A 68375-nucleotide genomic window follows, 5' to 3' on the forward strand; every position below is an offset into this window, starting at 1 on the left:
AGTTTGGGAGTGTGGGTTTGGCAAAGATGCTAAAATTCTGTCTTTATCAAGATTTACTCTTCCGCCAAGCCTTGTGCCATCTGCACATTTTATCAGCAATTATTTTATATTTTCTACCAGATCATTGATAAAGAGATTAAATAATGCTGAGCCAAAAACAGACCCCTTAGACATTTATAGCATCTTTTTGAGAACTAACAGCTAGTTTTAAATCCATTTCAAGTGGAGTACATTAAAAAAACAATGTGCTATTTTTATCAGAACAACATGTGACACTATTTTAATGCCTTGCAGAAGTTTAAATATTTTATGTCAATAAGCTACTTTTGTTGACCAAATTTATGATCTTATCAAAAAACAGAATCAGCTTTCTCCGACAGGTCATCGAAAACTGTTGATTGGCATGAATTTTGTTATCACCGGGGAGGAAGATATTCACACAGACAAATAGACACACAAACAGACAAACTCTTCAAATATATAGTAGATAGCTGTCCCTTTCTCCACCCTTGCCCCCAGCTGGCCCAATGGGGTTATAGCTGTCCCAGTCCCCATCCCTGGCCCTTTGCTGTCTCCCTGTGGTCATTCTATAGTGTAACTGTCCCTGTCATTAGAGCCCTCTCTTTCCATTTCATGAGAAACAACTGAATTCCAGGCACATCCCATTGTGTATCACAACCAAACCTTGACCTTGCTTTAAGTTACGGTAGGAGGAAGCTGAATACTAAATGTGATGGTCCTAGCTCTTACCATTTAGTAGAAGTTCTTGAACAAATAAACTCACAGACAAAGTTTCAGAAATACATAGTAGATATATATTTGTAAAAAATAAAGCAGTACAATTAAACATTTAAAAAATGTTCAAAAGTTCTGCTTCATAAAGCATTCAGTAACATAAAACCATTTTTCTAACTATATTTTTTCCAGGGTTTTTTGCAAAGAAAACACAGAGGAAAGCACCATGCCTGAAATAGCTCTGTCCCTTACATCAGATGTGCTCTTACCTGCGATAGTACATAAGCTTCACTGGGTGGCTCTGCTTACGTGGTTCTGTGTTGTTTCCCTTGAATGCCATATGTATGTAGTCACTGTATCTGCCATCAATGAAGAGAATCACACACCATCCAAGAGAACATCCAACAGCAACTTCCAAGAGGTAGTCACAATTGTATTTTTCTGAGCAGCGGGCACAACTAATGAAATCCTGATGAAGAATCAAGCTCAGGACAAGCAAAATAAGGGCTGGAAAAGTGAAAAAGGACAAGCCGTAGTAAAATCACAAATTCTTGCTTTGAGGACATTTAAATTCACTCTCAATTACTTCTTCAATCACAACCAAAATTAAAGAGCAAAAGGACACGGATATATTAGGGAGACTGCTTTTCCAAGTCCCAAAGTACTTCTGTCTAGCTGCCATTTGAGCCTGGGACCAGTCTATTCCTAAAGTGAGAGAGCTAATGAGCTCCATTTTCTACAAATAACCAAGCACAATGAATGAACATGAAAGTGAAAGCGTTACCTGAGAAAACAAGCCCCATAACTGATTGAAATACAGTGTTGTGTTTAAGGATACTTGCTTACAAACTGCACAGCGGAGATTTCGATATCTGTAGGATTGTAGCTGGATTGGCAGACAAGCAATCTGATTCCAGTTCTTTGCTAATAACAATTTCTCCTGTGATATAACCCTTCTGTGACATTTCCCATTGTCGGAAGGAGGATTATTTTTTCTTCAACTGAAAGATACAATTCCTTTAAAAAAAATCCTTTGAGGGTTCTGAAAATTATATCAAAGCAACTTTTCAACTTTCACCTGCTCTGCATAGTTTTAAACTGAAAATACTTCCTTATATGATTTTAGATATGTAGGTTTATGGGTATTTAACAGAGCAGTTTTACATAACTTTCATTATCATTCAGATTTTCATGTTTAAATATTCCTTCTCCACCCAGTTTTGTTCATGATTGTTTTCAGTTCTGGGAAATTGGCCATTTTTACAAGGTACCAAGTATTTACATTACTGGCTGGCAAGGCTGAAGATGAAGGGGAACAGAGAGACCGTTGTACAAGGATCCCAGCTCAGGGCCGCCCCCAAAGCATTTGTAACTGGGTGAAATGAGAACCCCAATTTTCTCTTGACAGATCTGCTAGTTGGCACTATATTCTGTTTGCAAACAGCAAATGAAATTTGTTCATGATCACTTTCAGCAAGGCAAACACCAGTTTGTAACTCCTTGATGCACTTGACTATATTCATCACAATGAAGTGTTATTTACAGTAACCCAGGAGAAAGAGGATGGATGTGGGTTGAAACAGGTGGTAGATGGGGGTCCCTGGGAGAGATAGTTATGTTTAAGCAGCTACTATGTAAACTAGAAGGAGAATCATATCACCTGTCAATGTACCACTACACTAAGCTATATATACTTCTTTCTAAAGATTTATGTAAATTTTAAAGTAATCCGGAGCACAATCTCCAGCTGATGTACTCCTGTCAGCACTGTTATTAACTTCCTCCCATACCCTGCACCCTTCCCCAGGTCAAAATCCACTCCTGCACCCCTACCCCCTCCTGGACTCTGCACCCCAATCCACTATCCCAGGTCACAACCCCCTCCTTCACCCAAACTCCCTCTCAGACCCCGCACCTTCTCCTGCATCCCAAACCTTTGATTGGGCAACAAAAGGGCAAATGAAATGTTATTGTTGATAAATGTAAAGTTATGCACATTGGAAAAAATAATCCCAACTAAACATACAATATGATGGGGACTAATTTGGCTACAACTACTCAAGAAAGAGATCGTGGAGTCATTGTGGAGAGTTTTCTGAAATCATCCACTCAGTGTGCAGCAGCCGTCAAAAAAGCAAACAGAATGTTAGGAATCTTAAAAAAAGGGATAGAGAATAAGACAGAGAATGTCTTATGGCCGCTATATAAAACCATGGTATGTCCACATCTTGAATATTGCGTAAAGACGTGCTCACCTCGTCTCAAAAAAGATATATTGGCTTTGGAAAAGATTCAGAAAAGAGCAACTAAAATGATTAGGGGTTTGGAATGGGTCCCATATGCAGAGAGATTAAAAGGACTTGGACTTTTTATCTCAGAAAAGAGGAGACTAAGGGGGATATGATAAAGGTCTATGAAACCATGAGTGGTGTGGAAAAAGTGAATAAGGAAAAGTTATTTATTTGTTCCCATAACATAAGAACTAGAGGACACCAAGGCTACGTCTACACTGGCCCCTTTTCCGGAAGGGGCATGTAAATTTCACCAGTCGTCGTAGGGAAATCAAAGTACTTTGAAGTAGGAATAAGACCCTCCGGAAAAGGGCACTTTTTCCGGAGGATCGGGGCCAGTGTAGACGCTCTTTTCCGGCTTTTTTAAAAGCCGGAAAAAAGCGGCGGACATTTTTATTTAAATGCCGCGGGGGATATTTAAATCCCCCGCGGATTTCCCTACGACGACTGGTGAAATTTACATGCCCCTTCCGGAAAAGGGGCCAGTGTAGACGTAGCCCAAATGAAATTAATAGGTAGCAGTTTAAAACAAACAAAAGGAAGTTTTTCTTCACTCAGCGCACAGTCTGTGGAATTCCTTGCCTGAGAATGTGGTGAAGGCTAGGACTTTAACGGGGTTCAAAAAAGAGCTAGATAGATTCATGGGGGTTAGGTCTATCAATGGCTTTTAGCCAGGATGGGTAGGAATGGTATCCCTAGCCTCTTTCGTCTATAAATGGGTTTGATAGGAGAGGGATCACGTGAGGATTCCCTGTTGTGTTCCCTCCCTTTGGGGCATCTGTCACTGGCCACTGTTGGCACACAGGATACTGGTCTAGATGGTCCTTTGGTCTGACCCAGTATAGCCGTGCATAGGTTCTTATCCTCTACTGTAAGGTCCCTTCTGCACCCAAACTCCATCCTACACCCTGCACCCCCTCCATAGAAAAGTGCAGCTCTTGACCATTTTCCAAAATCTTAGAGTGCCCCTCATCAAAAATTATTGCCCAGCCCTGGGCTAAGCTCTGGTTTCCATTGGGCATGTATCAAGACAGTGCTCAGATTTCAGCTCTTGTTTTCACTATTGCTTCCATAACTATCCAATGGATGGTGCCGGTGTATCATAAATTCCTTTAATCCTTTTATTATCTGATTCATTTCAAGAACTGTATTCCATTATTAGCCATTACTGTCACTTGAAATCCACCACCACACACACCTTATTAAGCAATAGCTCTTAATATGCCAATGTTAAATCATGATTTATAGCCTTCAACATTCCTTTTTCCTTCCGTCAGACAAACCGTATTACTTCTAGTGTGCAACAATTTATGTATAATGTAAACTAACAAAATCCCTTATAATCCTCTAAATTTGGAGGACATTCTCCTTACATTCTTTGGTTGTATATAATTGCAAATTGCAGCAAGGTTGGTTTAGACTGGACTATCTAGGAAAAACTTTCTAACTGTCAAGAGTGATTAAATACTGAAATAAGTTGCCTAGGGAGGCTGTGGAATCTCTGTCATTGGAGATATTTAAGAGCAGGTTAGACAAACATCTGTCATGATGATCTGTCAACCGTGAGTGTTGGGGCCTAGACTTGATGACCTCTCGAGATTCCTTCCAGTTCTATGATTCTATAAACATCTCACATTCTTTAAGACTTACAGTAGAACAAAACATATCCACGTAAGGAAGGATCTAACTCCCAGAACAAAAATGTGCAGATTCTTCATTTGGGGTGGAAACGTGAGATTTCTTGGGGTAACAGATAGTTTGCCCAATTTGACCTTCAGCCTTACAGCCAGTGATTTGTAGTTTGTTTAGTGGTGAAAGAAGCTTAAAATTTCTCACAGGTACTGTCCTATTGCCACCCGGGTCCCCACCAGCTCTTTAAATAGCTCCCCACTGGCTTTTGCTGCAGCTCAGCCAGCTCTTGTCAGAGCAGTGCTCTAGGGCATACCCACTGACTTTCCCCTCTGAATTTTCTTACTTTGCAGCCTGCCCACCCATCTTTTGACCCTTGCACAAGGTGCAGTGGACTCCTTTGCACAGAAAAACAGTGTCACCGTGGCCTGGGAACTTGGAGGGAGAGAGAGGTTTCATCCATCTGCAACTTATGAGCGAGTCTTTCCTGATTAACAATCCCTTTTGGCTACTTTAATTTCCAATCTTGGAGAAACAAATTCCCAACCTTGTCTATAGGTTCCTGTCTCCACATTCATGAGGGTGCAGGACTCAGGACCAGGGATACTGAGATGGGGTATGGTCTAGGGATGTAAAATCCCATTTAATTGGCTAACCAGTTACACATAGGGCATGTCTAGACTAGGTTTTTTCTTTTGAAAGAAGATATGCAAATTTGGTGCAAATTTGCATATCTTCTTCTGATTGTTTTTTCAGAAGAGCTGTAAAGCTCATTTTTTGAGGAAGAAGGTTTCTTTCAAAAATGGAGGTTTTTTTCCAAAGAACTGTGTCTAGATTGCTTGCTTTTTCAAAAAAAACCTCTTTCAAAAAAGCTATTGGAAGAAGATAGGCAAATTTGCACCGCATTTGCATATCTTCTTTCAAAAGAAAAACATAGTTTAGATGTGCCCATGTTGTTTAACTGGTTAACTGATTAAAGGTGGGCAAGCAGAGAACTGCTCCAGCCTCCACCCGTTAACCTTAACTAGTTAACCCTTCAAATCACTAGTCCAGGCTAGACATGAAGAGCCATGTGCTGCTCCGTGTCCCTAGGGAAATATCACTGCTGGATTTGCTGGCACAGAGCTGAGTGGGGACAGATGCTGGAGATGATGCTGGGGACAAGGACCTGGGCAGCTCCCCATTGGTGGCTTCAGCCTCCTGGGAACTGGCCTTGGTAGCTGGTTATCCATGGCAGCAATTAAGCCCCAGGAAAGGGGAAAGGAAGACGTGGAGACTTAGCCCTAAGTCACACAGAGAGGCGAGAACTAAGGCCATGTCTTCACTAAGTGGAAGATCGACGCTGACAAGATCAATCTTCTGGAGTTTGATTTAGTGGGTCTAGTTAAGACCTTCTGAATTGAACTCATAGGGCACCCCCATTGGCAGCTGTACTCCTGCTCCTGTTAGAAGTAAAGGAAGCTGACAAGAGTGTTTGTTTCCACTGACCTCCCACTGTGCAGACCATGGGGAAATTTGAATCTAGGTACGTCGACTTCAATTAAGGTAGCTGGAGTCCCATATCTTGATTCCACCTTTCCCTTTAGTGTAGACTTGGCGAAGACATGGAGGCACCCAGATCCCACTTCAAATACCAGGGGGAACATTAACATCTGTAAATGGCTGGATATGGGGGAGGATTTAAATACCCCATGCTTGATTTGCATGTTCCAGCCGGTCGCCATTTTAGAAAGTGACTAGCCCAAAGTAACTGCCCACGTCTACACGCAGCAGTGAAACGAGATTCCGATTTAAAGCCCCTAATTTGAATTAGCTGGTAAAGCTCATTGCAGGAGTTACAGCGCTGCAAAGCACCAGGCTCTGGCACTGGGAGCCACAGTCTCAGGGCAACCACCCCCCTCGTAGAGGTGCTCGGTCTAGCGCGCCTGCCGCCTTCACTTTAAAGCGCTGCCACAACAGCGGTTGAGCTCGCCCACAAAGCTGGTGACGAGGCCGTGCCCGGGCGCCCAGGGCGCCAGTCCCACCGTGCACACGCAGATCCCGTTCTCTGGCACCTGCCCTTTCTAGAGCCACACGGCACCCCGGGACCTGCTGAAATGTGGCTTCGCGAGCCTGGCTCTCCGGCTGGGTCAGACCTGAACCTCCAAGCTCAGGTCCCGCTGAAACACGAGGTGGCAAAGGGCAGCCCCAGGGCAGGAGGAGCTGGACCCCGACCCACTCCCCGGTACAGTCTCAGCGTTTATGGGGCGCTGTGAGCCCCGCACCCCCCTGCATGGCACCACCCCCCCCCCCCATGACCCCTGCGCCCCAGGACAGGGCCCCGCCCCTCGGCAGAGCGGCCCCCACCGCCCTGGGCTCCGCGCAGCCCCGCAAAGCCTCGGCCCCGAGCTCCCCGCCCTCGGGAGACCGGCCCAGCTGGGCGGGGGGCGGGGCTCGGCGCGGAGTGACTGGCAGGGACCGCGGCCAATCCCCGCGCGGGGGGATTAACCCTGCGCTGGCCGGGGCGGAAGCTCTTTGTCTGGGGAACCGGCCTCCCCCTGCGCGCGGGCGGGGCGGCCAGGTGAGGGGGGGGAGGGGCAGGAGCCGGGGTAACGGGTGGGGGAGGGGCCTGTCTGCTGGGAGCTGGGCTGTGGGAGGGGGATGAGGGAGGGGCCTGTTTGTGCTGGGGCAGGGTGAGGGGCTATGGGTGGGGGAGGGGGTGCCTGGATTGGGGGCAGGGAGCTGGGGGTATGGGTGGGGGAGGGGCAGGGTGAGGGGGTGCCTGGATTGGGGGCAGGGAGCTGTGGGTATGGGTGGGGGAGGGGGTGCCTGGATTGGGGGCAGGGAGCTGGGCGTATGGGTTGGGGAGGGGCAGAGTGGGGGAGGGGAGTGTCTGTGCCAGGGGCAGGGAGCTGGGGGTATGGGTCGGGAAGGGCTGGGGGGGGGGTGTCTGGGGCAGGGAGCAGGGGTTCTGGGTTGGTGAGTGCTGGGTTCATCGCAGCTGGGTCCCTCTTCCTCTCTGGTCATTGTGGTTCTGAGGCTCCGTGTCACACACACTAACACCATGATCGACTCTTTCCCTGCAGGCTCCCGGAGCCTGGACTCCTCCAGCGGGACAGAGGGAGAGATGCAGGTTGGAGAACTAGGGCGCAGGCCCCAGCTGGGGTAAACGGACCCAACGGCTGCAGAGCAACGTGGCCGCAGCCCCCAAACCTCCAAATCCAGGCTCCGGGAGAGAAGATGGAAAGGGCAGCGCCAAGGGGCCCAAAAGCAGGGACGGAGTTGGACAGAGGTGGGAAGGACCAAGTCCTGGGACCAGCCATCTCAGTCAGCCCTCGAAGGTCCTGCACAGGATGGCAAACACTGAGGACTGAGCCGCGTAATGGGATGTCCCAGTATTGGGAAGAGCGACTGCAGGAGGAGCTACGGCGCTTACAGACGCCTGCGGAAGTTGTGCCGACACCAGTCTCTGCATCAAAAATCCCGCCGCTGCTGGAGCTGACCCCAGAGGATGACATTGAGGCCTGTCTGGCCTCCTTCGAGCAAGTGGCTGGTGCCTGCCAGTGGCCCAGAGGAGAGTGGGTGACCCGCCTTGTGCCGACCCTCAGTGGGAAAGCCCGACAGGCCATTAGCAGCCTGGATGCCCGAGACGCTGGAGACTACGGGAAGGTGAAGGCCGCCATCCTGCGAGGCTGCGACGTTGGCATGGAGACGCAGCGCCAGCGCTTCCGGCAGTTCCGCTACCAGGAGGCCGAGGGGCCCCGGGCCGTTTTCTGCCGACTCTGGGAGCTCTCCCATCGGTGGCTGAAGCCGGAGATCCGCACCAAGGAGCAGATCATGGAGCTGCTGATCCTGGAGCAGTTCCTGACCATCCTGCCGGAGGAAATCCAGCGCTGGGTTTCTCAGCATTGCCCAGAAACATGTGCCCAGGCCGTATCCCTGGCAGAGGATTTCCAGGTGGGACTGCGACAGGTTGGGATTTGGGAGTAGAAGGTGCAGGGGAACTCCCAGGGGGCTCTTCAGGGAAATTCATGACTCAGGTTTGGGTGCTGGGAGAACACAGGGAGCTCTCAAGGCAAAACGTGAGTGGGGCTTGTTCTGTGTTATCCTGCTCTCAGCACTATGGTCTGTGTTGTTTGGGAACTAAGGGCTCCTTTCTCCGTTATGCTCTGCACACTCTGCCGTTCTCCCTGGGTCTCTCTGTCCTTGCGGGGAGAGGGCTGCAACCTCTCCAATGTCTGGGCTGCCAGGGAGCCTCATGCCCAGGCTGGGGCTTGGTGTGAATCCAGCGTGTGGTGTTGAGGCAGTGTAGGAGGGTTTGATCCTGGGGCCCCAGCCCTGAGCGCCTTCTCTGTGTCACATGCTGCCATTGTGTTTGTGGGGTAAGGGTGTCTGTCACATGGGCTACCTCACCTGGCAGGAGGGGAGTGAGTGGTAGCTGCAGGTACCAGTGAAACTATTCACGAAAAGTCCTGCAGGACATGGTGTGACAAAGTGGGAATTGGGATTTTATTCCCCTTGTTATGTTGCATGTGATTTCTTCTGCCCTATATTAACTCTGTGTGTTCCTCCGTTTTCCTGGCCCTGTTTCACCTAGATAGTGAAGGGAATTTTGTTGTGAAAGCCTTCCCCAGCTGTACAATGGCCCTTTGTAATCTGAGCCCAGGAGGGGTGTGTGACAAGGCGACACCTTTCACCCCTGAAGCAGGACAACAGATAGTACAGAGGCAGGGCTGGCGGCAGAAGGAGATGGGCTGCTGGGGTGTGAGCGAGTCTTGCTGGCTTGGGGTACAGGGAGGGGAATCAAGGCTCTTGGCTCCGAGCCCCCTCTCTCCAAGATGGATTGTACTGACTGGTTCTGGTTTCTGTGGTGACAAATCTGTTCTACGTCATATCCCTGTCAACTAACAAACTTTCTGTTCTACCTGCTGCTGAAAGACGCATCTGGCTGTCAAATGGGGGTGCAGGGCCCGGTGACTCCCCACACTCTGATGACACATGACATGGCTGCTTTCCTTCAGCTCATCCCAGTGATGCTGGGGGGCTTTGTGGGGAGCCAGCCCCTCCCTAAGGTTAAAGCTCCTTCTAGGATCGTATGTTCCAGCTTCAGCTTCCCCTTCCTGTTACGTCTCCCATTAGATACGGGCCCTGCAGGCCAAGCACCGAGCAGGAGCTTTTGCCTGATGAGAGGAAGCCCTTCACCGTGGGCACTAGTCAGGTCTGATTCACCCGTGACTCCCAGCCCCTGGCAGCCCAGTGACCCCTGTGCTTGATTCCCAGGTCACAGTGCGTGTGAAGGTTGAGGACGTGACCCCAGAAGAGATGGATGCCCCTGAAGCATTGGGGGAATCTCAGCGTGCCCTGCAGGAGCCACCACTGCAGCCCCATCCCACGAGGGGATCCCTGGAGGAGGCGCTGAGGAAGCACGAGCTGCCCTGTGCCCCTGAAAAGGAGCCCCGAGTTGGACAGGAAATGGGTAACCAGCTCTTGATTGGCCTGGGGTGGGTTTTCTCAGGGGCACTGAGAGGACAATGGGAAAGAGATTGTCTCAGTGGGGAAAGAACACGGGAATGGCTGGCTCAGGCTGCGGGGTGCTCCACAGCAAGGTTGCTGCCTGGGGCACGAGGGAGGCCGCATGCGAGTTTGTGGTGGCCAGTGGGTGTCTCCTAGGACCTAGGTGACAAGTTGCCCAGGCAGTGAGTATGGGCCTGAGGAAGGTGGGTAGCACCGTACCCAGGGGCAGCGAACTCTCCTTGTGTGGGTCCTATTCTGTGGTGTTACCCTCCTGGAGACCCCTCTCCCCACCCTCAGGAACTTGCCGGCTACTTCCAGGAGCAGCATGGAGCCATGGCGGGCAGGGAGCCTTCTTAAGCCCCACAGCGCTGCCAGACTGGACTATAGTTTGCCCACTTCTGTCTTAGCTGGTGTTAAATACCCCCTCACCTGTGACCCCCGTATCTGACCTTTCCCCGGCAGGTCCCCCTGTTCTGGGATTGTCCTAGTCAGCTCATGCCCCTCTGCCACTCAGTTTTACCAACACTTACAAGGCAGGATGGATCCAGTTGTAATTATCCCTTGTGAAATTGCAGTGCCAGCCAGGGCCCAAGTGGCCAAGGTGCTGCCAGCAAAGCAGGTGACCTTTCCAGCCTCTGGGGTTGTCAGCTTTCGCCAGGAGTCTTATGTTCACCCCCAGCACAGCCCATCCCCATTCAGCCTTTGACTTTCCATCCTCACCTTTGCTAGTCCTTGGGGCTGCTCCCCAGCCCTACTGATGCTCCCTACCGGGGTAGTGGATGCTCCTTTCCTCACACGGGCTCCTGCAGTCTCAGCATGTGCAGGTGGTGGTTCTCCAGCTGCTTCCTTGAGCGTTCACCTGGCTGTACCCAGCACCTGCACGGCCACCTCAGTCTCACATAGACTTTCTGCAGGGGGTGGATTGGGGATTTACATACCACAGACTGGGCCCATGTGGCTTCTTCTCTAGCCTGATCAGCACCAAGCGGTCTGGCTCCAATGCCTTAGCAGAGAGGGGGGAGTCTGGCTGGCCTGGCCATTCCTCCTGCGTGCGCTACTCCAGCCCAGATCACCCTGCCTCCTCGTCTCTCTGAACTCTGGGGATCTCTGACAGTGGCAGGAACTGGGGCCTGTCTCCTCTCTAGCTTGGGGATAACTGGGAGTGATGGCATAATGAGAGATTGCCTGGAGATGGAACCCAGCATTGCTGTGCTAGTGGCCACAGATACCCTCATCAAGTTACTCACGCAAGCTCAGCTCCCTGCAGTGAGACGCAGTTACAGTGCAGTTCCCCGGCAGGTCTCAGCAGGAGAAACAAGCAGCACACCTGTTCTCTAAAATAGAGCTGTTCAACATTTCTTTGACACAAATTTTTTTTTTTTGGCCTATTAAGGACTTTTTTTTCCCTAAAGCAAACTTGTTTTGCACATACTTGCTGGCACTAATAACTTTTTTCACAAGCTTATTTGTAGCATTTCGTAAATAAAAGATTGCGTCTAAATGCTTTGTTCTCGGAAAGCCGGCTGTTTCGATAAATGAAAACGTTTTTAAATGGCAAAACCAGGCCATTGGTTCATTTCCTAATGCCACTTTGAAACCTCACAGCTTTGTCCACTTGTTTTTTATCTGGCTCTAACCTTTTAGTGAATTTCTTCTGTAGGAAAGTATGAGAGGGGTAGCCCTGTTAGTCTGAATCTGCAAAAGTGGCGAGGAGTCCTGTGGCACCTTATAGACTAACTGAGCATAAGCTTTCGTGGGCAAAGACTCACTTCGTCAGTAGCCATGTTAACTGGTAACCGGTTTCAGTTAACTGGTAGGGGCTGGAGCAACTACCTACCTGCTACAGGCAGGGAGCTGCTCCAGCTCCGCAGGGCCCACCACAGGCAGGTGCTGCTCCAGCTGGCCAGCCAGAGCAGCCCCTATCTGCGGCAGGCCTGGGCCAAGCTGTGCAACAGGTGTGGTGGCCCCCTACCTTTATTGAGTTAACTGGTTAAACATAATGTTTAACCGGTTAACCAATTAATCAGGATTTTACATCCCTATAGGGAACATCATTGTCACCTAAATAGCAGGGCAAAGGAACCAAAGAGACTGAGGGATTGATCGACAAAAGAGATGATTTGGGTTCTGAATGAGAGAGGAGATGAAAGACTATGGTCAGGAAAAGAGGGAAGAGAGAAAAAGATGGAGCTTGGAGGGGAATTGAGTGGTTGGAGCAGGGGGAAAGAGAAACTATGGGAAAAACTATTGTGGGTCCTAGGCAGTGTTCCCGCTAACATTTTCTATCCTTGGGAGGGCTGAATTTTATTTTGGGCAGGTTGAAATTTCTTATGTGCAACACCAATATTGAGGTAGTGTGTCGATGTGCATCACCAATGCAAACAAAACACACACACGTATATTAAGCAGTCCATCTGTGTGGATGAAAATATATTAAAATAAGGGATAGTTAACTCGGAGCAATGCTTACACTATTTAATATGAAATCAAATAAAAAAGTTAACACTACCCTTGGAGTACATGTATCACCATCCTTTCTAACAACTCAAGCTAGAAAATGAACCAAAATGCATATTATTCACACATATCTCAGCTTTAAGATTCTAAACAAATCTATGAGTCAACTAGAAATAGTATGTGCAAGGAGGGCATGACTAATACAATATTCATGTAAAAAAGAACAAATGGTCTGGTAGCACTTTGTAGACTAACAAAATATATAGATATTATCATGAGCTTTCGTGGGCACAGCCCACTTCTTCAGATAATCAGTCATCTGATGACTCCAGTCATCTGAAGAAGTGGGCTGTGCCCATGAAAGCTCATGATACCATCTACATGTTTTGTTAGTCTGTACAGGATAAACTTAAAAAACAACAAATGTTCTGGTAGCACTTTATAGACTAACTCGACTACCCCCTGCAGCTTCTGAACAATATTTACTGACACTAGAAAGGAGAGTAAAATGCATTCACTAAGACGTATATGGTTTCTCTGGGGAATGTTTAGGATCCATCCTGTAAAAACATAAAAGTCCTCCTGCTTTGAAACTTTCACCTTGTGTGTGTCACCAACTCAGAGGCTCAGAGGGGTAGGTGTGCTAGTCTATAACTAAATAAACTTTAAAAACAACACACGATCTTGCAGCACCTCAGAGACTAACAAAACTCAAAGGCTGTGTCTACACTGCATCCCTTTTCCAGAAAAGGGATGCAGATGAAACAAATCGGAATTGCAAATGAAGCGGGGGATTTAAATATCCCCCGCTTCATTTGTATAAACACGACTGCCGCTTTTTTCCGGCTCGGGGCTTTGCCGGAGAAAAGCGCCAGTCTAGACGGGATCTTTCGGAAAATAAAGCCTTTTCCTAAAGATCCCTTATTCCTCTTAAAATCAAATTGACACATAGCTTCAGGGTTTGTAGGCAGGCACATGTTTTAAAGAACTTGCAAATAAGGTTTCATCTTGCAAAACAACTAGCCCCACAACCTAGTACTTGCTACGTCTGACTCATAAGAGCCAAAACCCTACCACATAGCAAAGATCTGCCCTTAATGCAATACAGTATACCGTGTATTAATTAGTAACACGGGATTTTAAAAAAATCATTATGATCAGAGTTTTAGATATCCGCAACACTCTTTAAAAAGTTCTGTTAAAATAATCTTACCTTAAGCTATTAACACCTATGTGAACTTTGTTTGAAATGTAATCATGAAAATGTCCTCCTAGCACCGCCCCCCCATGCAGCCTGCTTCGCCCCCACTCCAACTCAGCCAGACAGAGAGGACTGCAGCAAGTGAGTTAGGGGATGCCCCAAACAAACTGCTCTCTGCCTCCACCTCACTGCACAGATGCCAGCAACCACCCACCCCATTTCTCTCACCAGCCTCTTATTTTCCCCTTTCCAGGAGGCTAGAGAGTGCTTAGTTTCTGCCTCTCTCTTCTCGTAAAGACAGGACTTTCCAAACTTCCCTCCCTTCTGACTCCCCCTCAGCCAATTACTCCCTCCCTCCTTCCATCCCCCCAGCCACTTATTCTCTCCTTTACTTACTTCTTTACTTGCTCAGTTTCAAGCAGGCAGCAGTTCCGTTTAGCTGCTTGCTTAGAGGGATGTCCTGCCCCCCGCCAGTCACCGAGTTCCCTGCCTGCTCAGGAGCTTGAATCTTTGAGCATAGCTCAGAAAAAAGCTGCACAGCCACGCAGGCATGCATCTTATAGGGAACTTAGGTCTTGGGGAAAGAAAGGAGACAGGGATGTGGAGCTTCCTGCTTGTTTTCCTCCACAACCACCTATTTCTTCATGGCTGACTGTAGGTTCTTGATTGGGGGGGGGGTCTCTCCGGTGTAAGGATATGAGGCCCCTCAACCACTTCCACTGTTGGAAATATGAGAGATGAAATAATCTCTGGATTCTCTTTTCCATCCAGCAGGTGCCGGGATCCTGAGCCGGGGTGAGGAGAAGCCTCACAACCAAGGGCCTGAAAACCTTCAGCCCCCCAGTATATCACAGCAGGATTCAGGGGGGAGCATTAATCACAGACCAGAGCAGAGAGGATCCTACAAGAGGCAGAAGAGGAGCTCAGCTGGAAAGGAGCCAGATCTACCAGCGGAATGTGAAAGCGGATTAAGGAGGCTCACCCAGCCTTCTGCACTGGCGAGACCACAGGGCTCAGGAGACCTTCACCACCAGAGCAGCGTTCACAGGCCAGAGAAGCCCCATAAATGTCGAGATTGTGGGGAAAGGTTCTGGGAGAAGCAGGCACTCACAGCCCATGGGAGAGTCCATGAGAAGGAGAGACCCTATCCCTGTCCTGAATGTGGGAAAAGCTTCAACAGATTGACCCATCTCAAAACCCACCAGAGAACCCACACGGGAGAGAAACCCTATTTCTGTGCTGAATGTGGGAAGAACTTTGGCCACCTCTCCACACTCATTACACACCAGCGGCTGCACACAGGGGAGAGACCCTACTCCTGCGACGAGTGCGGGAAAACCTTCACCAACCCCTCAGACCTCAACAAGCACCAGCGCTCCCACACCGGCGAGCGGCCTTACTCCTGCGCCGAGTGTGGGAAGCGCTTCAGCCAGCTCTCCAACCTGACGATGCACCAGAGGACTCACACGCAGGAGAAGCCCTACCCCTGTGCCGAGTGTGGGAAGAGCTTCAAGTACCTGGCGTACCTCGCCATTCATGAGCGCTCCCACACCGGGGAACGGCCCTTCCCCTGCACCAAGTGCGGGAAGAGCTTTAGTAACAAATCCTCTCTGGCCCGGCACCTGAGAATCCACGCCCGAGCCATGGCCATGGACAAGTGAGACCCTCCCGGACAAGGGCTCCTTTCCAGTTGTGTGTATGTATCATGTGAAGCAGGGCCTGCAAAAAACTAGCATCCTGCCCTCCTCTCCCACTTCAGAACCACCCCCCTTCAGACACTGGGTGTCATGTATTGGGGCTACTTCTTTGAGTGGACTCCCTATCGGCGCTCCACTTTAGTTGATGGAGTGCATCTACTAATTGGAGAATTTTCAGAGCAGTAACTGGTTGGGCCACACACGTGCTTGTCCCCAAATTGCGCCTGTAGAGGCAGCTAACTAGTTCTGTGGTGCCCCCGCACCCTGCAGGTCCTGCTCAACCGCCCTTGGTCAAGTCGGAGCTCCAGCCATGCGCCTGCTACCCGTACCTCAATTTAGTTGTGTTAGATTAGTTAAGGAATTAGTCTAGTTAGGTCAATTGGTTATGAACCTTTTAATTCCTTTTCTCCCTCTTTATCCCCTTAAGGGACGTTATTTTCCTCAGAATGTCAAGGTTGTCTGGCTGATAAATGTTGCCTCTCTCGTTGCCAGGCAATTCCGCTTTCTGACAGACACTCACACTGTATCCTGTGCCTGGGGGAAACTCGTGTTCCCTGAAAGTGCCCAGATTGCCATAATCTAAGACTTGGAGTAGGAAAGCCAGGAGTCTGATGGAGAAGACCTTCATCCCGCTTCACACCTGGCTTGAAAACTTCTCCAGTTGCCCTGTCACCATAGGTAGCTTCCAACAGACACACATACCCCTTCATCCTGAAAGGAAGGGACCTGTCTCCAAAATGATGTGGGATGAGGAGAGCTAGCACTGCCCCTCCCAGGGCCACGTCAAGGAAGAAATGTTCCCAGATTCTGTCCACCACATCGGTTCTGACTACACCACAGCATGGTACCTTTGAGTCAGCAGGGACCTTCAGAGCCAACAGTACTAAGCATGTAGACTCTGAGGGTATGTCTAGACTACAGGGTTTTGTGGACAGAAGTTTTTTCGACAGATACTGTCGACAAAGAACGTCTAGACGACATCCAGTTCTGTCGACAAAGCAAGCCGCTTTGTCGACATAACAGTGTGGACGCAAAGGACAGTGTAGATGCAATAATGCCTTCTATCGACAGAACTCTGTCAATAAAAGGCGTTATTCCTTGTAGAATGAGGTTTACATACGTTGACAAAACTGCTGAGTGGATGCAGGTATAGTTTTGTCAACAAAAGTCCACTTTTGTCGACAAAACCCTGTAGTCTAGACACACCCTGAGAGCAGGCAGAAGACCCCTTCTTCCACCTCAGCCTATTACTGATGCATACAAAATGGCTGGTTGGACCACTTAGAATCATAGAGCTGGAAGAGACCTCAGAAGGCCATCAAGTCCAGCCCCCTGCTCTAGGCAGGACCAATCCCAACTAAATCAACCCAGCCAGGGCTTTGTCAACTTCTCACACATTCATTCACTGCTACGTCATTGATTGGGTCTCAGCCTCTACCACCGGGCTGGGACACATGGTCTGACATTCCAGTCAGATTCCAAAGCCTCCCTCTTTCTTTTGAGGGGCATTGCTCTACGGTCATCTGAAGTGGAGCCCCTACAGGCCAGGGATTCCACTGGAAGACGAGAGGGTTACTTACCTGAGGCTTTTTGAGACGTGAGTCCCTGTGGGTTTTCCTCCACCCTCCCTCCTTCCCCTCTACTTTGGAGTTCTAGTTTATTCCTTTGCAGTAGAGAAGGAAATGGGGGGAGGGGGGTTGCATAGCGCTAGTTAACTGCCACTACTGGCACAAGATGGGGGCGGGTACTGCTGTCAAAATTCTCTGACTAGAGGCACAGTCCGCATGGTCACCTAAAGAGTAGCTAGGACCCAAGTCTGCTGTACTGACACCCTGCCTCCTGCTCATCCAGTTGGCTCTGCCAAGAGCATTTATGGTCTCTATGTGCGTTTCTGTATTTCACCCATTGGCCCCCTCCCTGGAGTCCTGTTAACTCTCTCTGGTGACTGCTCTGTCTCTCCAGTGCATTGTGTTGTCCAGATTGAGGCTGCTCCTTGGCTCAGCTGCTCTTCAGCACAACCATGGGTTCAGTTTTACTGGTGTGAGACTCTTCCCTTCCTCATGGGCTCCCCTTCTGAATGGCTGGTATTTTAACTTATTTCCTGCTGACTTGATTGTAATGACCTGAACAGCGCTCCTTGTCAATCCATCACTGTTCTGCAGGCTTAATTAGCTCCCTGGTCCTTTGACTCCGTTACACCCACTCGATTGGTTTGGCTTTTGTATAGCTGCCTGTCTTCACTGTTGTCCCCCTTGCTCCTGGCTCTGTTGAATCCCAGCTCCCTGTAATGCTGTTTTATCAGTCTCCCTGGGTGTTTCTGGCTGAGCACGGGGAGAAGGAGGGGAAAGTGGGATCTGCGAGGTGATGGCAGGAGTCCAGCCCTCACTGACAGGTGACAACTGACAGAAGAAGTGGCTCAGAGAAGAGTTGCAGGCTTCAGCTGAGAAATTTCAGGGCTCTGCGACCTGCCCCTTCCTGGAGGCACATTTTATTCAGTACCAGTCTCTCAGGATCACTGCATCTCTGTGCTTCCTCTCTGGACACTTGCCTGAGAATGCTGGGTAATCCCAGGTGTTCTATTTCAAGAGTCTTGCAGATCTCTTCCAACCCTGCTGACTGAGTACGCCTCCTGGGTTTGAAGAGCCACGAAGCCCAACAAACACCACATACATAACAATAGTGTTCAGTAACCTACTGCAGGAGGGAAAGCCTAACCAGATACCAGCCTAGCTGTGCTGCTTTTCCTGATTACAATCTAGCCCCCTCTGTGCTCTTGCTTTCTGTCTTTTAGGGTGTGTCTACACAGCAGGGCCTAACTCGAAATAAGTGATGCAAATTGAGCTATATCAATTGCGTAGCTTATTTCGAAATAGCTTATTTCAAAATTGGGAACATCTACAGAGCACTTATTTGGAAATAGAGCACTCTTCCTCCAATTTCCCTTACTCCTCATACCATGAGGGTTACAGGAGTCAGAGTAAGAAGTCCTCCAGCTTGACAGTATTTCAACATGTTGAAATAACTGCCTGCTGTGTAGATGCGGACTAAGTTATTTTGAAATAATGCTGCTGTGTAGACATACTTTTAGGGAGCTACCCAACAACCTTCACATTCAAAGCCCCAATCCCCGAGCTCCAGATGAGCTATCTAGAGGCAGCAGTCCTCCAGGAGTCCCGGCCTCAGTGTCTCTGAGCACCCAGTGGTACATGTTTTTCATCTCACCACACACTCATCACAGAGTTTCACTTAACAGGTAACCCACAACACCAGCTCGTATCACACAATTTCATGTTAACACAACCCCTTCTCCATGGCCGCAATGGAAACAGGGAGGATAGGAAGGTCAAAGTGCAATGCCCCAAAGATATCCCAGTTTGACACTGAACATGGAAAGGTGCACAGCCTGGGTCCTATATTCTCCTCGCAAGAGCTCCAAAGCCCCTGTAAGAAGAGGACGCTGAGGGCTTGTCTTCACTATGTGGAAGATTGCCGCTGCTGTGGTCGATCTTCAGGAGTCTGATTTAGTGGGTCTAGTAAAGACCCACTAAATCAAGCTCAGAGGGCACCCCACCCCCCGTTGGTGCGCACCTACTTCTGCTCCTCGCAAGGAATAAGGGAAGTCGATGGGAGGATTTGTTCCTGTTGATCTCCCATGGTAGAGACAGCACAGAAACTTGAATTAAGATAGGTTGTTGACATATGTTAATGTAGCTGGAGTTTGTATCTTAATTCGACCTTCCCCTGTAGTGTAGATCTGGCCTGAGGCTATTACTTCTATGACACCTCCCAAAAAAAGGATATGTATTTGCTCTCCTATTGTACATACACAGTGGGCTACATCTAGACTACATCCCTTTTTCATAAAAAGGATGTAAATGAGACGTATAGCAATTGCTAATGAAGCGGGGATTTAAATCTCCCGTGCTTCATTAGCATAAAAATGGCTGTCACTTTTTTCCGCACGGAGCTTTGTCGGAAAAAAGCGCCAGTCTAGACGCTGATCTTGCGGAAAATAAGCCTTTTCCGAAAGATCCCTTATTCCTCTTGAAATAAGGGATCGTTCGGAAAAGGCTTTATTTTCCGCAAGATCAGCGTCTAGACTGGCGCTTTTTTCCGACAAAGCTCTGTGTGGAAAAAAAGCGGCAGCCATTTTTATGCTAATGAAGCATGGGAGATTTAAATCCCCGCTTCATTAGCAATTGCGATATGTCTAACTTACATCCCTTTTACGAAAAAGGCATGTATTCTAGACGTAGCCAGTGGAGTTTTATTGTGAGTTAAGCCAGATGAAGTCAACTGTAGGCAGGAGGCATATTTCTGACTTCATCTGGCTGTCTCATGAACACTGTCTGCATCTTGTCTCCACGTAGGATTTTACAACATGACAATCATCCCCAATTGTTATCTCACTGTTGAAAAAGAAATAAAAGGGCACCACTAACATACGCAGTAAGCAGAGGGCAAACCCTAGGAGTCAGCCATGATAGGAAGGAGGCATGCAGCTAGATCTCATTCTCCCCGGTAAGGCATGTAAAATTCACGCTGAAAGGAAAAATAAGTGACTCAAGACATTCTGGCAAGAATGTGGTGTTTGAGGACAGTTCTAGGCTGGTTCTCAGATAGTCCCTGGAGAGACTTTATTTTAGAAATGTGCACCTAGCTGGTAGTCCATGAGTCCTAAATGGTAAAAGCGAGGCATACTGCTTCCTCTTATCCTAATTTAAAGTAAGGTCAGGGTTTGGTTGTGCCAGGAAAACAGGAAATCTCTGGAATGGGACTGTTTTCGATAACATGGAAGTGCTGCTCAGAGGAGAGCGATATGCAGAGTGACCTCTGGAGCCAGTAAGCACAGGGAAGAGCTATCCTCCAGCATGACCGTGGGGGCCAGCCACACACCTGAGAGTGGGCAGCTGGAACACACCATCTTGCCTGGCACCAGACCACATAAGTGGACCCCCTACCCCCAGTGCTGGGATGGAGGAGAGAGAAAAGGCCCCTGCCCACCAGGAGTTTGGGCACAGAGAAAAGGCCCCTGATGCCCAGAGGTTCTGGGGAAACAATGGAACATTAATCTCCCCACGTGCTGAGAAGCAGAGCAGCACAGCAAAACGGGAAAACTTTGGGACCCCAGGAACAAGAGGCATTGTCTGCCTTAGTGTCATTATGGGCCTTGGCACTTGTAGTGCCCAAACTTGAGACAGGGCGAGGTAGACCTTGGTCTTGTCTGGCATCAGGTGTGGGACAGAAAAAAACCTTGGCGCTTTGCTGGACATGGGGGAGGGTTTAGGTGGGATGGGAGGGAAACCCTGTAACAGCAACATCGGAAAGAGAAAAACGATGTGCAGGTTGCTCTGCTAGAGCTAGAAATGAGACATTGGGCCAGTGAGAGCTTCCAGGGGCAGGAGGGATCCACTCGAGAAGCCCCCATGCAAACAGCAGTGGCAGGGTCGACCTGAACACACTCACAGAAAAGAGGCAGGTCAGATACTTTGAGACTCTGATTTACGCTGTGGGAGACTTGGGTAGGAAGGGGTCAGATCAGCCCCCAAAGATGTAGGGCCTACCATTGGGGCCTGGACTGGAACCCACTGGAGATAGCCGGCTGGTGCTCCCCCACCCACTTCAGGAACAGTCAGTCTTCCTAGGGGATAACCCAGCTTGAGAAGACCATGGTTGTTCAAGAGCTTGGACCTCAAAGTCCTTGTGCTAAAGTGAAGGGTTGGAAAACCCTTGAAAGGGCATTGACGGACAGGAATGGTTTGCAAATGGGAGGTGGCATGCTACACCCTGCCTGCTCAGTCCGTGGCACTGTGGGTGGAAGTTTATCTTGTCCAATGCAAAGACACTTTAGGATGAGACTGAAAGATCAGGGGTGGTGGCTGGGGAACCTGAGGCTCGGGGGCCAGATGCAGCCCCCAGTTTGCTTGGATCCAGCCCCCGAGGCTCAGGGGCCCCCCTGGCACTGGGGAGCCCACAGTGGTGCTTCAGCCCCCTGCTGTCCCACCGTGGGGCTGGGACATACAAAATCTACAAGCCTGGTCCCCCTAAGATAGTGTGCAAGGGACATATGGGCAGAGTCTTTCTCCTCGGTCAATGAGGATTTTTTGTGTTTTCGGGGGGGGGGATGATGAGTGGTTTTGGTTTTTGCTTCTCACTTGTGTGCAGCCCTTGCAGTGACTCTGGACCCAAAAAAAGTTCCCCACCCCTGGAAGATCATCTTGTTTTTTCCTTCCCAAATACAGAAATGTTTATTGGACGCTTCTGCCTTTCCTGCTTTATTAGTGACACTTCTACCATTTCCATCTGGGGATGGACCAATACCACGGTCAGGACTATTTTTGTCCCTAGTATACATTTTAAAACCTTCTTCTTATTGTCTTTAACTCTGCTGGCCATACATTTCTCCCTCCCCCCTTTTTTAAACAATGTCTAGCTTCTGATTTATATTCATTATTAACTTCCTTCTTCACTTTGATTATACAATGTTATTTATAGCTGCCTTCACTTCCCCTCTAACCCATGCCAGTTTTTTAAATAATATGGCCTTCTTCCTTGACTGTGGCTTTTTCAGGCATCCAGTAAAGTTGCAATCAAGTTGCAGTGGGGGAGGCCAAGGTTGGATATTAGGAAAAACTTTCCCTAGGCAGGTGGTGAAGTACTGGAATGGGTTCCTCAGGGAGGTGGTGGAATCTCCATTCCTAGAGGTTTTAAAGTCCCATTTCAGCTTTGAGAAACTGGCTCTTTTAAAGCATCACATATCTATTTGATCTGGCCTGGACTGTAGTCTATAGACCCATTACAACTGTGATCATACTAGGACACTTGTATCTAAGCTACCATTAACTAATAATTCTGTGAGCAGTTCCTTTTTATCTGTCAAGATGGGGTCTAATATATAATTTCCCTAAGTTGGAAGCAATCATTTTTGAGTTAGGAAATTGTCAGCTATGGCGTTCAGAAATTCCAGGAATGTTTTAGTCCTGGCCGCATCAGACTCCCAGCTGTATGTTTCTCAAATTAAAGCCCCCACCGCGTGAGCACAGATTTTTCTCTCTACACAGGGTAAAGTGGTGTCAGCTGGTGGCTCTGAGTCCCAGCCTGGGCTATTCAGGCAGCCCCATCCAGTTCTATTTGTAGCCTTTTCCTCAGGGCTCTGTTTATCCTTCAATGTACAAACAAAAATGAAACGTGGACAAATAACACACACAATGGTTTGTTCTGGGCTGAGGCTCAGCAGCCACCTGGTCTCCAGTAGCCAAGGGGACAGGACCTCCAGTTCAGGGGGACCCATAGGGACTCACTGCTCTCAGACCCCTCAGATACTGCCCCAGGGGACCACACGTTCCCAGCCCTCTCCTGGGACTTGCCCATTTCTAGCCTCCAGCTAGAAATCAGACCCAACCCTGAGGTGCTATGCAGCTAAGATGATTCCCAGCAGCACCTGTCCTGCTCAGCATCCCTCCAAAACACACCCAGCTGCTCCCTTTCCTCCTGTACCTTAGCCAGCATTCCCTGTAAGCAGAGTGCTTGGCTGGCCACTCAGAAGAGAGTCAGAGAACCCATAGCCAGCAGCATGTTTTTACTGGTGGTGCACATCTACACATTTTGGTGCACATAACAAAATGTATTCCACATATGAAAAATTAGAGGGAACATTGACCCTAGTGTGACTAGAGGGGCTATAGCACCTGGCGTCGCTGGAATAGCCCTTTTTGGGGCTGCATCTTGACCTGGTGGAGGCTAATCCAGAATCACCTGGGAGGCACTGAGCTGGGGGGGGTACCCCAGCAGGATCTTTTGCTGCCCGCTCAGATTTCTTCCCTGGTCCTGGTTCCACCAGCTCTTGTGTCTCTATTTTCTCATCACCTGCTGCAGCAAAGCCTGGACTTGGAGGTGGAGGGATTGGTGGTGTCAGGGACATTAGCCCAGACGGCTCAGTTCGTAATCTGACCACAGAGACAGGCAACACCAGCAAAGTCCAATCACAAGCTCTTTATTGACGAGTGCACACAACAATAGAGAACAGCCCGTCTCCAAAGAGAACCAGCCGCGATTTTAGTAACAGGTAGGCTTATAAAGACAGTTCCGTCGCATCATAAGCTCTTCACCCAAGCAACTCACCCCCCCTTTCTAAAACTTTTAGTATCTATGCATATCTTGGCCAACCATACATTGTGGCCAGAAGCACTTCATAATGCATCAGCTACTTTCCTATCAATCACGAAAGGCAGGTACCAGGAACGAGGAGACAAGGGATTTGAGCACAAACAAAGGGCAAAAATAGGGAGGTAAGATCAGCGAAGGGGAACAGAAACAGGGAGTTACTGACCAGTTCCCAAAGCAAGCTGTTCTACTTTCAGTAGGTACAAATATGTAATTTATCACTTATCTTACTTCTATAACCTAAGCCAGCATGGAGGGTGCGCCTCTGTTTGAACCACATTCCTGGTTCTGGCCAAGAATACTCAGAGGCCTATGAAATTAGCCTTTGTTAACTTTTCTCTGCATAATGTTGACCAGGCCTTGTTTTTCTGGGCCCAACAGTGGCCTGTCCTGCAGCCGCTCCCTGTTTTGGAGGGCGGGGGGGGGGGGGCGTAGGACCAACTAAAACCCCACCGTGTACTCTGCTTGCTAGGGCACCATCCCATGAGCATCCGAGATCCTTTGCTTCTGAATAATCCGTGAGTGAGTGGAATACACACTCTCCTTTGGGCATGGAGCACCCCATCCCTTTGCCCGCTCCAGCCTTCCTCTCTGGGCTGTACCCACACCCGGCAGCCCCAAGAAGACCAACTAGACCGAGCCATTAGAACGGCCAGACCAAAGGTCCATCTAGCCCAGTGTCCTGTTCGCTGACAGTGGCCAGTGCCAGGTGCTCCCCAGGGAGCGAACAGAACAGGGAATCACCGTGTGATTCTTGACGGACCTGCCCTCCATGGAGTCACCTGGTTCTTTTGGGAACCCTGGCAAAGCCCTCGCCCCTGCTTGCTAGCCAGCCCCTGGCATCAGGCGATGAAGGCCGGGGAGCAGCCTCGCACTCCCGGTCTCACTCTGCCCGGCCTCAGACTAAGCCCCCCCCGGGACAGATCCCGGGGCTGGGGACCGGATTAAGCAGCCCCGATGCTTCCAGGAGGGGCGGGGGCGACCCGCTGCCCAGCCAGCCCGGCTGCAGGGAGCACGCGCTCCCCGCAGCTGGGGGAATCCCCGCCCGGATTCCCCGGGGCCGCGTCGGCTCCGCCCTCCCCGCTCGCGGGCAGCCCGGCCGTGGGGCCGGCTGGGAAGCAGGGCGGGAGCGCAGGGACGGGTTAAGCCGGCCCCTGCGGCTGAGTGACAGGGACGGCGGCCAGTCCTGGCCGTGCGGAGGGGGGGTTAACCCTGCGCTGGCCGGGGGAGGGCCCGCCTCCCGCTCCCTGCTGGGAAAGGAGCCGCCGCGGCTCTTTGTGTCGGCAGCGCGGCCGCCCAGCGCCTCTGCGCACGGCGCGGGTCAGTGGGGAGCAGGGGGTCAGTGGGTAGGTGGGGGTCAGTGGTGGGGAGCGGAGGGGGGGCTGTTTCTGTGCTGGGGGGAGCAGGGGGGTGGAGAGACAGGCCAGTCTGTGTTTGGGGAAATCGAGGCAGGGGCGCGCTGGGGGGTCTCGCTGCACCCAGGAACATCCCTGTGAATCTTTTGTTGCAGGATCCCCCCCGAGGCGGCTCTGAGGACTGGAGCCCAGATCCCCCTTTTTGGGAAAAGGCCGGACCCCCCCCCTTCCCCCCGAACGGGGAGCGGCCGCAGAGCCGGCCCATACCCCCGGCACCTCCAGGTCCAGGCTCTGCTGCAGCAGGTGACGAGAAAATGGAGACGCAAGAGCCGGTGGGACTGGGACCGGGGAAGGAATCCGGGCGGGCGGCGAAAGATCCCGCCGGGGCACCCCCCAGCTCCGTGACGCCCAGATGGTCCCGGATTAGACTGCACCAGGTCAAGCCGGAGCCCCAGGAAGGGCTGTCGCAGCGACAGCAGGTGCTGCAGGCCCGACAGGCCTCTCCTGAGATTGTGTCGGCTCCAGACCCGGCCTTGGGCAGCTCGCCACTGCCCGAGCTCATGCCGGAGGATGACCTGGAGGCCTATCTGGCCTCCTTCGAGCGAGTGGCGGAAGCCTGCCGCTGGCCCAGGAGAGAGTGGGTGGCCCGACTCCTGCCGTCCCTCGGCGGAAAAGCCCAGCAGGCCGTTAGCAGCCTGGATGCCCGAGACGCCCGCGATTACGGGAAGGTGAAGGCCGCCATCCTGCGAGGCTGCAGCATCAGCACGGAGATGCAGCGCCTCCACTTCCGGCAGTTCCGCTACCAGGAGGCCAAGGGGCCCCGGGAGGTCTGCAGCCGCCTGCGGGAGCTGTCCCATCGGTGGCTGAAGCCGGAGATCCGCACCAAGGAGCAGATCATGGAGCTGCTGATCCTGGAGCAGTTCCTGACCATCCTGCCGGAGGAAATCCAGAGCTGGGTGTGGGTGCGGCACCCGGAGACCTGCGCCCAGGCCATATCCCTGGCAGAGGATTTCCAGCTGGGGCAGCGAGAGGCTGGGATATGGGAGCAGCAGGTGAGAGCAGGCGCAGGGGAACGACAGACCCTCCTGGGCACTCGGCCTGAGAGAGATGCCTCAGTCACACGCTGCAAGCCAAACCGGGCGCTGGTTTGAAATGTGCTACGGGCTGTACCTCTCTGGTCCGGCAACATCCGTGGTCCGGCAGGCTGCAGATGTTCCTGGACCACAAAGCCCAGGTGTAGGGGGTCTGGTTGCAGGGCAGGAGCACGGCAGGGGAAGCTGGCAACTCCGCCAGGAGCCCCATGTCGGGGACGGGGGCAACGCAGCAGGGAGTTCTGGCCCCAGTGGCTGGGCAGTACCAGGGGGCCAGCAGCAGCTGTGGAGCCCCAGTGGCAGCCAGAGAGCTCAGGCTATACAGCTCCAGCTCCGGCAGCAGCGGGGCCAGTAGCAGTTACAGAGCTCTGGCCCAGGGGGCCATGGCCAGCCAGGCAGCAACGGGGCCGGACCAGAGTCCTAGCCAGGGAAGAGCATTCAGCACAGGCCATGAGGGGAGGGCAGGAGAAGGGAGGGGGACCCCCGGTCCCGCAAATCCCCTCGTTCAGAACCAGTGAGGTCTCAAGGGTGCCGGACCAGGAAGGTCCAACCTGTCTTACAGAAGTGTTGCCAGCTCGGGGTATGATGCTGCTGCTGAAATACCAAGTCACAATCAGCACACAGTCATGCTCCACTCAGACCCTTGCGGAGATGTGGGGGGTGCCATAGGTCACCACCTGCACGGAGCCCAAAACTTCTGCCCTTATTGTACCCCCGGAGCAAGGCGGGTGGTACCTCCCTCTGGTAGGATGTGTGTGCAGGGCCCCACGCTGAGGGAGATCCTCCAGGGCTGAGAATTCCTGCATACCGTGGTGTCCCTCAGGCCCGCCGTGGGTCTGTCACCCAGCGGATCCCAGCCGTCTGGAAGCCCCCCCAGCTCGCAGGCTGAGGAATTCCAGCGTCTGTCGCATCCCCAGCCTCAGGAATGCGCCGTGCTCAGTATGATCCTGACTGGCAGGGCTCTTCCTGCCCAGCCTCTTCGGCACCACACTCTGGGGGCGAGCCTGCCCACGTGCTTCAGCAGGGCAGATCCTCCAGGTCCTACTGACCCTGGTACAGGCTGGGGGAGCCTTCACCCTGAGGGTGGAAATCCTTTGTGAAGGGGGCGTTTTAGAAATGACTCTTCCCCCGCGGTTCTCAGGCCCTGGCTCCGTGGTGACGTGTGTGGTTCCTTCCCAGGTCACGGTGCGTGTGAAGGTGGAAGAAGTGACCCCAGAGGACACGGAGACCCCTCAGGCATTATGGGACACTCAGAGCCCCCAGCTGGAGCCACAGCAGCCCAATACCACGTGGGGATCCCAGGAAGAGGTGGGACGGGGCAAGTACAAGTTGCCCCGTGCTCCTGAAGAGGAGACCGAAGCGCTACCGGAACCTGGTAATAAGCCACATGGGGGTGTGATGGGGCCAGCATGCAAAGGAGAAGGGGGTGGGGGGTTGTGTGGCTCAGAGGATTCACAGTGAGGTATGGAGCCATCATATAGGTTAACATGCAGCAGGACCGGTGCCTGCGGAATAGGCCGCATAATGGAACTTGGCCTCCATTCCTGGGGCTGCCCCTCTGTGGGTAGCAAGGAGGTGGCTGTGGCACAGAGAGGGCTCAGGCATGTTTCTCCCTGCCTGGCCTGCCCCAGGAGCTCTATGCAGACTGTTGGGATGGGGCTGTTTGCCTAGCCAGAGGAGTTCTGTCCAGCAGGTGGGTGCTTCCTGTAGAGATGTAATAGTATAGTCGATTAACTGTTAATGCTGTAGTAGACTGCACGCATTTCCCCATCCCCCCTTGCCAGTACATTTTTAGCAGGCTGGCCAGCAGTGCAGCTCAGTCCTGGCTTGTACCAGGTCCGGGACCTACCCCTGCTGCAGCTCTGCTTTTAAAGTGTATTAGAAGCCAGGCAGATGGGCAGCCCTGGTTCAGTTCCGGCTTGTGCCAGGCCCGATAGCTCAGACCTGCCTCCCCGCCCTGCCTCCCCCAGTATCAGAGACTGGTAGCCGGTCTGTGAGGGCAGCTGGTTTTTTTTAAACTGGTTCCCTCTGTGGACCAGCTCCCACCTGGCACCTTGTGCTGCTGCCTCTGATACAGAGACGGCAGCGTGGAGTGGCAGGGGGCTCCTCTGGAGTGGGGCTGAAGTGCTGGCTAGGAACGGAGAAGAATTCATGAGGTTACTCGACTATTCAATTAACTGACATTTAACATCCCTACTTCCCTGACTAGGCTTTAACAGTCCCAGGTGCCTCTCTGATCGCCCCGTCAGGCCAGGGGGCAGATTTCCCTCCTCCAGTGGTGGCAGCTTCTCTGCTCACCTCCCCAGCGGCTTCCCCCACTCTCCCCCCATCAAGGCAGCCTTTGAGAAGCCTTTCTTCCCCTTTCTTCAGCCAGTCCTTCGAGGAAGTTGCTGGGGTTTAGTTCTCTCTGGCATCGCTTCCCGTGAACACTGGGCCTCTCGTCTCCTGACCCTTAGCAGGCACTTGCTGCTGCTAGTAGGGATGTGAATGTTTAATGGGTGATGTTTTCAGGGTTAAGGTTAACCCCTGTCCCAGCTCAAGCAGCCTCTGTCTGCAGCAGGCCCAGGCGCCCCAGAGGCAGGGGCTGCTCTGGCAGGGTTGGAGTGGCCTCCTCACCCGCTTCCCCTTTTAATTGCTAAGTGGCTGAACAGTATGGTTAACCCGTAAACGAATGAAAGGGATTTTACATCCCTACTCTAGCTAGCAGGTGATCAAGCATCCGTGGCCGCCCTGTTTGCATGGAGAGCAGTTGCTCCTCTGGGGCAGTTTTCTGGATTCCTCCCAGGCTTTCGGCAGCTGATGAAGAAGCTTCTCCTCCCCAGCCTAGCCGAGGTGCTAAGTCCCACCCAAGGGATCCCTGATAGTTACGGAGGTCCCGCTCCCAGTTATCCCAAGCCCTTCCCAGGCGGGTCTGCCTGCGCTCTGGGTCTGTCCTGCTCGCGCTCATGCCCCCAGCATAAGGTCCTGCGATGTGGTCACTGTTACAAGGGTGGGTCTGCTGAGCTGTCTGAACGTGCCTTGGGCGCTGCCATACCCAGCAAGGCTGGGAACAGCCGGGCGGCTACCAGAGAAGTTGCCCCCACTGGCTCCTGCTGGGTCAGGCTTTTCCATCCCCAAGGGGCTTGGTGAACAAACTGCCAACCTCCTTGCTGGCCTCAGCACATGCAGCCGTCGTCCTGGTGAGATGACTCCCCAGCCTCTCCCTTGTGCCACTCGCCTGGCTGCATTCGTATCTCTGCAGTCACTCCAGTCTATTTGTGTCTCTTGCTGGCTCTCTCCAGGAGATGTCAGCAGGGACCCAAACTCCTCACGTAGCTTCCCTCGGACACGGTTTACTGGGGTGGATGACGGCCTTGCTGTCATCCTCAGAAGCAATCGGTCCATAGTCGGGCAGTGCTAGGTTCTAGAGCAGATCTGGCCCCCAAGGCTCAGGGCTCTCCTCCCAGCCTGCTCCTTTGCCTTTCCTCCCATCCAGATCCCATATTCCAAGCCTGCTTCCCGGCAGCCTCTGCGCGCACGCACGTACACACACACAGAGACAGAACCCCAGGCCGCCATAGGCTCTGGTGGCCACATGAAGCCGTGAGGGGTTTTGTTTGGTTTTTAGCGGGTTTTTTTGCTTCTCACTGTTTTTTTGTGGGTCAGTGGACCCTGACCCCCAAAAAGGTTCCCCGTCTCTGTTCTAGTGCCTTACCAGGCTACTCCTCGTGGCCAGTGCCGAGCCCTTGCCGTACGCTCTGTGTCCCTGGGAGTTGGGCATGCGTGGGCAGCGGGATGCCGGAACGGCAGCTCGCCCCTCTCTGGGCTGGGCGCTGCCTTGGAAATGCTGCTGAGACGGGGGTGTAAGCGACACAGTCGTTCTGCCTGGAGCACGTGACCCAGGAGAGCGCAGGGCACGACTGGGCTGACAGGCTGGGGTGTCCTGGGCTGAACGCTCCGTCTCTAGGCTGCGGTACGTGTGGGTTGTGGAGCCTCCCTGATGTCTCTCCACAGAATCAGGTGCCTGCAGCGTAGCAGGGGGAGAACTGTCTCCCTGGCGTAGTTCGGCAGGAGAACGGCCATACTGGGTCCATACAGCCCAATGTCCTGTCTGCCGGCAGTGGCCAATACCAGATGCCCTAGAGGGAGGGAACATGACAGTTAATCCTCATGCGATCCCTCCCGTCACCCACCTCCAGAGAAACAGAAGCTAGGGACACCATTCCTACCCACCCTGGCTAATAGCCATTGGTGGACCTAACCTCTATGCCTATTAATTTGATTTGGTGACCCAGAAGGGCTCGTGTGTGGTTAGTTTCTTTATGTGGATTTCTGTAGGAAGCGGAGGGAGCTGGATTTTCCTGCTGACGCCTAACAGCAGGAAATGTAGCTCTGTAGAGAGGAGTGGAGTAGCAAAGAGTTTGACCAGTGCTGTCTGTGTGGAGTGAGCAGCAGAAAGGGGAACAGATGGGAGAGAAAGAAGTGGGAGTCCTAACTGCCTGTGGATCATCTGCTGGTGGAGTTAATCTCCACAGGGGAAGGGGGGAGTTGAAGCTACCTTCTCACACCTGCTGCCAGGATACAAGCGAGTTCTCCTGGCAACAGTGGATTCTCAAATCCATTCTCTTTGTCATCCAACAGGTGCCAGGATCCTGAGCAGAGCCGAGGAGCAGCCCAGTTTGGGTCAGCAAGAGAACCTGGATCTGTCCCAAATGTCGCCAGGCGGATCAGGAGAGAGCGTCACCCACAGACTGGAACGGGAAGACACCTGCAAGAGACAGAAGAGAAACCCTGCTGGGAACGAGCGCGTTCCACCAAGGGTCTTTCCACAGCTCCTGGCTCAAGGGACATCTGGGGCTGCAAGAGACCTTAAAAGCCAGGAAAGCAGCGTTCCCAGGATGGAGAAACCCCACCGATGTCGAGACTGTGGGGAGAGATTCTGGGAGAAGCAGGAACTCACGGCCCATGGAAAAGTCCATGAGAAGGACAGACCCTATCCCTGTCCGGAGTGTGGGAAGAGCTTCAATAGACTGACCCATCTCAGAACCCACCAGAGAACCCACACGGGGGTGAAACCGTACTCCTGCGGGGAGTGTGGGAAAAGCTTCGGCCACCTCTCCACACTGACCACGCACCAGAGACTGCACACGGGGGAGAGGCCCTACTCCTGCGCGGAGTGCGGGAAAACCTTCACCAACCCCTCGGACCTCAACAAGCACCAGCGCTCCCACACCGGCGAGCGGCCCTACCCCTGCGCCGAGTGCGGGAAGCGCTTCAGCCAGCAGTCGAATCTGACGATGCACCAAAGAAGCCACACCGAGGACAGGCCGTATCCCTGCACCGAGTGCGGGAAGAGCTTCAAGTACCTCGCCGATCTCACCGTGCACGAGCGCTCCCACACCGGGGAACGGCCCTTCCCCTGCCCCCAGTGTGGGAAGAGCTTCAGTAACAAATCCTCTCTGGCCCGGCACCAGAGAATCCACGCCAGAGCCGCAGCCAGAAACAAGTGAGACCTGCCGGCCCAGAGCGGCGCTCCAGCTGGGGGTGTGTAATAACGCGAGGGAGAGAAACGGAATCGGCTAGCGACGGACCTGAAAGAAATCCGCCACCTTCTCCCAGCGCCAGGCCCGTCCCTCCCTTGCAGACCTTGTGGGGGTGGATTAATTCCCATGACAACACTGGGGAGCTTCACTTCCTGCTCTGAGGGGAGTCAGCCCTGGAAACCCCCCAGCAGGGACTGGCCCTTCAGCTCTTCTGCTCAGTTGGGAAGCCCGTCTCTCCTCTGGTTCCACCTGAACATGGGTTCAGTTCCTCTGGTTTCCTTGCAGCCTCTCTAAGGGCTGGGCTGGGGCCTGCTGCAGGCGCTCTGTGGTCTGCTGTTTGGGGTTAGGAAGGTTTCCTGGGAGGGTGTTTTGCAATAACCTAGAGACTTGCCCGGACTGCGAGCAGGTCCTGCAAGATGGGGAGGGGATTTCTCCCCCGGGGTTGGGAGGCCCGTGACCTCTCAGCACCAGGAGGAAAAAGAGCCAAAGAATTCCTCAAGGGCTGCTGCTTACGTCAGACGCAGCAGGAGGCATCTGGGGCCTGCAGCTCCAGGCCCCTGCGCCTCTGTGCTCCGTACAGTAATTCCTCATTTAACACGTGCCCGCTTAACACGTTTTCACGATAGCACGATTTTTTTCGGGAACGTTTTTTGAATTACACAACCGTCCCCGGAATAACGCGATTTCCCAGCCGGCCTGTTGCTGGTGGCTGTGCGGGGCTTCCCTCGCCTCCCTGCAAAGCGGCAGAGGGTTCGCCGCTCACCGTGCCGTTCCCTGGTGACCCCCCCCCTTCGCCGGATGCAGTGCGGTCCCGGCAGACCCATCACAAGGGCATACTCCCAACCCAATCCCCCTCTCCTCTCCTCCCCTTCCCCAGAACCAAACACCTCCCCTCCCTGCTGTAAGCCAGTCCCCTTTCTCCCCCAACCTTATGTTCCGGTCCCAACAGACACCACCGCTTGAAACCCAACCCCTCCCCCTTTTCCATTATTTTCAATGGGAAAACTGACCCCGCATAACACGTTTTCACTTAACACGATCGTTTTCTGAAACATCTCGATAGAGTTAAATGAGGAATTACTGTACTCCCCCAACTCGGTCACCCTGTCCCTGTGTCCAAGTCTGCCGCTTTGGTGGCCCACGTCCTGCTCTGTTGAGAGGCGCTGCCGGCTGGTTCCTGTCCCAAACTCGGCACTTGTTATGTAATTAATTGAGTGCGTTTATTTGTTGCTTCATTAGCTTGCTGCTCATGCACTGCTTGCTGCCACGTTAACTCTTTCTTTACCGCTCTGCACGCCGCTCTCTTGTCCATGCCGTGTGACCATCAGTGTGCCTGTCGCTACAGCTCTTTCTTCCAAGATTTTGAGCATGTAGCCCCGATCCTGCAACGAGCTGCCCCAGAGCGCGATCAGGGCTTTTTATTTTGATTGATAGACCTACCTCGTCTGCTGCTTTTCAGAATTTCTGGCGTTTTTTTAGTTGAATCATGTGACCAGTCGTAATTAAGTGACTAGTGTTCATTATTGGTTCTTGTGCTACATGCTTAATTCTTATTGTTCACGTGCCCGTCTGACTGCGTTGTGCTGTCCCATAAGGAGCTATCCCTTGTCTTGAGCCCTTTTGTCATTTGTTTTGTTTCGTGGTAGCTGCAGTCCTCACTTCCCAACCAATGGAACGAAGGTTTTATCAGCCTCCCTGGGCGTTTTCTGTTGTTTGAATGGTGAGGGAGAGGCAGAAATTGGGACAACTGGGGACCGGAGAACTCGGACGCTTACAGGGGAAGCGGAGAACACCAGGCAACCAAAGGCACCGTGATGTGACCTGATCTGGATCCAGTGTGCTGCACTGGGTCACCCGGTCCCACACAGGATGTAGCAGAGCTAGACGGGGTTCTGAGAAGGGCGAAGAGGATAATCAAGGGCAGGAAGAGCCCTCCTCTGAAGAAAGATGGAAAAGACTGGGGTTGTTTCCCTTTGCAAGGAGATTAATAAGAGCATATAAAATGACACCTGGAATAAAGAAGGCAGATGAGGAAATTCTCTCTTCTTGTCTTATAACACACAAACCTGGGGACACGTGGGCTACATCTACACTGGCACCTTTTTCCGGAAATGCTTAAAACGGAACAGTTTTCCGTTATAAGTATTTCCGGAAAAAGAGCGTCTACATTGGCAGGATGCTTTTCCGGAAAAGCCCTTTTGCTTTTGCTTTTGCTTTTCCGGAAAAGGCCAATGTAGACGCGCTTTTCCGGAAAAAAGCCCCGATCATCATTTTCGCGATCGGGGCTTTTTTGCGGAAAAGAGTACTGGGCTGTCTACACTGGCCCTTTTCCAGAAAAAGGACTTTTGCCCGAGCGGGAGCAGCATCGTTTTTCCAGAAAAGCAGTTGATTTCTTACAGTAGATCATCAGTGCTTTTCCGGAAATTCAAGGGGCCAGTGTAGACAGCTCGCAGCTTATTCCGGAAAAGCGACTGCTTTTCCGGAATAAGTGGCCCAGTGTAGACACAGCCTGACTGAATGAAACTAACAGATCTTCAGGCCAATAGGGACCATAATAATCTGTTCTGTACTTTGTAGGCCACAGACCCTCACCCGTACTAGGCCCCTAACCTCTAGCCCAGCACCTGAAATCCTCAAATCTTGACTTAAAGACTTCATGTTACAAAGAAGCCAGAGTTCAAAGCAAGTGACCCAGGCGCATGAAGAAAAAGGTTGCCAGGGTCTCTGCCAATAGTCCTTCCCTACCCCAGGTAGGGAGATCAGTTGAATCCTGAGAACATAGGGGAAACTCACCATCCAGATACCCGGGGGAAAAATTCTCTGTACTAACTCAGCCCTTCCCATCTAGTTTCCCATCTCTCTGGGCCAGATGACATTGTAGGCAACCTCATCATATCCTCTCCCTAAACGCATCAAGCTCAGTCTTGAAACCACTGGGGATTTTTGTCACCTCTGCTCCCCTTAGGAGGCTGATTCAGAATTTCACTCCTCTGATGATTTATAACCATCTGTTTTCAAGCCTAAACTTGGTCATGGCCAGTTTATATCTGATTGTTCTCGGGTTAGGTGAAATAACACCTCTCTTGCTGTTAATACCTCTGGTGCATTTATAGAGAACCATCATATTTCCCCTTGGACATTGTCTGATTAGGCTAAACACGCCAAGCTCATTAAGTTTCCTCTCGTAAGGTGGGTTCTCCATTCCTCTGATTGTCCTAGCCATTGTCTGCAGCTGTTCTGCTTGGAATTTCTCTCTTTTAAACATGGGAGACCAGAAATGCACCCACTATCCCAGCTGAGGTCTCACCCGTGCCTTGTGTAACGGTACTAACACCTTCCTGTCTCTACAGGAAATACCTCGTCTGCAGCCTAGGATTGCATTAGCCTGCTTCACAGCTGCACCACGTTGGTGGCTCGGTAACTGTGAGATCAACCATCACACTTAAGTTTTTCTCTTCCTCTGTCACTTCCAACTGAAAGGTTCCCAACTTCTAGCAGAAAATGCTAGCCTCTCAGAGCGCCCCGAGATACAGCCCCTCTGTCGGTGTGAACACTGCTTTTGCCTGGAGATAACATGATGTTAATCTGTAGCTTCTTCACTCCCCAGCTCTGGAGTGCCCCCTGGAGAACAGCCAGTACCAGCTCTGTGGAACAGCCTGCCCAGCCACCTGTGTGGACCACTCGGCCCCCAGCAGCTACCAAGACCCCTGTGTGGAAAGCTGCCAGTGCAAGGATGGTTTTGTGCTGAGCCAGGGGAAATGCATACCCAAGAGCGGCTGTGGGTGCCTGTCTGAGAGGCGCCCCTATCCTGGGAACACCCTTCCCTAGGGGAGTCACAGAGGAAAGGCCAGTGATGCCAAAGACCAGCCTGGTGCAATGGCCTACCAGTGCCCAATGGTGTATCCCTTGGGCACGGCCTCTGGGGTAGAAACTGTGGCCCCTGTGCTGATGGCATTTTGAGGGTCTGAATCTTCCAGTTCTTCTCTATTGGACAGAAGACAGACCAGTTCCCCATTGCTGATTCCAGACCATCAGAAACTGGGATTTAAAAAATGTGAAGCCACAATTATTTTTATCTACCTTCTAGTCAGAGAGAAGTTGCCAACTCTGAGTCCAAGCATTCCAAAATTCAACCGGAAAGTGCAGCCTGTCAGCTGGCTGCTCAGAGAGGGCTCTGCCCAGAGCCCATCTTCCTCCCTGAAGCCCCCTTTCCTCGTTCCCACCCAGCCCTCTGACCACCGAGCCCCAGCAAGCCTGGCTTTAGTGTGCTTGGAAACAATGAGGGCTGGCACTGGCAGTCGCCTACAGCAGGGCCAGCCTCCCTGCCACATGCTGCAGGGAAATGGGGACTATCTTGAGCGAGGCCAACTTGGCTTCCAACTGGCTGGAAACCATGGGAGATGGTGGCCATTTTGAAGAGAGGCATATTCGCAGATTCCATGCCGAGAACCACCAAAACTCCACCACCAACTCCTGCCTGGCGACTGCCCCCAAGGCTGTGAGAAAACTGCACCTGCCGGATAGAATATGAACGGGGGGTGGGGGGGCGGGGGTGCGCTGGGGACAGCAGAAAGGTGGCTGTTTCACTGGGAGATGCCGAACTACCAAAACCCCTAGACCTATAGGTCCTGCCCTGTATGTCTCTGAAGGCCTTCATGTCGCTTCATGCCTATGAGACACCCGATTCTCCTTGAAGCAAAATGCAGGACAATGTAGCACTTTAAAGACTAACAAGATGGTTTATTAGATGATGAGCTTTCGTGGGCCAGACCCACTTCCTCAGATCAAATAATGGAAGAAAGTAGTCACAACCATATATACCAAAGGATACAATTAAAAAAATGAACAAATATGAAAAGGACAAATCACATTGCAGAACAGGAGGGGGATGCAGGGGGGAGGGGGGGAGGAAGGAAGGTAAGTGTCTGTGAACTGACACAAAGATCACAAAGAGAAAACAGTTTCTTGCCACTTTAACCAGAAAGGACACTCTCTCAATGACTTAACCACCTGCATTCTGCTACAAAGACCTTTTACATCTGCACTTGAAAGGGAATCCTCTGAACTGTCATTCATGTTAAAATTCGACACTTGCCAACAAGGACTTAACAAACATTTGAACTATCTCACCCATTACCAAGACAGTTTCCCCAATTATCACCTCTAATACCATTAACTCACAAACATCCCACTCTCCCTACCTCTAATATCATCAGTTCACAGACACTTACCTTCCTTCCTTTCCCTCCCCCCCCCCCCATCCCCCTCCTGTTCTGCAATGTGATTTGTCCTTTTCATATTTGTTCATTTTTTTTAATTGTATCCTTTGGTATATATGGTTGTGACTACTTTCTTCCACTATTTGATCTGAGGAAGTGGGTCTGGCCCACGAAAGCTCATCATCTAATAAACCATCTTGTTAGTCTTTAAAGTGCTACATTGTCCTGCATTTTGCTTCAACTACCCCAGACTAACACGGCTACATTTCTATCACTGATTCTCCTTGTGAGGTCCCTAGTGAGATACAACACCCAGCAAGAGTTTCTTCTACATTAGCACCCAGCAGCTGTTTCCCTCTTGAAACAGCTGAGACACGCCCCCCTCAGTATGCCCCAATCTCCTTCCAAGGCCCCCACAATCACTGTGCAATCAAGTGTACAATACTCTAGGGCTGCGTCTAGACTGGCAAGGTTTTCCACAAAAGCGGCTGCTTTTGCAGAACAACTTGCCAGCTGTCTACACTGGCCGTTTTGAATTTCCACAAGAACACTGACGATCTCATGTAAGATTGTCAGTGTTCTTGCGGAAATACTATGCTGCTCCCGTTCAAGCAAAAGGCCTCTTGCGCAAACTCTTTTGCGCAAGAGGGCCAGTGTAGACAACGCGGTATTGTTTTGTGCAAAAAAGCCCCGATCGCGAAAATGGCGATCGAGGCTTTCTTGCGCAAAACCGCATCTAGATTGGCATGGACGCTTTTCCGCAAAAAGTGCTTTTGCAGAAAAGCATCCGTGCCAATCTAGATGCTCTTTTCCGCAAATGCTTTTAATGGAAAAACTTTTCTATTAAAAGCATTTGCAGAAAATCATGCCAGTCTAGACGTAGCCTAGGGCTGTCTCTACATTGGCAAGATTTTGCACAAAAGCAGATGCTTTTGCGCAAAATCTTGCCACCTGTCTACACTGGCCATGAGTATTTGCGCAAGAACACTAACGTTCTACTGTATGAATTCAGTGCTTCTTGCGCAAATACTCTGACGCTCCCGCTCAGGGATAAGCCGTCTTGCGCAAGTATTCTTGTGGAAGAGGCCAGTGTAGACAGGTAACATCAATTTCTTGCGCAAGAAAACCCGATGGCTAAAATGGCCATCGGAACTTTCTTGCGCAAGAGAGCGTCTACACTGGCACAGATGCTTTTGCGCAAAAGCAAATCTTTTGCGCAAAGGCACATGCCAGTATAGACACTCTCTTGCGCAAATACTTTAACACAAAAACTTTTGCGTTAAAAGTATTTGCGCAAAATCATGCCAGTGTAGACACAGCCTAGCAATATAGGGCTCTGTGCCTCAGTTTACTTCCCTAAGTCAACCTGCCCCTCCATATTCTCAGCTGCAGGGAGTTTCCTCCCCATCATCCCCTCTGCCCCACATGCTGGAGAGGCTACCCTAGATCCCTACAGCTGCTGATTATCAGCTTATTGGAGCAGCTCCTTTCTAAAGGACAAAGGATACTATGACCCCAGGAGACAGGGGCATAGAGCCAGGCTGTAAGCACTGAGGTGGGGAGCTCTGATGTGCCACAGTGCTCCAACGGGTGCCATATCCTCTGAGGTCCCTTCCTCCACCATCAACTACAGTGGGATCAAACAGGCCAGACCCAGGGCTTGGGAATGACGAGAGGAGAGCAGTGTCTAAAGGATGAATTCCAGCTTCACCAAGCTGGGTCCACTCCCACTGGAACAATTCTGTGAACCAAGGCAGAGAATAGGCTGGATGGAGGATGTATAATAAGAAAGAGAGAACTGCAATATGCATGGGACACACTCAGCTCCCAAATCATATCGCCCTGCCCTGTCGGTTACCCTCCGCCTGCCCCACATTATACAAAAAAACCCTCTCTGATCCCCGGGTACATCTCACCCCCTGGTCTGTAATTTCTGCTAGTCTGGTGATTTTCAAAGTACAGGTTGTGACCTGATATTGGGTGACAGCAGGCCAGGTCACCTTGCTGTGAGGTGCTAAGGCAGCTTCCTGCCTGTCCTGGCACTGTGGACTGCGCTCTGCCCTGGAAGCGTCAGCAGCCGATCCGGCTCCTAGGTGGAGGCAAGCTGCCAACCCTCAAAAGACAAAAAAGCAAACTAAGCCAAGAAATGCAGCCAACCCCATTGCAAACCAAGCCCAGAACGAGCACTGGCCATTTGTGCTCAGCAGAGCCTGGTGACAAACCGGGAACCAGTCATTGGACGTGTGGAGCCAGAGCTGGGGGCAGGGGCAGCCTGTGGAGCTGGTGCTGCTGCTGGCCACTTTGGGGTGCAGCGTGGTGCACTGGGCCAGGACAAGCAGGAGGCCGCCTTTACCATCCCACTGTATCACTGACGAGGAGCAGCTGGAGGTAGGCCTGTGCCCCAGCCCTGAGGCCCTCCTGCACCCCAAACCCATCCTCCCCAGCCCCACTTCATAACCTACCCCCCTGCCCAAAATTCCCACCCACATACTGAATTCAGGCTGGCAGGTCCCTGAGAACTAAAGGGTGTTCGGGGGTGGGGAGCAGTCAACCTAAGCAAGTTGCTCTTTGGATCTCCACTGAGGGCCTGTCAGTGCTGGGGGCAGGGAGCTGGGGGGGCTAGTCAGGGGGTGAGGGAGGGGCCTGTCTGTGCTGGGAGCTGGGGGGCTAGTTAGGGGGCCTGTCTGTGCTGGGGGGCAGGGAGCTGGGGGGCCAGTCAGGGAGTGAAGGGGGGCCTGTCTGTGCTGGGGGGGCAGGGAGCTGGGGGGGGCTAGTCAGGGGGTGAGGGAGGGGCCTGTCTGTGCTGGGAGCTGGGGGGCTAGTTAGGGGGCCTGTCTGTGCTGGGAGCTGGGGGGCTAGTTAGGGGTCTGTCTGTGCTGGGGGGCAGGGAGCTGGGGGGGCTAGTCAGGGGGTGAGGGAGGGGCCTGTCTGTGCTGGGAGCTGGGGGGCTAGTTAGGGGGCCTGTCTGTGCCGGGGGGGCATGGAGCTGGGGGGGCTAGTCAGGGAGTGAAGGAGGGGGCCTGTCTGTGCTGGGGGGCAGGGAGCTGGGGGGCCAGTCAGGGGGTGAGGGGGGGCCTGTCTGTGCTGGGGGGGCAGGGAGCTGGGGGTCCAGTCAGGGGGTGAGGGGGGGCCTGTCTGTGCTGGGGGGCAGGGAGCTGGGGGGCCAGTCAGGGGGTGAGGGGGGGCCTGTCTGTGCTGGGGGGCAGGGAGCTGGGGGGCCAGTCAGGGGGTGAGGGGGGGCCTGTCTGTGCTGGGGGGCAGGGAGCTGGGGGGCCAGTCAGGGGGTGAGGGGGGGCCTGTCTGTGCTGGGGGGCAGGGAGCTGGGGGGGCTAGTCAGGGGGTGAGGGAGGGGCCTGTCTGTGCTGGGGGGCAGGGAGCTGGGGGGGCTAGTCAGGGGGTGAGGGAGGGGCCTGTCTGTGCTGGGAGCTGGGGGGCTAGTTAGGGGGCCTGTCTGTGCTGGGAGCTGGGGGGCTAGTTAGGGGGCCTGTCTGTGCCGGGGGGGCATGGAGCTGGGGGGGCTAGTCAGGGAGTGAAGGAGGGGGCCTGTCTGTGCTGGGGGGCAGGGAGCTGGGGGGCCAGTCAGGGGTGAGGGGGGGCCTGTCTGTGCTGGGGGGCAGGGAGCTGGGGGTCCAGTCAGGGGGTGAGGGGGGGCCTGTCTGTGCTGGGGGGCAGGGAGCTGGGGGGCCAGTCAGGGGGTGAGGGGGGGCCTGTCTGTGCTGGGGGGCAGGGAGCTGGGGGGCCAGTCAGGAGGTGAGGGGGGCCTGTCTGTGCTGGGGGGCAGGGAGCTGGGGGGCCAGTCAGGGGGTGAGGGGGGGCCTGTCTGTGCTGGGGGGCAGGGAGCTGGGGGGCCAGTCAGGGGGTGAGGGGGGGCCTGTCTGTGCTGGGGGGCAGGGAGCTGGGGGGCCAGTCAGGGAGTGAGGGGGGCCTGTCTGCGCTGGGGGCAGGGAGCTGGGGGGCCAGTCAGGGGGTGAGGGGGGGCCTGTCTGTGCTGGGGGGCAGGGAGCTGGGGGGCCAGTCAGGGGGTGAGGGGGCCTGTCTGTGCTGGGGGGCAGGGAGCTGGGGGGCCAGTCAGGGGGTGAGGGGGGCCTGTCTGTGCTGGGGGGCAGGGAGCTGGGGGGCCAGTCAGGGGTGAGGGGGGGCCTGTCTGTGCTGGGGGGCAGGGAGCTGGGGGGCCAGTCAGGGGGTGAGGGGGCCTGTCTGTGCTGGGGGGCAGGGAGCTGGGGGGCCAGTCAGGGGGTGAGGGGGGCCTGTCTGTGCTGGGGGGCAGGGAGCTGGGGGGCCAGTCAGGGGGTGAGGGGGGGCCTGTCTGTGCTGGGGGGCAGGGAGCTGGGGGGCCAGTCAGGGGGTGAGGGGGGCCTGTCTGTGCTGGGGGGCAGGGAGCTGGGGGGCCAGTCAGGGGGTGAGGGGGGCCTGTCTGTGCTGGGGGGCAGGGAGCTGGGGGGCCAGTCAGGGGGTGAGGGGGGCCTGTCTGTGCTGGGGGGCAGGGAGCTGGGGGGCCAGTCAGGGGGTGAGGGGGGCCTGTCTGTGCTGGGGGGCAGGGAGCTGGGGGGCCAGTCAGGGGGTGAGGGGGGCCTGTCTGTGCTGGGGGGCAGGGAGCTGGGGGGCCAGTCAGGGGGTGAGGGGGCCTGTCTGTGCTGGGGGGCAGGGAGCTGGGGGGCCAGTCAGGGGGTGGGGGGGCGGGCCAGGGATCCCCAGATCTCTGCAGACACAGGCACGGCAAGCAGACATGCCGGGGGGGGGCAGGTTTAGAAGGGGCTCTGCCCCTGGCCCCAGCCCGGGGGGGGGCACAGGGGGCTGGGTCCGCACCCCGCTGCTGAGTTACCGGCCCCTGCCCGGGAGCTGCGGGCCCAGCTGGGCGGGGGGCGGGGCTCGGCGCGCAGTGACTGGCAGCGACCGCGGCCAATCCCCGCGCGGGGGGATTAACCCTGCGCTGGCCGGGGCGGAAGCTCTTTGTCTGGGGAACCGGCCTCCTCCTGCGCGTGGGCGGGGCGGGGCGGCCAGGTGAGGGGGGGAGGGGCAGGAGCCGGGGTAACGGGTGGGGGAGGGGCCTGTCGGGGATGGGAACAGGGTTCGGGCGGGGCGGGGCCTGTCTGTGCTGGGGGGCTGGGCAGGGGGCGAGGGAGGGGTCTGTCTGTGCTGGGGGGCAGGGAGCTGGGGGGCGGGGCAGGTGGTGAGGGAGGGGTCTGTCTGTGCTGGGGGGCAGGGAGCTGGGGGGCGGGGCAGGTGGTGAGGGAGGGGTCTGTCTGTGCTGGGGGGCAGGGAGCTGGGGGGCGGGGCAGGGGGCGAGGGAGGGGTCTGTCTGTGCTGGGGGGCAGGGAGCTGGGGGGCTGGGCAGGGGGGGAGGGAGGGGTCTGTCTGTGCTGGGGGGCAGGGAGCTGGGGGGCGGGGCAGGGGGCGAGGGAGGGGTCTGTCTGTGCTGGGGGGCAGGGAGCTGGGGGGCCGGGCAGGGGGCGAGGGAGGGGTCTGTCTGTGCTGGGGGGCAGGGAGCTGGGGGGCGGGGCAGGGGGCGAGGGAGGGGTCTGTCTGTGCTGGGGGGCAGGGAGCTGGGGGGCTGGGCAGGGGGGGAGGGAGGGGTCTGTCTGTGCTGGGGGGCAGGGAGCTGGGGGGCCGGGCAGGGGGCGAGGGAGGGGTCTGTCTGTGCTGGGGGGCAGGGAGCTGGGGGGCTGGGCAGGGGGGGAGGGAGGGGTCTGTCTGTGCTGGGGGGCAGGGAGCTGGGGGGCGGGGCAGGGGGTGAGGGAGGGGTCTGTCTGTGCTGGGGGGCAGGGAGCTGGGGGGCTGGGCAGGGGGCGAGGGAGGGGTCTGTCTGTGCTGGGGGGCAGGGAGCTGGGGGGCGGGGCAGGTGGTGAGGGAGGGGTCTGTCTGTGCTGGGGGGCAGGGAGCTGGGGGGCCGGGCAGGGGCGAGGGAGGGGTCTGTCTGTGCTGGGGGGCAGGGAGCTGGGGGGCTGGGCAGGGGGCGAGGGAGGGGTCTGTCTGTGCTGGGGGGCAGGGAGCTGGGGGGCGGGGCAGGGGGTGAGGGAGGGGTCTGTCTGTGCTGGGGGGCAGGGAGCTGGGGGCCGGGCAGGGGGCGAGGGAGGGGTCTGTCTGTGCTGGGGGGCAGGGAGCTGGGGGGCGGGGCAGGGGGCGAAGGAGGGGTCTGTCTGTGCTGGGGGGCAGGGAGCTGGGGGCTGGGCACGGGGTGAGGGAGGGGTCTGTCTGTGCTGGGGGGCAGGGAGCTGGGGGGCGGGGCAGGGGGCGAGGGAGGGGTCTGTCTGTGCTGGGGGGCAGGGAGCTGGGGGGCGGGGCAGGGGGTGAGGGAGGGGCCTGTCTGTGCTGGGGGGCAGGGAGCTGGGGGGCGGGGCAGGGGGCGAGGGAGAGGTCTGTCTGTGCTGGGGGGCAGGGAGCTGGGGGGCTGGGCAGGGGGTGAGGGAGGGGTCTGTCTGTGCTGGGGGCAGGGAGCTGGGGGGCGGGGCAGGGGGTGAGGGAGGGGTCTGTCTGTGCTGGGGGGCAGGGAGCTGGGGGGCCGGGCAGGGGGCGAGGGAGGGGTCTGTCTGTGCTGGGGGGCAGGGAGCTGGGGAGGGCAGGGGGCGAGGGAGGGGTCTGTCTGTGCTGGGGGGCAGGGAGCTGGGGGGCGGGGCAGGGGGCGAGGGAGGGGTCTGTCTGTGCTGGGGGGCAGGGAGCTGGGGGGCGGGGCAGGGGGTGAGGGAGGGGCCTGTCTGTGCTGGGGGCAGGGAGCTGGGGGGCGGGGCAGGGGGCGAGGGAGAGGTCTGTCTGTGCTGGGGGGCAGGGAGCTGGGGGGCGGGGCAGAGGGTGAGGGAGGGGTCTGTCTGTGCTGGGGGCAGGGAGCTGGGGGGGGCAGGGGGTGAGGGAGGGGCCTGTCTGTGCTGGGGGGGCAGGGAGCTGGGGGGCGGGGCAGGGGGTGAGGGAGGGGTCTGTCTGTGCTGGGGGGCAGGGAGCTGGGGGGGGCAGGGGGTGAGGGAGGGGCCTGTCTGTGCTGGGGGGCAGGGAGCTGGGGGGCGGGGCAGGGGGCGAGGGAGGGGTCTGTCTGTGCTGGGGGGCAGGGAGCTGGGGGGCCGGGCAGGGGGCGAGGGAGGGGTCTGTCTGTGCTGGGGGGCAGGGAGCTGGGGGCCGGGCAGGGGGCGAGGGAGGGGTCTGTCTGTGCTGGGGGGCAGGGAGCTGGGGGGCTGGGCAGGGGGCGAGGGAGGGGTCTGTCTGTGCTGGGGGGCAGGGAGCTGGGGGGCGGGGCAGGGGGTGAGGGAGGGGTCTGTCTGTGCTGGGGGGCAGGGAGCTGGGGGGCCGGGCAGGGGCGAGGGAGGGGTCTGTCTGTGCTGGGGGGCAGGGAGCTGGGGGGCGGGGCAGGGGGCGAAGGAGGGGTCTGTCTGTGCTGGGGGGCAGGGAGCTGGGGGCTGGGCACGGGGTGAGGGAGGGGTCTGTCTGTGCTGGGGGGCAGGGAGCTGGGGGGCGGGGCAGGGGGCGAGGGAGGGGTCTGTCTGTGCTGGGGGGCAGGGAGCTGGGGGGCGGGGCAGGGGGTGAGGGAGGGGCCTGTCTGTGCTGGGGGCAGGGAGCTGGGGGCGGGGCAGGGGGCGAGGGAGAGGTCTGTCTGTGCTGGGGGGGCAGGGAGCTGGGGGGCTGGGCAGGGGGTGAGGGAGGGGTCTGTCTGTGCTGGGGGCAGGGAGCTGGGGGGCGGGGCAGGGGGTGAGGGAGGGGTCTGTCTGTGCTGGGGGGCAGGGAGCTGGGGGGCCGGGCAGGGGGCGAGGGAGGGGTCTGTCTGTGCTGGGGGGCAGGGAGCTGGGGAGGGCAGGGGGCGAGGGAGGGGTCTGTCTGTGCTGGGGGGCAGGGAGCTGGGGGGCGGGGCAGGGGGCGAGGGAGGGGTCTGTCTGTGCTGGGGGGGCAGGGAGCTGGGGGGCGGGGCAGGGGGTGAGGGAGGGGCCTGTCTGTGCTGGGGGGCAGGGAGCTGGGGGGCGGGGCAGGGGGCGAGGGAGAGGTCTGTCTGTGCTGGGGGGCAGGGAGCTGGGGGGCGGGGCAGAGGGTGAGGGAGGGGTCTGTCTGTGCTGGGGGCAGGGAGCTGGGGGGGGCAGGGGGTGAGGGAGGGGCCTGTCTGTGCTGGGGGGGCAGGGAGCTGGGGGGCGGGGCAGGGGGTGAGGGAGGGGTCTGTCTGTGCTGGGGGGCAGGGAGCTGGGGGGGGCAGGGGGTGAGGGAGGGGCCTGTCTGTGCTGGGGGGCAGGGAGCTGGGGGGCGGGGCAGGGGGCGAGGGAGGGGTCTGTCTGTGCTCGGGGGGCAGGGAGCTGGGGGGCGGGGCAGGGGGTGAGGGAGGGGTCTGTCTGTGCTGGGGGGCAGGGAGCTGGGGAGGGCAGGGGGTGAGGGAGGGGCCTGTCTGTGCTGGGGGGCAGGGAGCTGGGGGGGCAGGGGGTGAGGGAGGGGTCTGTCTGTGCTGGGGGGCAGGGAGCTGGGGGGCTGGGCAGGGGGCGAGGGAGGGGCCTGTCTGTGCTGGGGGGCAGGGAGCTGGGGGCGGGGCAGGGGTGAGGGAGGGGCCTGTCTGTGCTGGTGGCAGGGAGCTGGGGGGCGGGGCAGGGGGTGAGGGAGGGGCCTATCTGTGCTGGGGGGCAGGGAGCTGGGGGGGCAGGGGTGAGGGAGGGGCCTGTCTGTGCTGGGGGGCAGGGAGCTGGGGGGCAGGGGGTGAGGGAGGGGTCTGTCTGTGCTGGGGGGCAGGGAGCTGGGGGGCTGGGCAGGGGGCGAGGGAGGGGTCTGTCTGTGCTGGGGGGCAGGGAGCTGGGGGGCGGGTAGGGGGTGAGGGAGGGGTCTGTCTGTGCTGGGGGGGCAGGGAGCTGAGGGGCGGGGCAGGGGGTGAGGGAGGGCCTGTCTGTGCTGGGGGGCAGGGAGCTGGGGGGCGGGGCAGGGGGTGAGGGAGGGGCCTGTCTGTGCTGGGGGGCAGGGAGCTGGGGGGCGGGGCAGGGGGTGAGGGAGGGGTCTGTCTGTGCTGGGGGGCAGGGAGCTGGGGGGCGGGGCAGGGGGTGAGGGAGGGGTCTGTCTGTGCTGGGGGGCAGGGAGCTGGGGGGGGCAGGGGGTGAGGGAGGGGCCTGTCTGTGCTGGGGAGCAGGGAGCTGGGGGGGCAGGGGGCGAGGGAGGGGTCTGTCTGTGCTGGGGGGCAGGGAGCTGGGGGGCTGGGCAGGGGGCGAGGGAGGGGTCTGTCTGTGCTGGGGAGCAGGGAGCTGGGGGGCTGGGCAGGGGGCGAGGGAGGGGTCTGTCTGTGCTGGGGGGCAGGGAGCTGGGGGGCTGGGCAGGGGGCGAGGGAGGGGTCTGTCTGTGCTGGGGGGCAGGGTGCTGGGGGGCTGGGCAGGGGGCGAGGGAGGGGTCTGTCTGTGCTGGGGGGCAGGGTGCTGGGGGGCTGGGCAGGGAGCTGGGGGGAGCAGGGGGTGAGGGAGGGGCCTGTCCGTGCTGGGGGGCAGGGAGCTGGGGGGCTGGGCAGGGGGTGAGGGAGGGGCCTGTCTGTGCTGGGGGCAGCGAGCTGGGGGCGGGGCAGGGGTGAGGGAGGGGCCTGTCTGTGCTGGTGGCAGGGAGCTGGGGGGCAGGGCAGGGGGTGAGGGAGGGGCCTGTCTGTGCTGGGGGGCAGGGAGCTGGGGGGGCAGGGGGTGAGGGAGGGGCCTGTCTGTGCTGGGGGGCAGGGAGCTGGGGGGGCAGGGGGTGAGGGAGGGGTCTGTCTGTGCTGGGGGGCAGGGAGCTGGGGGGCTGGGCAGGGGGCGAGGGAGGGGTCTGTCTGTGCTGGGGGGCAGGGAGCTGGGGGGCGGGTAGGGGGTGAGGGAGGGGTCTGTCTGTGCTGGGGGGGCAGGGAGCTGAGGGGCGGGGCAGGGGGTGAGGGAGGGCCTGTCTGTGCTGGGGGGCAGGGAGCTGGGGGGCGGGGCAGGGGGTGAGGGAGGGGCCTGTCTGTGCTGGGGGGCAGGGAGCTGGGGGGCGGGGCAGGGGGTGAGGGAGGGGTCTGTCTGTGCTGGGGGGCAGGGAGCTGGGGGGCGGGGCAGGGGGTGAGGGAGGGGTCTGTCTGTGCTGGGGGGCAGGGAGCTGGGGGGGGCAGGGGGTGAGGGAGGGGCCTGTCTGTGCTGGGGGGCAGGGAGCTGGGGGGGGCAGGGGGTGAGGGAGGGGCCTGTCTGTGCTGGGGAGCAGGGAGCTGGGGGGGCAGGGGGCGAGGGAGGGGTCTGTCTGTGCTGGGGGGCAGGGAGCTGGGGGGCTGGGCAGGGGGCGAGGGAGGGGTCTGTCTGTGCTGGGGAGCAGGGAGCTGGGGGGCTGGGCAGGGGGCGAGGGAGGGGTCTGTCTGTGCTGGGGGGCAGGGAGCTGGGGGGCTGGGCAGGGGGCGAGGGAGGGGTCTGTCTGTGCTGGGGGGCAGGGTGCTGGGGGGCTGGGCAGGGGGCGAGGGAGGGGTCTGTCTGTGCTGGGGGGCAGGGTGCTGGGGGGCTGGGCAGGGGGCGAGGGAGGGGTCTGTCTGTGCTGGGGGGCAGGGAGCTGGGGGGCTGGGCAGGGGGCGAGGGAGGGGTCTGTCTGTGCTGGGGGGCAGGGTGCTGGGGGGCTGGGCAGGGGGTGAGGGAGGGGCCTGTCCGTGCTGGGGGGCAGGGAGCTGGGGGGCTGGGCAGGGGGTGAGGGAGGGGCCTGTCCGTGCTGGGGGGCAGGGAGCTGGGGGGCGGGGCAGGGGGTGAGGGAGGGGCCTGTCTGTGCTGGTGGCAGGGAGCTGGAGTTACGGGCCTGCTGGAGGGAGGCCAGAGAGGGGGGGTCTCCCATGCTGGGAGCTGAGGTGACAGTTAATTGCAGTTCTCACAAGCTTATCACGTAAAACCCCAGCTCTGCCCCTGCCCTGGTTAACAGGAGCCAAGTGGTAAGTTTCCAGCCCTCCAGGCAGCAGAGAAAAGCTGGGAAACCTGAATCTCACAGGGTCCAAAACAGAACCCAGCACTGAGGCAGGAGGACAGGGCTACACGCCTGCTTTGTGACCCCGTGCTTGTAGCACTGGCTTGGGGGCCAATCGGCTGAAGGGGAGCCGGGCTTACAGCTCAGTGGCTGGGTGGGTGAATCAGGTCGGGGTGTTTCTTTTCCCTTCCGCTTCCTGGGGCCCTCCATCCCTGCTGCACAGTAACCCCCCCTCCGCCCCGCCCCCTTGGTGTTTTGTTGCAGGAGCCCCAAGGAGAGCTTGGACCGTCCCTGCAGGAACAAGGGAGAGATGCAGGCTTGCGGACCAGAGTGCTGACCTCTGCTGGCTGTTTCCACAAGACAGAAAATGGCTGCAAAGCACCGTGGGCTCCGGGCCAAGGGTCCACTCCAGCACGTGAAAGCGGGAGCAGAAGATCCAGCAGGTCCCAAACCAGGGAAGGAATCGGAGCGGGAAGGGAAAGATGCTGTGGTGATGTCACCCCTCTCAGCAAGCCCCCTGTTGTCCCGGATAGGGCGACGACAGTCCGGCTCTGAGCAACGGGAGAAGATCTCACAGTATTGGGAAAATGAAAGTCAGGGCATGCTGCCAGTACTCAGGGCCCCTCCTGAAGCTCTACCGGCATCAGCCCAGGACTGGGGAAATCCAGAACTGCCCGAGTTCATGCCAGAGGATGACCTGGAGGCCTATCTGACCTCCTTCGAGCGAGTAGCGGACGCCTGCCACTGGCCCAGGAGAGAGTGGGTGGCCCGACTCCTGCCGTCCCTCGGCGGAAAAGCCCAACAGGCCGTTAGCAGCCTGGATGCCCGAGACGCCCGCGATTACGGGAAGGTGAAGGCCACCATCCTGCGAGGCTGCAGCATCAGCACGGAGATGCAGCGCCTCCACTTCCGGCAGTTCCGTTACCAGGAGGCCAAAGGGCCCCGGGAGGTTTGCAGCCGCCTGCAGGAGCTGTCCCATGGGTGGCTGAAGCCGGAGATCCGCACCAAGGAGCAGATCATGGAGCTGCTGATCCTGGAGCAGTTCCTGACCATCCTGCCGGAGGAAATCCAGAGCTGGGTGTGGGTGCAGCACCCGGAGACCTGCGCCCAGGCCGTGTCCCTGGCAGAGGATTTCCAGCTGGGGCAGCGAGAGGCTGGGATATGGGAGCAGCAGGTGAGAGCAGGCGCAGGGGAGTGTCCAAGGTGGCTGCCTCGTGGGCTCTGCAGGGAATTTTATGGGCAGGTTTGGATGCTGCATGAGCACAGAGGGTTCTCCAGGCAGAACATGAGTGGGGCTTGTTCTGTCATCCAGTCTCAGCATCAAAATATAGGACGCAGGGCTCAGCTGGGTGCCTGCTACAGGGATTTCCTGGGCTCCCTGTCATGTGGTGCTTTGCAGATCCTGGTGTTGAATGGTTTGTAACTGTTGCTCCTCCCACCTTTTCCTGTCACTCTGTATCTTTCAGCGGGCCCATCTAGAGTGGCTGTGACTGCTGATATAGTACACTCAGTGCCTTGCCAGGGTTTGGAGCTACACTCAGATTGGGGAAGGCGAGGGGGAGAATTGGTTACTGTCGCTAAATGTTCCATTTGGTGGGTTATTCTGGATGCTGTGGAAAGGGGTAAGGAAAGGGCCAACGTTATTAAAAGCTTGAGCGGGTGTAAATTAGGGATAGCTGGTGGGGAGGAGAAAGGGGTGCTGTGGACAGAAACAGCCAGAGCAGTCTCTGTCCATGGATGCGGGGGTAGCAGGAGCTGTTCTGGTTTGGCTGGAGCAGCCCTTGCCTGTGGTGAGTTGTTTCCTCCCCCTCCCCATACCCTCTCTTTGAATGAGATAACCGACTAAACGGTCTGTTTAACCAGTTAGCCAATTAAATGGACTTCGCAGCCCTAGTATAAATATGCACCCAGGTGCACCTCTCCGCTCCAGTGACCATTGGGTGCCCTGGGATTTTCAAAGCAAGGGCAGGACTCAGCCTGAATGCCCGAAGCCTGCATGGGTGCTCAGGGCTGAGAGGGGACGCTCCTGGCTCGGCCTGAGGGGCAGACGTGAGCTCCGTGAACGCAGGCCGTTACCAGCCCCTACTGCAGGGTGGCCGAATCCCCCAAGGAGGTGATCTAGATGGCACCAGAGGGCCCCTGCCAATGCGAACCCTTTGAAAGCCTTCCAGGCACACTGATGGCCGAGTGCCTGATGCCTGTAATGCCCTGTTGTCCTTTTCAAGGTCCCAGGGCCTGGACGCCAGGTGCAACGCTGGCCCTGACTGGCTGTGATAGGACCGGGCTCTGGTAGGTTGACCTCTGTGGCTCCCCCTTCAGCTCATCAGCGGGATGAGTCTGTGCTTCAGTGTGTCAGGGCCTGCACATCCCGTTGAGCCTGCGAGGAGCCCCTGGCATGCTTTGCCGGCAGGACCCTTTGGAACCAGCTCTCCCCTGCGGTTGTCAGGCCTTGGCTCCTCCGTAACATGCTTGTCCTGGGTTCGTGCCTAGGTCACGGTGCGAGTGAAGGTTGAGGAAGTGACGTCAGAAGAAGTGGAGACCCCTGTAGCATTGTGGGAATCTCAGCACCCACAGCTGCATCCCAGTCCCAAGTGTGTCTCCCCAGAGGAGTTTGGACAAAGCAAGTCCAGGTTGCCCTGTGCCGATGAGGAGACCCAAGCTCTACAGGACACAGGTACTGGGCCACGTACAAAGGAATGAGGGGTGTTCTCACCAAGGGGGGCACGTGAAGGGGGCACAGACAACAGTAACAAGGGAACCCCCAAGTCAGAGGGCCTGGGGAGGAATTGGGGAGAACTTGATGGCTCAGGAGAATTGTAACATGCAGGGGGGAGGAGGAACCTTTTTGGGTTGGGAGGGGCCACTGACTCACAGAAGAATCAGTCGGTGGCCGCACAAAAGCTTAAAAGAAAGAAACAAAACATCGGGCCCCTGACTGAGGAGGAGAGAGACGCTCCCCACGTTCCCCTCGCACAGCAGAGCCTCGGGGGGCCCAGGCTAGTAGATTTTGTAGGGGAAAAGCCTCCAGGCAGCATTTTACGGCACCGGCCAAGGGGAAGGGAAGCAGCAGCACACGGAGCCACTTCCTCTTAGGGGTGTTCACAAGCATGTCATTCATTAGTCGTGTAGTCGACACAAATCGATACAGGTCAGCACTGCAATCACTCCGTTGTGGCTCGTGCTGGGTCCTAGCACCTCACCCTGCTGCGGCTCTGAATTAGAAACACTTTAAGAGCTGGCACGTGGGTAGGCTGGCCGCTGTGGGGGGTTGATGCCAGGACCCGGCCGGCCTGCCCATGTGCCGGCTCCTAAATTGCGTCCAATGCAGAGCCGCAGTGAGGATTGATGCTGGGACCCTGCCCATGAAAAAATGTGCTTGCAGAGCTGTGTGGAGGGGTTGCTTGTAGCCGATAGCGTTAACCGATAAGCACACACTTATCGTTTCATCATTTAATCGACTACACTATTACATCCCTACTTCCTCCTCATGCCAGCTCTGGCTTCCCTGACTCCAGCCTGTGAGCTTCGGGGCTCCTCTCCCCGCAGCAGTGAGCTAGCGCTGGTGCTCCAGCCCCGCTGGGAGAGCTGCGGGTGGGGAGCCATGGGGCTGGAGTGCCATTGTGGGCTCTCCAGTGCTGGGGGGAACCACGAACCTCAGGAGCCAGGAGCCAGGCAATCCAGGGGCCAGATCCGACCACTAGGCCTTAGCTTCCATGTCTTTCACCTACAGGTAAGCAAGATGGATGCCTGAGGAAGAGAGGGGGATGCATGGTGGCTGTGGGTGCTCATCAAGGGAATGTAGGTATTGTGGATAACAGCTCATCCTCTCCAGTGCCTCAGCAGTGAGTGAGGGGGGCTGGCCATGAGAGGAACAGCCAGGGAGACCTGGTCCTTGCTACTCGCCCACACGATGGTGACCCATCTCCGAGCCCTCTGGGCAATTTGGGAAGTAGCAGTGGGAATGTAGGAGCTAGAATTCAGCCCTCCCTGAATTCACTGCCAGGCCCAGGGCACAGAGATACCTGCAGGTTCTGATGTAACAGATGGTGTAGTAAAAGCACGGCCTAAAGAATGTGCCCCAGTCCTGGGCGCTGTGGTGCTGATGGGCTGAACAATCCTGGGAGGAACAAACTGTCCAGGGCGGCAACAGGTTTGGCTGTGGATCCTGACGCAGGTTAGCAGAAGGGCACATACACAGGGGAGCTAATACTTTAAGTGGATTTCTGTAATAAATGGGGCGTGATGGTCACCTTCTGATCACCGTAGGGAGAGCAGGAAAAGCAGGTGTGTGGAATGGAGCGTCTGTACCATGTAGTCTGGCTCGTCCCGCTTGCGTGGGAATGGATCTGCAGAGAAACTGACGGTGTGGGGCGAGCTAAGAAAGAGAGAAAGCAGCTAGGAAAGGAGAGCAGGCTAAAAGGGAAGGGACCAGAGAGACTCCAGGGGGTGTTCAGTGAATAGACAAGCGAAGGAGAAGCACAGTGAAGGCAAAGGAGACGAGCCAGCCGGGTAGGAGTGAGAAGGGAGGCTGCAGCAAAGAAGTGTGTATGGCGATGGTGGGCAGTGTGTGGCCTGTGGGCTGCACGGCTGCCTACCACTGCTATATGGAGAGGCTGGGATGGTCCTTAGCAAGGTGATGGGGCTGTCTGGGAGGAGAAGGAGGTGGAGAAAATTTTCTGGTAGGGTGTGAGGGGGGGGAAAGGCAGGGAATGAAAAATAGGCATGTGGGGCTTCCTGACTGTTCCTGACTCAGGCTCCTCTTGGGGCATCTCTAATAGAGCGGATGTGAGGCGGCCATAGTCCATGGCATGGGATTTGTGACTCTCCTTTATAACAGCAGCACATGAAATGGATTCTCCTTTCCATCCAGGTGCCGGGATCCTGAGCATGGCTGAGAAGCTGCCTCAGCCTGAAAACCTGCAGCTCCCCACTGGGGGACGGGGACTGGGAGAGAGCGTTACCCCCAGTCATGAGCAAGGAGACACCTGCACAAGGCAGAGGAGGAACCCAGCACAGGAGGCAGATCCCACAGGGGAATGTGGGAGTGGACACAAGAGACTAACACAGACCCCTTCCCCAGGGAGGCCTCAGACCATAGGGGACTGTCAGCCACGTAGCAGCTTTCTCAGGACAGAGAAACCTCACAGATGTAGGGACTGTGGGGAAAGGTTCTGGGGGAAGCAGGAGCTCACAGAGCACGGCAAAGTGCACAGGAGCGAGAGGCCCCATCCTTGTGCTGAATGCGGGAAGAGCTTCAACCGCCTGGCTCATCTCAAGACCCACCAGAGGACCCACACAGGAGAGAAACCCTATTTCTGTGCCGAATGTGGGAAAAGCTTCGGCCACCTCTCCACCTTGACCACTCACCAGCGGCTGCACACGGGGGAGAGGCCCTACTCCTGCGCGGAGTGCGGGAAAACCTTCACTCACCCCTCGGACCTCAACAAACACCAGCGCTCCCACACCGGCGAGCGGCCCTACCCCTGTGCCGAGTGCGGGAAGCGCTTCAGCCAGCTCTCCAACCTGACCAAACACCAAAGAAGCCACACCGAGGAGCGGCCCTACCCGTGCACCGAGTGCAGGAAGAGCTTCAAGTACCTCGCCGACCTCACCGTGCACAGGCGCTCCCACACCGGGGAACGGCCCTTCCCCTGCCCCCAGTGCGGGAAGAGCTTCAGTAACAAATCCTCTCTGGCCCGGCACCAGAGAATCCACGCCAGAGCCACAGCCAGAAACAAGTGAGACTGTGTCTGGACTCACTGAGTTAACCTCTATAAGCAAGTGGAGGAGGACATGAGCCATTATAACACAGCCTGAGGGAAATCACGTAGGCCATCGTCACGCTCTCTCCTCCTGCAGGAGAATGAGGGGGGCTTAAAATTGCTCCTCAGCGGCGTGCCAGTGCCTAGGACCCCCAGAAGATGTTCTGTCCGTTCCCGGTTTCACTAATAACTCGCTCTTATCACAGGTTGACATGCTGTAGAAAGGAGGTCAGGTGAGAGGCGCATCCTGCTTGCATTGCTGCAGCTCCAGGGCAGGTGTGTGTTTGCAGCAGGCCAGCCACAAGAAGTGACAGGATTTTGTTTTCCTGTGGCTTGGAAAGGCCCCAACTTCTGAGACCCACCAACTCCACAGAAGAAACAGGCCTGCCTCCCAACAGCATTCAAACACCCGCTGCCCACAACACCTCTCCAGCTCGCTGCCTGGCTCCTGCAGTGCCTGATTTGTAGTTCAGTAGGAGGCACCAGGGGCTGGCCCTCTGTGATAGGCAGCCTAGCCTCTCTGCCCCCATCCCTGACCCTGCTCTACCTCGTAGGTCTTAGCTGCATCCCAGTAAATATGCCCAATGTCTGCCATGCTGCATTATTAAAGCCCCTTCATCTGTCTGCCTCTTCCCGCTCACTTGTCTCAACCAACACCATAGATGATGCATTTATCACTTACTACCTAATTAAGTGGGCACTTTCCTGGAATAACCAGCTATTTACTCATCTCCCTCCTGTGTCTTCTGTTCCTGCCCTAATCACCACTCCGATCTTGCTTCTGTTGACTCCCTGGGATTGTTTCAGAAGCTGCCTTGGACTACAGCTGCCAATTCAGTTGTACTTAAGGGTTTGGATCAGGCTACACCCTGATCCTGCAAAGGAACTCCCTGTGAGCAGGTGCCTTTGAGGAGTGGGGTCTGTTTTTAATGCACTGACATACCTCATTTGCTGCTATTACGATTGCTTTATAGTTCTCTGGGGCTACGGCTACCCTGCCTTTTTTTGTGAAAGAAGATATGCAAATCATGCTTGTATTTGCATATATTTTTCCAATTCTTTTTGCAGAAGAAGCTTTGAAATGTTGGGGGAAATCCCTCTTTCGCAAGCTCTGTGATTGAGGGGAATAAACTGGAGTAGGGAGCTGATATTTCTTTTGTGTGTCATGGTGGAGACCACTGATTCCAGAGCATGTCCAGCAGTAGAGTCCACACTTTAGAAACATTCACAGAAGAGCTGCAATGATGGCCCAAGGCCCAGGAAAACACGTCCTGCATACCCACTCTGTTCAGCTTAAAGCAGAAATGGGCAGCCTAGGCTAGCAGGTGGGCTACATGAGTGGCCTCCTTCATTTCAGGGGGCCGCAAGATTGTTGTAACCAAGACAGTTTCCTGAGATAGAGCAGTTTTACTAACTGCACTTGCTCTGAAGGCAGAGGGAGTGCAGGGCTTTTATAGTCCGTGTTATGTGCAACCAGCACACCCCTCACTTCACCTGACCTGGCTTTATATGCGTGTCACTTTGGTAATAGTGGTACAAAGAAACCAGCAGAATCTGGCAACTCTGCACGTGGGCTATGGTAAACAAAATGTTTTGCAGGCCATATACAGAACCCTGATGGGCCACGTGTGGCCCATAGATCACAGGTTGCCCACCACTGGCTTAAAAGGAAGATTAAGAGGCAACTTGATAAAACTATTTGATCCTAGAGAGCTCCTTAATCTTAAAACTGAACACACAACATAATCCAGTAGACAGACACTGAACTCAGCAAAGTTCAAGCTGGCAGCAGGGTGAAAATTGTAACCGAGAGGGTTCTAAGCATTGCATAAGGGTACTAATGGGATGTGGTAAATTCCCAATCATTTAGAGTTTCCTTCTGAGGCCTATTCTACATTGCCATGGGCTGGCGGTGTAAGCTATGCAACTTTAGTGAATGACATAGCTGAAGTTAGTGTACTTAGAGCTACTTACCACTAACGCTGTCCTGTTAACTCCACCTAAGGTTCTCGATCTGGAATACCAGAGTTGACGAGCGCTCTGGCTCTTAGGCCCTTGGGATCTCACTCAGATTCTTAATGCCAAGAGCCTGCTGCAAACCATTTCATAAATATGTTAATGAGCATCGGGACAACAAAGGGTTACAATAAACAGAATGTTGGAAAGACTCAACCCTGAGTCACCTAATTAATCCTCTAAGCCAGGGGTTCTCAAACTTTGTGATACCATGACCCCCCTCTAAGTTGCTGCAATCCCCCTCTAAATTGCTCGTGACCCCTGCCGAGGGGTCAGGACCCACAGTTTGAGAAACGTGGCCCTAACCTACAACCGCAGCTCCTCTCCTGTTCAGCACAGAACCTCCCTCCTGGATCCTAGTGCGCCTATGTAGCTGTGACGACGCGTTGGGGTTTTCCCGTCTCCTGCACCCCCGCAAGGGCACGAACAGACTCCCCCAGCCAGTAGAATAAAGGGAGTTTATTGCTTCTTCAGGATACAGCACAGCACAGATGTAATCTGGTTACAGGGCAGGCCTAGGATGCCTCAGCCCCCCTTGAGATGGGAGAGCCTGGGCTCCTAAATCCCAGCCTGTTGCCTAGGCTGCTTCCTCCATGATCCCAGCCAGAGACTAACCAGCTCTCCTCCAGCCCTGCCCCCCAGCCAGGGGCGGCATTCCACCTTCCTTTGTTTCTCTCCCTAGGGGGTAGCTGGTCAGACAGGTTGAGAGACCCCTTTTGCATAATGACTCATCCCCTGCCCTGCTGGGCCGTGCTGCAGCCAGCAAGTTACCCCCCACTACGTCACAGTAGCCCACCCCCTGCAAGCTACAACCCCTTTCTACTGTTCAGCACCAAAAGGTCTAGGTTTCATTTTTCTCTACTTTAAATGTATTGGCACCAGTCATAGTTCGCCTCAGGTGCCAAATAGCCTTAGGCCGGCCCTGTTGTCACTCCTGCGACACCTCTACGGAGAGCTGGTTTTCACCCTGCTTTACGCTCAAACACTCATGTACATGAGGCTCTGTGATACAGCGGCAGTCTTGCACTTCACTTGCCTACCAGCCTACTTGCGGGTGTGGAAGCCCCTGCGGCTGCGTGTGCACAGGTCACTCACCGGGCAATGTTTTCTTCAGGCTTGGGATCAGCCCTGAAACGCCCGCGCACTGCAGGACAAAACTCTTTCCTGTAAAAAAACCGAGCAGCCGCAAACCCCGTCTTCATGTTACGGTTGACGTCAGTGCTTTGTGCAGCTTGGAAGGAAACGCACTGATTCATCTCTGTGGCTAGGAGCGCTAAGCACAACATCCGTATCTCACAGGTCAGGCTTGGCAAGTGCCTTAAAGGCCTTTCAGCTACGTGCTTGTTCCTCTGCAGTCCCATTCAAAGCACATCTCTCTCTGTACTTAGCCTCTGCCCCCACCATGGGCACCACTTCCCCATCCTTTAGACTCAAGCCTCCCAGGCAGTTTATGAACTCTAGCTGGGTCACACAGGTAGCAGCAGTAAAATCATCCTTCGTTTCTTTTGACCCAACACAGTGCATACATTCTTGGTGTAGTGTTCAAAAGGCCTGTCTACACAAGGAAAATATTTTGAAATAACTCCTGAAATAACTATTTCAAAATAGCTTGTCCACACTACAGGGAAGCCTTGAAATTAGTCCAAGGCAGGTTCCCATAATGTGGATGTACTACCTCGACTTACAGCCTGAGGAAGCACTGGGGAGTAATTATTTGAATGACTCTGGGCAGTAGTTATTTCAAAATAGCAGCAGTGGAGCATTCACACTACCGCTATTTCTAAATAACTATTTTGAAATAAGCGTTATTTCTCATGGAAAGCAGGAGTTATTCTTTCAAAATAATGGAGAAAGTGATTAAGGAAAAGTTATTTACTTGTTCTCATAACATAAAAACTCGGGGTCACCAAATGAAATTAATAGGTAGCAGGTTTAAAACAAACAAAAGGAAGTTTTTCTTCACACAGTGCACAGTCAGCCTTTGGAACTCCTTGCCAGGGGATGTGATAAAGACCAGGACTTTAACAGGGTTCAAAAAAGAACTAAATGACTTCATGGAGGATAGATCTATCAGTGACTATTAGCCAGGATGGGTACGAGTGGTGTTTCTGGCCTCTGTTTGTCAGAGAAGCTGGAAATGGCTGACAGAGGAAAGATCGCTTGATGATTACCTGGTCTGTTCACTCCCTCTGGGGCACCTGGCATTGGCTGCTGTTGGCAGAAAGGATACTGGGCTAGATGGACCTTTGGTCTGACCCAGTATGGCCATTTTTATGTTTTTATTTTCTTACTCAATTGGTTACTGTGACGGCGCGTTGGGGGTTCCCCGTCTCCTGCACCCCGAAATGGCACAAACAGACTGCACCAGCCGGTGGAATAGAGGAAGTTTATTGCCTCTCCAGGATACAGCACAGCACAGATGTAGTCTGGTCACAGAGCTGGGCTAGGATGCCTCAGGCCCCCTTGAGATGGGGGAGACTGGGCCCCTAAACTCCAGCCCCTTCTCCTAGGCTCTCCTCCATGCTCTCCCACAGTAACTCACTAAATTCCCTTGCCGCCCTGCCCCCCAGTCAGGGCAGCATTCCACCTTCCTTTGTTCCTCTCCATGGGGGGTGTCTGGCCACTGGTTCAACAAGTTTGGCCTTACCTCTGCCTAGCGAGGTTTTCCCTGCTGGGTCTTGCTCCAGACAGCAGGGGTCACCACAGCCCAGCAAGTACCCCCACTACGTCACAGTTACTAACATGGTTTGATTAATCCATGTTAAAAGTTTATGTGGAATAATTTTCCTGAGTGACCCTCAGTACAACAGCCATAGGTTCATGTTTTCTAAATTCTTTTTGCAGCTATAAAGCGAAGGAACTTGCTTTTATTTTGAAATGAAAGTTGAGCTCCTCATTTATCACGTGACTCCAGGAGGTGGGGCTTTAAGACAACACAGCAAGTATTACAAGTCTCAGGTTCAAATGCCACAAACAGGCAACACTTTATAGCCCTGCTGCTGCTGTGTTATAAACCCACGGCCATGTGCCCCTACATATTGACGGTGTTAATGAGACCAAGGATTCATGTTTGGAGCCATCAAGTTTTGCCTGCGGGGCCTGGTTGGACAATTGTACCTTAGGGCAGTGGTCCCCAACGTGGTGCCTGCGGACACCATGGCACCCACTGGGGCATTTATGTGCACTCACCAAGTGATCAGGGCCGGTCCAAGCTATTTTTGAGTCTTGAGCCCCGGGCACCCAGTGCATGCACAGCCCCCACTCCCGCTCTCGGGTGCCTGGCAGCCCCAGAAGGTTGGGGACCACTGCCTTAGGGGTCATTTTTAACTTTGCATGTTTAATGTGTTGTCTCGGTGCCCCAAGGCAGAAGGCCCCATATCCCATTCCCCTGCCCGTGGGGCCAGCCCGTTCCCCCAAGGAATGGGGCTGGATTGGAGCCTAAGTCCCCAGTAGGGAAAAAGTCCCATGTCTCCGTGAACTTGGTCGTCCTCCCACCTCCATTCCACATTGAAGTTTCATTTCTCACTGACACTGGAGGGTTACAACTGTGGCTGTGGTAGGGGTGCCCACGGGGCATTATGTAGGGAAGGGGTGCTAATGCCAGGGGAGGTGTCTGCCCTTGTCAGCTCCACAGAGGCATGCCTATGCTGGAAGGCAAAAGTCAAATTAAATTACACAACTTCAGCTACGTCAATTGTGTAGCTGAAGTTGAAACAGCTGAATTTGGCGTTTGGCGCTGTCTGCACAGCAGGAAGTCGAAGGATGAGCACTCTCCCTCCTCCGACTTCCCTTCCTCCTTGTGAAATGAGGGTTACAGGAGTCGGAGTAAGAAGTCCTCCAGCTCGACATTATTCTGAAACAGTGGCTTGCCGTGTAGACGCATTCCGTGTTATTTCGGAATAACGTCAGTTATCCCAAAATACCACGGCTGTGTAGACATACCACAGTCTACATGAAACGTTCAAGAAACCCTAGGGCCCAATCAAATCCAGGCCATGTTTCCAGAAGTGCAATTATAGCTTTGGTCAGTAGATGGTGACATTAATGCGTGTCCAGAAACACACACGTTAGGGGAGCTAATACGATTTATTGGACAAGCTTTTGTGGGTGGAAGAGAAGCTTTCTGCGCCTGCGGGGATGGAAGATCTGCTTCCCGCCGGCCCTGGGGCCGTGTGCACAGCCTTCTCCCAAAAGCGCCGGAAGCGTCCAGGCATCCTGCAACTGAGCGGGAGCAAACGTGAGCCTGGGGTCCAAGCAGACCCTCTCGGCTCTTTTTCCATCCTCCCTTTGCCCCTCCACTGCCTCAGGGACCACAGAGCCAGCAACACCCCTGGCACGCGGCTATGACAACAGCTGCTCCCAGCCTCCCCTTGGCACCTCTGGGGCTGCAGGACCCAGGACGCCCCTCCTGCAAGAACCAGGTCAATCCCAAAGCCTCTCAGTCCCTTTGGAGAACCAGCCGCTCCTCCTGTCCCAGCCACACCCCAACCAGGCCAGAGATGGAACAGTATGCAGGAGTTGAGCTCCTCCGGGAAAACCGCTCCCCCCCTCACAGCCCCAGTGCCCTACATCACAGGCTCCCGGGGTACCCTTAGGTGCCATCGATTCCCTGCTCAGTAGCCCCCAGGGTCTGGCTCAGCTCTGCATGCAGGCGGTGAGATGAGGATCTACAGTGACTTAGCATTGAAGAAATCTCCCTGGAGCTAGGGCCTGCAGCTTGAAGCTGGACTTAAGAATGAAATCCAGGGGTTCTAACTCTGGGAGGGGCTACTGCCCCAGTTTCCCAAATGGCGCCCTTGCTTACTGGCTCAGTCTTACACAAGAACTCCAAGGACCTGAGTCTCCTGCTCATCAAGAGTCCCTACTCCATAAATCAGGGAGGGTCTGTCTACTCTACAAAGTTAATTCGAACTAACAGCCGTTAGTTCAAATTAGCTTTGATAGGTGCTACACTTACAAACCGCTAGTTCGAACTTAATTCGAACTAGCGGAGCGCTTAATTCGAACTAGGCAAACCTCATTCCACGAGGACTAACGCCCAGTTCAAATTAACTAGTTCGAATTAAGGGCTGTGTAGCCACTTAATTCGAACTAGTGGGAGGCTAACCCTCCCCAGCTTGCCCTGGTGGCCACTGTGGGCACCACCAGGGAAACTCTTCTGCCCCCGGCCCCGGAGCCCTTAAAGGGGCACGGTCTGGCTATGGTGCCTGTGCCAGGTGCAAGCCTGCCAGCACCCAGCCAGCAGACCCTGCACCTGGCATGGCACGAGCCAGCCACAGTGGCCAACACTAGGTACCCTGGAGGGGAAGGACTGAAGACAATGACCAAGCCATTTGTCTCATGCCATCCATCTCCAGCCTTCCACAGAGGCCAGGGACACCATTTCTATCCCCTGGCTAATACCACTCCATGAACCCAACCACCATGAATTGATCTCACTTCTCTTTAAACTCTGTTCTAGTTGTAGCCTTCACAGCCTCCTGCAGCAAGGAGTTCCACAGGTTGACTATCTGCTTTCTGAAGAAGAACTTTCTGTTATTAGTTTGAAGCCTGCTACCCATTCATTTCATTTGGTGGCCTCTAGTCCTTCTATTATGGGAACTAATGAAGAACTTTTCTTTATGCACCCTCTCCACCCAACTCCTGCTTTTAGAGACCTCTATCATATCCCCCCTCCGTCTCCTCTTTTCTAAGCTGAAAAGTCCCAGTCTCTTTAGCCTCTCTTCATATGGGACCTGTTCCCAACCCCTGATCATTTTAGTTGCCCTTTTCTGAACCCTTTCCAAGGCCATATCGTTTTTGAGGTGAGAAGACCACATCTGTACACAGTACTGAAGATATGGCGTACCATAGTTTGATACTTCCCCTCCTCCTTCTTCCCCTGGCTTCCCCCTTCCAGCTCCCTCCTTCCAGGTTTCCTCCTCCCCTCTCCCACCCTCTCTCTTCCCCTCTCCCACCTCCTTTTCCCAGTCTCCCCGAGTTTTGTTCAATAAAGAGAGTTTCTATTTTTGAACACACGTGTCCTTTATTTTGTTCATCAGGAAGGGGGACTAGGGAGGGGTAAGTAGAAGGAGGTGAGGGAGGAATGGAGGACTGGGGTGGCTCTGTGGGCTCCTTGGAGTAGAAGCCCTCCTACACCCCCACCCCTCCCGGATGGCAGCCTGCGGGAAGTGCAGCCGGGCTGATGGCCGAGTGCTGTGACGTGCCGAGTGTGGGCACTCAGGGCACTCCAAGCCAGGACTGCTTTGCAAGCGGGGAATCCCTGAGAACTGTCTGTCCGGGGTGGGGGTCGGGTCCCTTTAAGCATAGCCCTCGGCTAGCCTGAAGCAGCAGCTCCATACTCTTAAGTCCTAACCTGATGCCTTGCCGGCACTGCTTCCAGCCAGCCTTAACCTCGAACTAGTTTTTAGGTCTAGATGCACTAGTTCGAATTAGCTTAGTTCGAATTAACTAATTCGAATTAAGTTAGTTCGAATTAGTGCTGTAGTGTAGACATACCCTAACAGAGGGTATGTCTACTTTACCACCCTAGTTCGACCTAGGGTGGTAATGTAGGCAACCGGAGTTGCAAATGAAGCCCGGGATTTGAATTTCCCGGGCTTCATTAGCATATTGCCGGCTGATGCCATTTTTAAATGTCCGCTAGTGCGGACTCCGTGCCGCGTGACTACACGCGGCACGGAGTAGCTAGTTCGGACTAGGAGTGCTTTTCCAAACTAGCTGTACGCCTCGTGGAACGAGGTCTCCAACCTTTTTACACCCAAGATCACTTTTTAAATGACAGACCAAACCAAGATCTACCGCCCCGCCCCTTCTTTGAAGCCCTACCCCTTCTATTCTCCTCCTGTCCATCACTTGCTATCCTTATACTGCTACTTTAAAAAAAAATTCCCACCATTCCTCGCAGCTACTCACCTGTGCTGTTGCTTGGTGAGTAGCTGCTCCTCAAATGAGGAAATCTAATGTAAATGTACTGCGCAGGTGCGCAGTTCAGAGAGGGCTCAAGAGCTACTCTTAGAGCCTCCAAGATCTACCGGTAGATCGCGATCTATTGGTTGGTGACCACGGGTAAAGGATCCCTGATCCTGTCTCTCAGGGCTACTGCTGTTTACTCTGGTAGCTGTCAGCCTGCATGCATGCATAACAAAGTTTTCCTTCTCGATTTCTCTCCTGCCTCACTGCTTTGACTTCCAGCCTCGGACCCTTCTGGGGACTCTGTACCCCAGGGGAGCGAGATTTCCCCAACAATTTGGTGTCAGAAGTGGGATGGCTTGGAACTCCAGTTGGAAAGGCTGATGACGGGGAATGGGAATGGACTACAGCGCGCATCTGGAGGGTAAGGGATCCATTTAAAATCCCCCAATCCGCCTCCCTGTTCTCGTCACCATCTGGACCGGCTGGCAGTAAGTGTCATCTTTTGCTCCAAAATTTTCTTTAAAAGGCTTGAGGGAGATTTAAAATGAAAATGCTGGGTATAGCCAAATAGGGGTTGGATTTCGTTGCTGACTGATTGGTGGCGTGTCCAAGCGCATGGTTTTGAGTGAGTGAAGTCCGGAACGGGACCGCAGCCGCACCGGTGCTGTCAGTGTCACTGAACAGCTGCCGAAAGCAAGGGCAGTTTCCCCCGGCACATAAGGAGTGTGAGTGAAGCCGACAGTTTGTGTGGACTCCCACACTATCCTTGGAGAGGGTAGTACTGTAGGGGATCCTGTGCTGTCCTTGGACAGGACATTGTTAACATGGGTGGGATTGTCTGTGACAGAGGGGAAAGGTTTCTCACAGCCTGGGACTCCCTTGTCTCAGATGATAAGAATTTACAGTCAGCTAGGTAATTGCCGGCAGGTTTGAAACTAAGGAGACTTAAGAAATTAATGAGCATTTGGAATGGCTATACTCAGGGGAATTCCCAGAAAAAATGGCAACTAGAGGGTAGCTTTGACTTAGAAAAGCTTGCTTATCTTAGAGTTTTCCTTGAGGAAAAACATCCTAACCAGATGGAATATTGGTGCCTCTGGGAGGATTAGAAAAAAAAAAAAAAGAAAAGAATCAGAGCATTATGGCTAGCCGAAAAGATTCTATTGAAAAGCTGCAGCAAGAATTGGCTACTCTAAAGAAACAGCTTGATTCCCCAGATGTGCCATCTGCACCCCCACCCCGCTTTGGACCCTTATCAGCTGAACATTCTTTCCTGTTATCTACCTGTTTTCCTGTAAACCTTATGGGACGTGACTTGTTGTGTAAATTGGGTGCAAACCTTCTTTTTAGAGAGGAAGGGATGTTTGTTGACCTTCCCCCCTATCAGGCTCCAAATTTGATGGCATTACTACTCTCAGAGTTATCTGATGAGACCTCAGGACATACACCCCTCCTGGACCTCTCAGATACCCCAGAGACATTGTGGGCAGCCCACGCGAATGAAGCGGGGTTGCTAGCCTCTGCAACACCAGTGCAAATAACATACAGACACAACAAGCCTTTCCCAAAGGTAGCCCTGTATCTATTGTCTAGGGAGGCACAAGAGGGCATTAAGCCTGTAATCTCTTCCTCCTTGGACAAGGGATACTTGTTTATACAACTTCACCATGTAATACACCTATACTACCTGTGAAAAAGGAACAAACATTTGACAGCCAGGGTAAGCAAATCTATAGATTTGTATAAGACCTAAAAGCCATCAACAAGTTTGTAATCCCTAGATTTCCAGTAGTACCTAACCCTGCTACTATTCTTTCCTCTATTCCACCCACTTCTAAATGGTTTTCTGTAATAGACTTATGTTCTGCCTTCTTTTCTATTCCAGTGCATGAGAATTCCCAATTTCTCTTTGCCTTTTCCTTTCAGGGTCGTCAATTAACCTGGACGGCTGTGTCTAGACTGGCAAGTTTTTCCGGAAAATCAGCCACTTTTCTGGAAAAACTTGCCTGCTGTCTACACTGGTCGCTTGATTTTCTGCAAAAGCAGTGACGATCTACTCTACGAAATCAGCCGCTTTTCCAAAAAAGCTTTGCTGCTCCCATTCGGGCAAAAGTCCTTTTTCCAAAAAACTGTTGCGGAAAAGGGCCAGTGTAGACAGCTAGCTAACGTTTTTCTGAAAAAGCAGAATAAATGCAAAAAGCGGTTTGGATGCCTGGAGATCCCATAGTAGCCCCGAACTTCCTGGTAACCTGAGCTCTTAAAGCAGCCACAGGCTGCTGAGTGCACGTGGCAGGAGCATGCCTCACACCTGCGTCCTGAGGTCTGCCATGGTGACACTGCCCTGCCCACCAGCATCACAAGCCAGCCAAGGCAGCTCCAGGTGGTGAGCCACCTTCACCCCCAACGCAGGAGGCCCCAAGGGGCTGCAAAAGACGGGCTCCCTCCTGGACCCCCAGGGAGCTGGAGACCCTCCTTGACCTCTGGCAGGAGGAGGAGAGTCTCCATGATACTCGGTCCCGGCGCCGCAATGCCGACATCTTCAGCCGAATGGCCAAGGCTCTGGCCCAGCGTGGACACCCTGCCCAGAACATTGAGCAAGTCCGGGCAAAGGTCAAAGAGCTGAAGCTCGGGTACGTGCGGGCCAGCGAGGGCAGCGGGGCAAGACCAGACACCTGCCCCCACTATGACCGGCTGCATGCCATCCTCGGGCAGCCAGCCCCGCAAGCCCTGGACGTGCCGGTGGACACCTGCCAGCGCTCCCCCGTCATCCGAACCACTGAGGCGGGGGAAGGAGAGGACAGCAGCAGCGCTTTGGGAGAGGAGGCCAGAGTTGCCACCCAGCAGGGCCCCTCCAGCAGCTCCTCCAAGGCCAGGGAAGGATCCACTGATGAGTCTTTGCAGTTTGCACTCACAAGGGTGGAGGGCAGGGCGGGGGGGGGGGGGGGGGGGGGGGGGGCGAGAGCATGTCACTCAAGCCACGTGAGCGGCACACAGTGTAGCATTAGGCAGCAAGCAGCATGTGCAACCACGTGCAGCCTGGTGACCGAGTGGCACGTGGCCGCGGCAGGCAGCTGCAGGGCACGCCTGGGACCATGTTGTTCACACACATTTGGCAGGACCAGGGGGAAGGGTGGATGCCGGCTGGAACCAGCCAGGGCCCCAGGGACTCAGCCCAGAGCCCGCACCTCCGCCCAAGGGTGCAGCACAGAGAACGGCAACACTGTCCCATGCCTGGCTGTGAGGCACAGCCAGCTGCTCTTGGGTAAACCGCAGTGTCACAGCCCTGTGAGCGTGGCCCCCACCGAGCCCCTCGCCTGCTCCCGGTGCCTTGGCTGGCTCCCCGAGGGAAGTCCCCAGTGCGGCCACACATGTTCCTGGGCTACCGGGTTGGGTGAGGGATAGTGGGAGGGAGATGGGGAGGAGGGAGAAGGGGAGGAAGTGCTCGGGCCACCCTTAGGGCCGCCCCTGAGTTTTGCTGCAAGGATGGGACCCCCCCCCAATCACTCTTCTGGTTCCGTCTAGAAGATACCCCACGCGATGGGGATCTGAGAGTGCAGACCACCTCTGCCTGATGTGCTCCCAGGCACTGTGTGGGGATGCATCTCGCTCTCTGTCAAACACCAGTGATTAGCCCAAAGCCTTCACAGTCTCCACCGGCAGGGAGTTCCACAGGTGAACGCAACACAAGCGCCGTCCCGCCCTCCACGGGGCCAGGACACAGACCGGTGGTTACAATACATGGAGGAGGACCCTACTCCAGGGACGGTCCTCCTTGCAAACATACAACACGGGGGACAGAGGGGTAACCGAGTGGGCCCAAGCCACACTACTTTGGTGTCACCTAGGCTCAGGGGTGGAGGGCATGAGGTGTGGGGACAGTGGCCGGGCTGCCTGACCGACCCATCCTTTCTTCTCTTCCCTGCAGCGGGACCCAGCACAAGCCGGGGACCCTCCAGTCCTGCAGCAGTGGCACCCCCAGCTGGCCAACCACGCAGGTGCAGGCTCCGCCACCTCTCTGCTGGCCCGTGACCAGCTCCTTTCCCGCCACATCCAGGCGGTGGAGGGAATACAGGGCTCCATTCAGCCCTGTCAGCAGGAAGACAGCCAGTGAGCGCACCAGGAGCTGAGGAGGCAGCAGCTGCGTCCCCACTTCCAACCCTGCAAATTGTATATAATTGTATTTAAATTATGATTAAACAACATTTGAAAAAACTTTTGGAGCAGGCTTGGTCAATCATAGTTAATGGGGGGGGGGGCGCACGCCAAGGTTTTATCAATTGACCCAGGGCCACATTTCTACCAAGGAGTTTGGGATCTGGGATGGGGTGATTGGATGCAGAAGGGAGCTTAGGGTAGGAGCCTGGGTTCAGGGACGGGGGGTGTGATCTGGGGCAGTGGATTGGGGTGCGAGTCCAGGAGGGAGCCTGGGTTCAGAAGAGGAGTCTGGCCTGAGGGAGGGACTTGGCGGGGTGCAGGGTCTGGGAGGAAGGTGTGACCTGGGCAAAGGGGAAGTAGAGGGTTTGGGGAAGAGGGGTACGGGTGCCAGAGAGGATTCTGGCCTGGGGGAGGGGTATTAGAGGGGGTGCAGGGTTAGGGAGGGAGCTGTGACCTGAGGCAAATGGGGGAGCCCAACTGTCACCTGAGGGGACAGGGGAGCTCAGTTTTCAGCTGTGGGGAATGGAGGAAATAATGTGGAGTGGAGGGAGCGAGATGGCGGGGGGGGGGGCTGAATTGTTCCCGGAGGGGAGATCTCCCTGGCTGGGGGGGGGGGGGAGGGACATTTCCAGCAAAGCCCCTCACATAAGAGGGGGACAGACGAGGAGGAGGGAGAGGATGGGGGTGGGCAGAGGAAAGGGCAGGTAGAAATGGGGAGGGGAAGGAAAGGGAAGGGGAAGGAGATGGAGGAGAACAGGGGATGGGAACAGTGGGGGTGGGGATGAGGAGCAGGACAGAAGTAGGGCAGTGGTGAGGATGGCTGGGCGATGAGAGCCCAGTCAGGGCCCAGGGGAGCTGCCCTTTCTGTGCCCAGGTGTCTGGGGGTCTCCCCCACACGCACATAACCCTGCTCCTCAGAGACTCTTTACAGTTTTTTTTCCAGCTCCCACTTTTGGGGGCAAGGACGTGCTGTCAGGAAGGGGCGATACCTCAAGTCACATCAGAAACACAGAGACACCCCCCCCCCCCACCACGTGACAGAGGCCAGGGCCAGCTTTAGGGAGCCCTACAGCAGAAACCTCTTCCCTCTCCCCCCAACCCAGCTTCAGAGGAGGTGACCTCTCCTCCCCCAGGAGGCTGCAGGGCACATCCCAGAGCAGCGGCTCTCAAGCTTTTTGGCCCCAAACCACCTGGCTCCACGTAAACCTTTGCGCAGAGCACCACTTGCTAATGGAAATGCACCGTTCATTGCGTCATCACGCTGAGCCATTGTGCTAGCGCTGGAGCTCGGGCGACTGATTGAATTGGAATTATTACACAGATTCGGCATTTTAACTTTCTCGTGAGTTTATCAAACTCCATTTTAAATAATGTAAAATATTAATTTTTGTCTACCACAAAGCGTTTCAAACTTTTCTTTATTTAAGGCAGGGATGAGGAACCTTTTTTGTCTCCCGGGCCACTGACCCTAGAAAAACCAGTTGGGGACCACACATGAGAAAAGCAAAATACAGAAACCCCTCTTCCAAACCCCCCAAGCCTCACTGAGGTGGCCCCCAACTGAGGCACCTCACTCCTCTGGTGCTCCAGCCCCACTGGGGTAAGGGGAAGGGACAGGGAGGACTGAGGTTCAGGGATCCCTCATTTGTGGCCCCCCCTCAGATTGTAGAGGGACCTACAAATGCCACTAACTCTGGAACCCAGAAGAGTTAATCTGGCCTGGGGCTGGCAGGCCAGGGGAGGGAGATGTCTCAGTCGGGGCCACATTAGTGAGGCTCGGGGGGTGTTAGCCGACGGTCAGGGCAGTG

The 68375-nt window shown here is 55.3% G+C and overlaps 3 protein-coding genes across 6 annotated transcripts; all 3 read left to right on the plus strand.

Annotated features, from left to right (window-relative positions):
* The first annotated feature begins 7111 nt into the window (after nt 1–7111).
* On the plus strand, nt 7112–19364 carry LOC102451686 (uncharacterized). Its single transcript, XM_075915059.2, has 4 exons — nt 7112–7215; nt 7721–8591; nt 9915–10110; nt 14578–19364. The coding sequence occupies exons 2-4, from the start codon at nt 7875–7877 to the stop codon at nt 15465–15467; spliced, it is 1803 nt and encodes a 600-aa protein (XP_075771174.2). The 5' UTR covers nt 7112–7215; nt 7721–7874; the 3' UTR covers nt 15468–19364.
* Nucleotides 19365–24866: 5502 nt separating this feature from the next.
* On the plus strand, nt 24867–36171 carry LOC149523339 (uncharacterized). 2 transcript variants are annotated; one of them, XM_089770032.1, is made up of 5 exons: nt 24867–24986; nt 25177–26073; nt 27292–27487; nt 30733–31635; nt 35242–36171. In XM_089770032.1, exons 2-4 carry the CDS (start codon nt 25336–25338, stop codon nt 31599–31601), a joined length of 1803 nt encoding a protein of 600 aa, XP_089626158.1. In that variant the 5' UTR covers nt 24867–24986; nt 25177–25335; the 3' UTR covers nt 31602–31635; nt 35242–36171. The 2 variants fall into 2 exon arrangements, with proteins under 2 accessions (XP_089626158.1, XP_089626157.1); XM_089770031.1 differs by lacking the exon at nt 35242–36171 and having other exon boundaries at nt 30733–33748.
* Nucleotides 36172–38785: 2614 nt separating this feature from the next.
* LOC149523340 (uncharacterized) lies at nt 38786–55653 on the plus strand. Of its 3 annotated transcripts, none has more exons than XM_089770029.1 (4): nt 38786–39241; nt 47984–48893; nt 50210–50393; nt 52590–55653. In XM_089770029.1, the coding sequence occupies exons 2-4, from the start codon at nt 48087–48089 to the stop codon at nt 53459–53461; spliced, it is 1863 nt and encodes a 620-aa protein (XP_089626155.1). In that variant the 5' UTR covers nt 38786–39241; nt 47984–48086; the 3' UTR covers nt 53462–55653. The 3 variants fall into 3 exon arrangements, with proteins under 3 accessions (XP_089626155.1, XP_089626154.1, XP_089626156.1); XM_089770028.1 differs by lacking the exon at nt 38786–39241 and adding an exon at nt 47493–47687; XM_089770030.1 differs by lacking the exon at nt 38786–39241 and adding an exon at nt 47726–47873.
* The last annotated feature ends 12722 nt before the right edge of the window (nt 55654–68375 follow it).

The sequence above is a fragment of the Pelodiscus sinensis genome, chromosome 18 (assembly GCF_052426305.1).
Source record: "Pelodiscus sinensis isolate ZL-2025 chromosome 18, ASM5242630v1, whole genome shotgun sequence".
Classification (NCBI taxonomy): Eukaryota; Metazoa; Chordata; order Testudines; family Trionychidae; genus Pelodiscus; species Pelodiscus sinensis.

Excerpts from the sequence above, each read along its gene's own strand:
- LOC102451686 (XM_075915059.2), top strand. The coding sequence starts at position 7,875 with ATGGAAAGGGCAGCGCCAAGGGGCCCAAAAGCAGGGACGGAGTTGGAC. Across the intron at positions 8,592-9,914 it reads CCCTGGCAGAGGATTTCCAG|GTCACAGTGCGTGTGAAGGT; the intron begins GTGGGACTGCGA and ends CTTGATTCCCAG. Across the intron at positions 10,111-14,577 it reads CCGAGTTGGACAGGAAATGG|CAGGTGCCGGGATCCTGAGC; the intron begins GTAACCAGCTCT and ends TTTTCCATCCAG.
- LOC149523339 (XM_089770032.1), top strand. The coding sequence starts at position 25,336 with ATGGAGACGCAAGAGCCGGTGGGACTGGGACCGGGGAAGGAATCCGGG. Across the intron at positions 26,074-27,291 it reads CTGGGATATGGGAGCAGCAG|GTCACGGTGCGTGTGAAGGT; the intron begins GTGAGAGCAGGC and ends GTTCCTTCCCAG. Across the intron at positions 27,488-30,732 it reads CGAAGCGCTACCGGAACCTG|GTGCCAGGATCCTGAGCAGA; the intron begins GTAATAAGCCAC and ends GTCATCCAACAG.
- LOC149523340 (XM_089770029.1), top strand. The coding sequence starts at position 48,087 with ATGGCTGCAAAGCACCGTGGGCTCCGGGCCAAGGGTCCACTCCAGCAC. Across the intron at positions 48,894-50,209 it reads CTGGGATATGGGAGCAGCAG|GTCACGGTGCGAGTGAAGGT; the intron begins GTGAGAGCAGGC and ends GTTCGTGCCTAG. Across the intron at positions 50,394-52,589 it reads CCAAGCTCTACAGGACACAG|GTGCCGGGATCCTGAGCATG; the intron begins GTACTGGGCCAC and ends CTTTCCATCCAG.